The sequence below is a fragment of the Rhinolophus sinicus genome, linkage group LG07 (genome assembly GCF_036562045.2).
Source record: "Rhinolophus sinicus isolate RSC01 linkage group LG07, ASM3656204v1, whole genome shotgun sequence".
NCBI lineage: Eukaryota > Metazoa > Chordata > Mammalia > Chiroptera > Rhinolophidae > Rhinolophus > Rhinolophus sinicus.
In genome coordinates this window covers 10,451,884-10,523,972 of record NC_133757.1, presented here as the reverse complement: position 1 = coordinate 10,523,972, position 72,089 = coordinate 10,451,884, and the positions used below count along the sequence as shown (strand labels likewise).

General features: G+C 40.5%; 1 protein-coding gene across 2 annotated transcripts; it reads right to left on the bottom strand.

Annotated features, from left to right (window-relative positions):
• Positions 1–25,804: 25,804 nt before the first annotated feature.
• FAM204A (family with sequence similarity 204 member A) lies at positions 25,805–55,544 on the bottom strand. Of its 2 annotated transcripts, none has more exons than XM_019725258.2 (8): positions 55,399–55,544; positions 49,152–49,393; positions 48,511–48,595; positions 48,346–48,376; positions 47,962–48,061; positions 37,931–38,020; positions 26,917–27,023; positions 25,805–26,653 (listed from the first exon to the last, which is right to left on the bottom strand). In XM_019725258.2, exons 1-8 carry the CDS (start codon positions 55,469–55,471, stop codon positions 26,602–26,604), a joined length of 780 nt encoding a protein of 259 aa, XP_019580817.2. In that variant the 5' UTR covers positions 55,472–55,544; the 3' UTR covers positions 25,805–26,601. The 2 variants fall into 2 exon arrangements, with proteins under 2 accessions (XP_019580817.2, XP_019580818.2); XM_019725259.2 differs by having other exon boundaries at positions 54,843–55,404.
• Positions 55,545–72,089: the final 16,545 nt, after the last annotated feature.

Genomic DNA, 72,089 nt, shown 5'->3' with positions numbered 1-72,089 from the left:
CCTCCCCTGTGCATCAGCCAGGAATAAACACTAATCCGATAACATTTATAAGTGAATAACATAAAATAAAGTAACATGTGTAACATACAATCTATTGTCAAGAAATACGTGTAATGGAAAATGGAAAAGGTTTAAAAAAATGAAAAACACTGATGCAGGAGCCAGCAGACGAGGATTTGATTCCAGCCTCTGACACCCATTAGCTCTGTGAAATCAGGAAATAACGTCAACACTGTAAGACAGCACGTGTAACAAACCAGTCGATCCTGCCTCACGGATTCTCTTCTGTAAAGTGGGGCAACGTTCCTTGCTGCCTTCCTCACAGTACGGTAAGAAATGTGGTTTAATGTGAATAAATAAAGAAGCAGTATTTAAAATGGAAAGGCTTTTGACTTTGATAAATTGACCTCTAGGGTAGGTGACTACAGAGATGGATCCTGCCTCTATATCTATCCGGGTGACTATGACTTCAAAGGAGAAGACAGAATTTGATAAAAATAAGTGCGAAGTAGGTCTACTTTACACTAATTTTTTAAAAATTGCAGCAAAACAGACATAATGTAAAATTTACCATTTAACCATTTTAAAGAATACAGTTGCGTGCCATTATGTGCATTCACAATGTAGTGCAACCGTCACCACTATCTAGTTGTACAACATTTTCATCGCCCCAAAAGGAAAAACCCTGTACCCATTAAGCAGTCACTTCCCATTCACCTCTCCCCAGCCCCTGGAAAGTTTTAATCTACTTTCTGCCTCTACGGATTTGCCTATTCCGAACATTTCATATTAAAGGAATCATACACTATGTGGTCTTTTGTGCCTGGCTTCTTTCACTCAGCATGTTTTCAAGGTTCTTCCATGTTGTAGTATGCAGCAGTGCTCTACACAATTTCAAGCCTAGTATTCTTTAAGCTGTATATTCCAAATACACTGCTAATAAAAATGCTAATCTACCCTTTATTGAGCACGTACTATGTGCTAGTCACTGAGTACTTTGTATACATGATCTCACATCATCCTTATTAGATAAGCATTGTTATTATGTCCATTTTACAGATGAGGAAGCTAAGATTCCAAAAGGTTGTGTCTTGTCCTAAGTTACAAAGCAATTAAATAGCTAGGAATCAAATCCTCATTGGTCAAATTGCAGAGCTCTTGCTTTTAATCATCATCTTTGGTATTTACACAGCCCAAGAGGACCAGCCCACAAAAAGCTGGAGCATGGCCAGGCAGCCAAGTACGGGGACCCCAGTGAGTCCTGAGAAGGCCCACAAAGGGAGGCATCGAACAGAAACGTGGATCACCTCCTGGTCTCGCCAGGTCTAACCTGGCTGGCACCAACAGCCAGCTAGGAGCCCGACTGTGGCACAAATGCCCCCAGGCATGGTCTCTGGGACTGCCAGGCCCTCATTTCATATTTCTGCATTTGGCTGTCCTCTCCTTGAACTAGTCATAGCAGAGAGCAGACACTGGACTATTTAAGAGCCCTTGTCCCATTTCCAGTGGTCCTCTGAGGTCCAGGCTTTGCTCAACTTATAATATCTTAGTCCTGGTCAAGTGTTCTGTCCTTGGCTAAATATCCCGCTAGCTTCCTCTTTTGTGTTCTCCAAACACAAACACTAAAAACCTGAAGGTTAGAGAATTAGGCCTAACTATGTGAAAAAATACATAAAACCCTAACAGTTGTGGGGCTCTTAGGGGCTGCAGGTGGGGACTCAGTCAATGTCCAGGGCTCTTGGGGTAAGAAGAAAGAACTGATGCTTTGCTCCGTAAGGAATTAACACCAATTAACACTATCTGTTTCGCATCACATAAAGATGTATGACTATCTTCTTTGTCGTGTGCTGGTGCTGGGTTCAGAGGAAAGGCAGCCTCATCTTCAGCCATCACCTTCTTCTTTAACTGACCCAACTTCAGTGCATTAAAATGGTATTGACAGAAATAGGGTGTCAAGTATAAAAAGCCTGGAATTCGGACTAAAAGGATCCCGATTTAAACCCAGGTTCTACCAGTAAGAAAATGTAACAAGACCTTGGCTAAATCTTTTACCTTCTCGCAGATGTCCGAGCTTCCAAATGGGCTAGAGGAAGGGCTTCATGAGTGTACACAGTACCTACCTTCCAAGATTGTAACAGCCACGTTTTTAGTACGGATGTTCTGCTGCCCAAGAGCTTCATCGTGTGAATTTCTTGATTTGCTGTTACGGAAGGCGGGACAACGGCTGGAAGGGCACAGCACTACCCGACTCACTTGCTCGGCACCCTGGCACACTAGCTTCTCAACCTCCTGGAGACCCACTTTGTGCATCCATGAAACGGAACCCACGATGCCTTCCCCCTCCCCCCAGAGCTGCGGGGAAGACCGAGCGCCTAACTTAGCGCGCAGCGCGGGGCGGGGCGGAGCTCAGGGGCCCCGCGTCAGTTCCCCTCCTTTCCCCTTAAAGGTTCGAAAAGAAAAAGCACATCTTGATGTTACTTTATGCTGTCTGGCCAAGCGACTTAAAGAATGCCCCTCCGCCCCCAAGGAAAAGCAAATTATGTGCCATGGGCACCAATTTCTGAACTAGTAGCAGAGGGAGGGGACACTGGGGCAAAGTGTAGTGGGAAGAAAGGGGCAATTATGCTCCAGTTTCAGTGACATGTCAATAAGAAAGTCACCTTCTTTAAGTGGGGGGTCGGGGGAAGACTTCAGTGGCTAAACATAGTCTGTCTGATTATGGCTCACCCCCAGGGATTATTTATATCTAAGAGCATAATTGGTTGAAGGGCATTGATTTAGGAGAAACTGGTGTCCAAATTCTATGAGCATTAAGCAAAAGCTAAATATTTAACTTTAAATCACGACCTGTGATTAGCTTCCATTTCATATATCTATCTTTAAATGGCAAGAGAGACACAGACTTCATTTCATTGGGGTTACAATTAAGCTTGAAGTTCTATCACATGTCCAATTTTCATCCTCATTTTCTATGAAATCTGCAGAAAGTGAGGAGAACCTGGAGGAAAGAGGTTGGGATTTACAGTAAAACCACCTGGGTTTGAAGCTTGGCTCCAACCGGACTTTGTGTAACCCGAGTCAATCATTGAACTGCTGAGTCTTAGTTTCTTCATCTGTAAAATGGAGCAATAATAATGCCGTCCAGGGTTATTTTAGGGCTGAAATAAGGGAAGGGATGTCCAAGTTCTGTGCTTAAAGCAGCGTCCACCCTGAGGCGTTTCTGAGCCTGCCCCGCATCTGGAGCGCAGGGCACTGCCAGGTGCTGCTGGGGACACAAGGAGTAGTCGGGGAGGGCGGCAAAAAGCAGAACTTGGCACAAGAGATTTTCAGTTGTGCAAAAATATATCCTCTTCAGAATTGTTCTCTGGAAATGCTGTGTGTGTGTTAGTTTTCTGAAGTGGTTGAAATCTGTCAAAAAACCTTTACTAAAAATGGAACTTTTGCACATCTGCAAAGTTGCAGAATTTTGCAAAACAAAACAAATCTTGCCTGCCTCCAGGCACATCCGAGGGGATTAATTTGTCACTCTTCAAAAAACAACTCTGTGGAGGGATACCCTCTTCGATTCTCTATTCTCACATTAATTAGTAGTAGAAAGAGCACAGCACACACTTGGTATAGGAGAAATTAGGAAAAATAAATCTGCAGCCTCTCAAGAGGGAGAAATCGGAGGGGAGCGAAGAGGAGAGGAGAGCACACAGCCCAACCGACCCCAGGGAGCTCAGTGCAAGCCTTTAGCTACCGCCCTCCCTCCCAACCTCTGCAAGGACAACCAGGCATCATCGTTTGTTGGAGAAGCTCTGTATTCCGTTTAATGAAAGTATTTGTTTTAAGCCCATACCCCAGTGACAAATGCTTTTGAGAGTAAAACGGAGACTTAGCTGACTTTTTTTCTTTTTTAGTGATTATAGAGGAAGTTGACTATATTGGAAACAGATCCCAAATCAGGTACCAGAATTTGAGATTATTGTGGAAGTCAAGTATTGCATACTATTTGTTCTTTGATCATTGCTGGGTCGATTTGTCCTGATCAAAAACTTTATCTGAAGGTATCGTTGTTTCAGAGCCATTCAGTGTTCATCGTGTGATGATGTTTTAAGGGAATTTTTTTGAGTAAAGTTTAGATTTGCTCCTGTCATCTTGTATTGCTCAAATACAAGATTTTCCTTTAAAACATTTAACTATGTTTATCAATTTTAATTTTTCCAAAAAAAAAGTAATACCCAATTAGTGGTATTTTACTGACTGCAGAGAGCATTAATGCCAAAAAGTTGGGTACAGGCCACCTTTGCAAGGTGGGTGGGTCCCTCCCTTAGTCCCCAAGTGAGCTGAGTAGAGAGGGGACATCCCGGGGTCCCTCACTTTTCCAGGGCCAGAAGCTCCAGAAGCAGTCTCCCTTGCCTGCTCATTTAAGGTAATTACAACATGTGTTTCTTCCCCGCGGGTTCTGCTGAGGCAGAAAATACTTCATCCTTTACTTTGGTCAAGAGAATAAAGAAAAAAAAATCTGGAATATAAACACCAGTTTTTCTTTGCATTCAAAGGCCGGGCTCAGGGTGAGTTTGTGAATAATAAACCGAAGTTGGCAATCACCCTAATAAGTATGAAGTTGCCAGGGAGAGAAGTCCTGCAGCGGCCTGGAGCCCAGGGGGTGCAGGGGGGCGGGTGTTGTCCCCTTGTTGGTAAATAACAGCCCTTTATTTACATACAGTTGTTCGGGTTTCAAAAGACATTGAAAGCTCGGGTAGTTTGTGCAGTCGCTTTACATGCAAAGGGATATATATGTGAATTTTAAAACAGATTTCACCCTAATTAAATCGATGCTATCCGGAGAGAGCTGTAGATTGCATGGGGGGAGAGGAGGCACACGTGACTAGCAGGCAGGTCAGGGCTGTAAACAAGCTCGCTTTCTGAAATCAGAATTACCCCAGTGAGTAGGCAGCCGCAGCCAGGCTCCCAGAAATCCCAGGCCAGACGCATTTTGGTTTAAGAGAACTTGGAACTCTCCACTTCGAAAACGGAGTATCTCCTCCTCACGCTGAGGCACAGCAGCTGATGTGCAGGGTCTCCATTCAAACTCTCCAGACTTGAACCATTTTGCATTTTGAGCTTGTAGCAATGAAAACTTCTGGTAATGAGTTCCCTGCCCCCGACAGAAGTCCTGCATCCAATTTGTCTGCCGCCCTGGTGAAATGGTTTACAAGTCTGAGAGGGGGGAACAATTTTTAAAGGACTGCTCTGGAGAAGCAATGAAGTGCTATCATTGAAATCTTTATTTATGGGAGGAGAAAGAGCTAAAACATTACCTCAGAATGCTAGATTACAACATCAGTCGGATATAAAGTAAATGTATTCTAGTGCTGAAACTTCAGAAACCCGTAATCCCTTCTCAAAGCCCTTTTGTTATTTTAATGCCCGACAAATTATGCTGCTGCTTCTTCTTCTACTTCATTTTTTTTTTTTTTTAAGAAGAAACACACTTAGATTTGAGAGGATTCTTTTGCTCCAGGAAAAGTAATTTATTTCACTGGTTAAAAAGTTTTCCTTTTCTGTAACCCAGTCTTAACTGTGCGGCCCAAGCTCATGCACAAGGCTAAGGTAATGTTTCGCTTCCATAGAACTGGGCGGTGACCACCAAGATCTGCTTCCAGTTGCTATAGCAATAGTGGTCCTAAAAATACTTATGTGCACCAGGGCGTTTTGGGTTGCTAATTTGAAACTTTTGCCTTTAAAGTTTGTTCTCTCTCTTTTTTTTTTTTTTAAGTGAATGAGCATGGATAAGTAAATTGCAAGACTTAACTGTATTTTCTCTTTATCATATCATACAGCTCTTGATGACTTATCTTCTAAATAACTTTTTAAAGAATACTAAGAAAAATGGAAATTGTGAAGAAATTTGGGCAAAGAGGACAAAAAAAGATAAACCTATTTCTCTGTAGAAGAGCTTCACGGGAAGTCCTCATGGAAAGTCCATGGGAGGAGGCCCGGCTGGAGAAGGGCTGTGGTTTCCACGTGGGGACCCTGGCTTGGTGCTGGAAGGAAAGGTGAGTGGGATTGGGTCCACCCTCCAGAGACGGAAGTGACATACACATTGACATACTGTCATGTGGCAGATGATGAGGGAGAAAGCACCTATCAAGAGCTCTATTTTCAAAATATGTCAAGTACAATTTGACCTTTCCTGAAGGACTCAGAGTTGGAGGTCAACAGATATGTATTGAGTGCTACTACTACATGCCAGGCCACTGGCTCTATCAGAGGGAAAACAAACAAACACCCTTGTACTGAAGGAATTTATATTCCAGAGACAAAAGTCAAATGAAAGCCATAATAAATGAAGATAGATAGATAGATAGATAGATATAGATAGATAGATACATAGATACATAGATACATAGATACATAGATGGATAAATGACAAACAGTATATTCGAAGGTGATAAGTACTATGGGAAAAAAAACAGAGGAAGAGTTCTAAGAGCCGGGATTGGCTATAATTGAGAAGGGGGTGTGGGGTCAGGGTGTGCCTGAGGTTGGGGACATTTGAGCAGAGACCTGGAACAGGTGAGGAGTCAGGCCAGCGGAGGTCTGGGCAAGAGCGTACCAGGCAGAGAGAACAGAAAATACGAAGCCGTTGACTCAGGAAGACGCTATGAATATTGGTTATTCATTACTATGTTCTACAACCCAACAAACCTCCGAGTCCGTGAAGTTTGTAAGGTTGTGTGCTCCTCCAGTCACCTCAGACTTCAGGACACAAATTCCTGACTCTTCTTTTTCGTAATTCTGCCTTCTAAGCAGCCCCTCTTCATCTTCTTATCCCTGGCCCCTGAAATGGCCCCTGCCTCCTTCTCATCTGTTAGTTCTGAAGTCATGTGATTTAGGGGACCAGACAGCCGCCCAGAACTGTTAGACTTGGGTCTAAAGAACACTGATTGATGTGCAGGGTGCGGCTCTGTACCTTGAAGAAGCCCATCCCTTTAATATGCTGTGTGTTTACTTGTCCTTGACAACTGTAGATCTCTTTTCTCACCCCTGTGTCCTTCAGTCCCCAGCCAGCACCTGGCACACTGTGCAGCGGGTAAGTAGATGGCCCGCCCATGCATGAGCCAACTTGGAGCTTTCTGTTTGGTCCAGTCAAATGCCTCTTCCCTTCTTTCATGGTTCTCATCACTTGTGGACGCCAGATAAGTGAGTGCTGGAGTGAACACGAGCGTGCATGTTTTGAGCAGTGTTTCTCACCATAGCATGTTCAAATTTTTACCTTCCCTGGATTCTAACAAGAGCCCTCTGAAGTCCATAGAGAAAGTGTGACTGGCCTCCACATAGAGATGGGCTGGCAGACGGACAGTAGTTAAGTGACTCCCACCACAGTGACAGGCAGGTCCCATCAGGTCTATGGGTTTGGACTCCAAGTTCGCATGTGGCCAGAAGAGACAGTGGCAGCTGGGACAGCAGAGGTTTGGAATTACTCCAGAAACATGTGAACTGGAGGACAACTGTAGGTGACAGAGCCATAGTCAACATGTAAATTACAAGAATCAACACAGAAATTAACCTGCTAGGTGCGGCATGTGTGAAACTGCCTAGAAATGGGTGTGGAGGCCCACGGCACTGAGGAGTAGGGTGCTGAGTGCTGGTCCAGGTGTGGCTTTGGGGCACAGCAGCTCCCTCTCTGAGCCTCAGTGTCCTCGGTGGTGAGAAGAAAGGACTGTCCTAAACTTTCTCAGTGTGTGGCGGGGACACGCACGCTGATTTCAGCATCCCTGAAAGAACACAGCACATCACCGAGGCGAGTTCTGTGAGGGTGACTCTTCCCTCTCATCTCTCAGCTCAGGCTCCGGGGGCTCCAGGACTTGGCCGGGTAGCAGGACCTAGTTAGAATCTAGTAACATTGTTTTCACTGAATTTATTTCTAGAGTTCCCGTCTATTTATAACAAGTGATGCTGATTTTTTATCTTTAGCAGGAATATCAAGATTCCTCTTCAAATGAATGTACTTAATTAAACACAGTGAATTATTACGAGAAGAATGTTAAGTAAATAACATTAGAGGTGGGCATAGATGTTGCGAAGACTATGAAGGTGGTTTAGGAGTGAGTGATAGTTCAGAAGTGCTAGGTCGATGGCCTCAAGGATCCTCTGGCTCTGAGGAGCTTATGGTGGTTGTGACATGGTCTCTGGAGCCAGACTGCCTGGCTCTGCTTTCCTGGCTCTGCCAGTTACACCTGGAAAAACCTGGGCCGGTTACTTAATCTCCGGATCTCTTTCCTCATCTGTATAATGGGAATCATAGTAAACCTGTCTCAAAAGATTGCTACAAATTGCACTTGGAAGAGGGCCTGGCTCAGTGGTAAGTGCTATAGGAGTGTTTCCTGTGACCATGACCTTCAAGGAGTCCTTGATTGGACCACAAGCCAAGGGTTTTTGGAAGAGAGAGGTGCACCCCAGTAACCAGCCTTTCCTCAATGGCTGACCAGAGCCCACTTGCTCATACGTACTGTTTCTTGTCCCTGAGCACGTAATCCCAGGGTCCCTCCCTCCCTCTCTCTTCCTGTTAGAAAGTGAGTGAAGCTTTCGTTACGTAAAAGGAAAGTCCGTCTGGCTCCATCCTCTCTCCACACAGAGTGGTATGAAGGTGCCCAAGTGTTCTTTGTCTTCCTATCATTTTCTGAAATCACTGCAAGAGTCAGCTGGGAGCCACATGTTAAATGATCTCCTGAGCCAAAAAGAAGGAAAGAAGGATTATGACGTTATAGCAGCAAAAGTGGCAGCGTGCCCATTCACTGTCCTCTCCAGGCTGTTTCCTCCATGCCTGCCACCCTGCTCCAAGTCACACTTTATATTTCTTTGTCACAAAACCTGTTGTTTTCCCCCCAAGGTTGGCAATGCAACATCTTCTGAGACACCGAAACCTGACTGAGGCCCCAGGATGGCCTCGTATAGAACCTCAACTGTGTCTCCATCTACACCTGGTCTACCCCAGCCCAGCTCTGTTTGGGGAGCCACAGAGGCAGCCACCAGTTGTTCCTGGGAAATTCAATTGCTTTCTTCTGGGGTCAAGTGTATAGGCAGGGATATTCTGAGCAGGTTAGATTTTCAGCTATAGGCCCATCTTTTCTTCCTTCAATCATTGCCCCATATTTCCCTCCCTCCCTCCCCCCATCCTTCCCTCCCTCCCCTCATCTTTCCCTCCCTCCCTCCTTTCTCTTCCTTTCCTCCTCCTCCTTCTCCGCTTCTTTTCTTATCCAGGAATAAAGAAGGGTTTTATCCATGTTTGCTGTTTGCTTCTAAACACAGTAGGTAGACTTTCCCTGGCCCCTTCATTTAACCATTCTTTTATTTTCTAATAGACACTTTCTTCCAGAGCTTGTGGAAGGTTGGTATCAGTTAGCTCCACTGTGTAGCAAACCACCCAAATCTCAGTGGCTTAAAATACCAATGATTCCTTTTTGCTCGCATCTGTGGTTCTGCTGGGATTTCGCTGACAGTCTGGGCGCAGCTGAGGGCTCCACTCAGACACCTTGGCAGCTATCACTGCAGGTCTGTTGCTTGGTTGGGGCAACTCTGCTCCACATGTCTCTCACCCTCCTGGGACTATTCCCTTTGACCTCTCTACCTAATGTGGGCATATTTTTCTTGCACTGGTGGTAAATGTACCAAACGACAAGTGGAAACACGAGCTCAGGATCAGAGCTGGCACACTGCCACTCCACCTATATACCATGAAACAAAACAAGTCATGTAGCCAAGCCCAAATTCAGGGAGCATTCTGCTCATGGAGATAGTGGGAGAGCAACAAAGTCACTAGGAAAGAATGAGTACAGAGACAGGTCAAGAATTGGGGTCAATAATGCAATCACCCACAACAGTTCAAAGACCAACAAGAGATCTGACTTGGAGTCTACCTTTAAACATTCAAGAGAAGACCAAAAAGGGAGGGTCTACGAGGAAGGGTGTCCGTCAAGGAGAAAGGTGGAAGACCTGAGTGAAAAGCGGCAGGGCCGAGTCCCACCAACCTCTCTACTTCCTAAGGCTTCATCCAGGCCTCTCAGAAACCGCTCAAGCCTGCCATTATCAGAGCCTCTCACGGAACTAGCCCAATTCCAAGCCACTGATTCTGGCTTTCTCCTGGAATCTTGCAAGGAAAACCCATGCAGGGCTGATGATGTCCAACCCTCCCAGTCAGACCCCTCCATCTGCACATGGGTCAGCTGAGTGCTGAGATACAACTGACTGCATGTGTCCACTGTGATTGCTGGAAATGTCACTGTTTCCCGTTGCCAAGGACTCCCTCACTGACTGGTACACACGAGCAGCTCCCTAACGGGCTTCATTATGGCAATGAGCAGAACTTTCTGTACAGACTAAAAATCGTTTCCCCAAAGGACAGAGCCCAGCCTACATTCTGTATTTCAAGGACTTGGTGGGTCCCCTCTCCTCATGGTCCCCAAGAACGGCACTCCCTGTCTGTTTGGGACACACAGACTTTCTGCCAAGTACTTAAAGAAAACACATTTAATGCAAATTGTTATGCAAATGCTAACTGCTCAGGAAGTTATGGGGGTTTTGTGATAGAAAGAAAATTAAGGTTATCTACTAAACTTCTGTAAACGGCCAGATAGCACGTTTTAGGTTTTGTGGGCCATCCAGTCTCAGTTGCAACTGCTCAACTCTGCCTTTGTAGCAGGAAAGCAGATCTAGACAATATGTCAACCAATGAGCGTGGCTGTGCTTCCACAAAACTGCTTACAAAACAGCTGGCAGGTCAAATTTGGTCCACAGGCTGGACTGTAACTGGATGACCTATGCTCAGTGTAACCCCTCATTTTACACATGTGGAAACTGAGATCTTGGGCTTGTTTTCCTTCCATCACGGAGTCTTGCATGCATCCACGCTGTGGCAATGGTCTCTGGTACCTGGCTTCTTCGAGGGGCTACACTGAGCTGGGATGCCTCAGTATGAGCGCGCCCAGTGGCTGGTTTAGAGAGTTTAAATGTCACCCCTGCTCATTTTGTTTGATTGGTTTTTGTTTTTTAAATATTCAAGACTTCCTTTAACTTGGGTCATCCATCCTGTAACCCCGGTGACTTCCCAGCTCAGCCCCTGGTGCATCAGAATGCAGTTGAAATGAATGAATGAATGAGGCCCAGAGAATGAAAGTGACTTGGCCAATATCATATGGTCTAATTAGCAGCAGTGCAGGGACCAGAACCCAGGTCATGACATCACAACCTCTCTGTTAAGACAGTGTAATCTGCCATTGGTTAAATATCAGGCTGGCTAAGGCGGTTGGAGAACCACAGCAATGCAGGCTAATCCATCAACAAGCACCTCCCAAAGCCCCTGCAAGTTGGGAAGCCCTACAGGAAACGCTGCAGGAGGTGGGCTCCCTTCAGAGAGGCTGTGGTCCACAGGGAGGTGCCCATGCAAACAGCTCCAAGCCCAGGGCTGATCCATCCGTAGCGACCCGATGGTTTCAGGAAGAACACGGTTAACTTTTATTCTCTGCTTCTCCCTGGCTTGGCTCCCCCAGCATGTATAATCACACACACACACACACACACACACACACACCCCTAGATTGTCTTTGAAGAGTCTAGTGTCTACTCCAGGGTTCTTGACCTGAAGTTCTCAGAACTCCTCCCCAAACCCTGAGACTCTCTGGATTGTCCTTAAATGTTATATACATGTATGTACATCTTTCTAAAAAGGGACCCATAACATTTTTTTTTCAGATTACTAAAGGAATCCGTGATTGCCAAAGCTTAACCATAAGGTAACTTATGATACAGTCCTTGATAAATGGTACTATTTCATGGGATCTGTTTTAACCCCACTGTTATAGGCAACAACAACGTGTGTAAATCCTACAAGGGGGGAAGGGGGAAGCCCCTTCTCTTACAGAGCTTGCCATTCATCGCCAGTTGAGCGTGTTTATTTTACACCAACTCATGGGTGTTCCGACTCTGACTTGCCGACCTCTATCTAGCCAGCTTCAGTCATGAGGATTGAACATGTCAGCCACGTGGTGGAGAAAGCATGAACTTAGCATCCAAACAGGCAACTGGCTGATCCCAGCTCCCCACTCCCAAGGATTCTGTAACTTACTGTACCTCTCTTGATCCTCTTCTCTTTAACATCTCAGTTGACCTACCTGTAAAATGGGGATAAAAATACCTACCTCAGAGACGTACTGTGAACATTAAATAAACTATGCATTTGAAGTGCCTAGAACAGCACGTGATAGGTGCTCAGTCAGCCTGGCACACAGTAGGTATCTAGCAAGTATTTCTTCTCTTTTCTCTATACCTGCCCTCCCAGATTTCTCTTATCCACCCCCAACCCTCTCTCCAGCCTCCAAGTGTGCAAAGTGGGGGCTCTTCCCTCTGTGCAGGGAGCTCTTCCACCCTCTCTTGTCCTAATTCCCTCTGCGTTTTAAAATTTTAAATGTATTGGGGTGACATTGATTAGTAAAATTACATAGGTTTCCAGTGTAAATTCTATAAAACATCACCTACTGCATTGTGTTCACCTCCCCCCCTTTCCTTCTTAAAGCTGAGCTCCATTCTCCTGTCCTCAGGGAACTGCCCCTGGTCGCCCTCAACCCGCTCCCATCCCCGTATTGTATGGTCACTCCTATACTGGGAACTCCTTTAGATGACTTACCCCAGACCTTCTCTGTCTATTGGGTGGCTCTTTGATGAAATCTTTCTCCTGCAATTGGCTGTAAGTTACAAGAGCGAAGCAACTGCCAGAGGGAAGGCTGCATGGTTTTTTTTCTTTCTTTCTTTCCTTTCTTTTCTTTTCCCTCCCTTCCTGTTGCTCCACATTCTTGCGAGCACTTCGTGTTGTCAGTGTTCTAGACTGTGGCCGTTCGGTTAGGTGTGCAGTGGTATCTCATTATTGTTTTAATTTGCATCTCCCTGACCACATATGATGTGCAGCATCTTTTCATGTGCTTATTGGCCATCTGTATATCCTCCTTGAGGGGGTATCTGTTAAGGTCTTTGGAACATTTTTTAATTGGGTTGTTTTCCTTATTGCTGAGTTTTAAGAGTTGTCTATTTTTTATAATAGTTCTTTATCAGATGTGTCTTTTGCAAATATTTCCTCCCAGCCTGTGGCTTGTCTTCTGATTCTTTTGATATTTTCTTTCTCAGAGCCGAAGTTTTTCATTTTAGTGATGTCCAGCTTATCAATTCTTTCTTTCATGGATCACGCCTGGTGCTGTATCTGAAAAGGCATCACCATACCCAAGGTCACCTAGGTTCTCTTTTATGTTACCTTTTAGGAGTTTTATAGTTCTGCATTTTATGTTACATCATAGTTACATCTATGATCCACTTTTAGTTAATTTTGTGAAGGGTGTAAGGTCTGTATCTAGATTAGTTTTTTTTTTTTTTTTTTGCATATGATGTCATTGTTCCAGCACCATTTGCTGAAGCGACTACTTTTATTCCACTGTATTGCCTTTGCTCCTTTGTCAAAGATTAGTTGACTATATTCATGCGGGTTTATTTCTGGGTTCTCTATTCAATTGCATTGATCTATTTGTCTCTTCTTTCATCAACAGCACACTGTCTTAATTACTGTAGCTATATAGCAAATCTTGAGGTGGGGTAGCATCAGTCTTGCAACTTTGCTCTTCTCCTTCAACACCGTGTTGGCTATTCTGGGTTTTTGCCTCTCCATATAAACCCTGGAATCAGTTTGCCAACAGCCATAAAATAACTTGCTGGGGCGTACAGTGCCTGGCAGGTACTGGAAGAGTATTAGTCGTGGAGGTGGTAGTGATAGGAACAATAAAGTAATGGTAATAATGGTAACTGCCGTTTACGATCCATTATATAGCGTAATTCTCATAAGAGCCCCGACAAAGTACAGGGGTACCTCGGTTTTCAAACATAATCTGTTCCGGAAGACCTTTCGAGTTCTGAAACGTTCAAAAACCAAGGCACCGTTTTCCCATAGAAAGTAATGCAAAACGGATTAATCCATTCCAGACCTTTAAAATCAACCCCTAAAACTGCAAATTTAGCATGAAGTTTACTATCTAATGATACCATAGATCCATAAAATTTACAGCGTTCGTAAACTGAAATGTTCGTCAGTGGAGACGTTAACAAACCAAGGTACCACTGTAGTGGTCATTACGCGCACTTACGGATAATGAACACAGGAACGTTGCCCAAGGTTATACAACTAGCAAGCATGAGAAGCAGGCTTGAAACCTAGTTATTGCACAGTCCATTCGCCCAGGTCACATGCCCACTCCCATGCCTTTATCTTGGGGGAGTGAGAGCTAACTTTCTATGTGTGGCTTTAAGTGTTTGAGCCCCAGTCCACGGAATCAACCCCTTTCTTCCCTGAATCTCTTCCTAAACAAGTTCCCTGAGCCAGACAGTAAGCCCACTGGGATTTAAAAAGATGCACTATGTGCATGGTGCATGACAGGCTAGCAGGAACTCCTTCCTAATCCTGATTTTACACTTTTGCTGGGTACCTCCTCATCCTCTTGTTGTGAAAGTCATAAATGTATCTCTACAACGTGAATGCAAGTGGGCTTCTGGATACTCCTATATTCTCCTTCCAGATACTTTTCATTTTTATGTCCCAGCAAGTGTTCCTTACCTAAATAGGTGGTATTTCCATGTGCTACGCTCAGGTACCATAAACAGTGTGCTGTCTGCAAAGATGATCAGAGCCAGAACTCCCTGTCACCACCTCTGACACCCGTTCTTTACTGATAGAGAAACTTGCTTTAGGACAAGATCTAGCTTGGGGTAGGTCATAGCAGAGCACTGAGAAGATTATTCGAACTGGATCAACGTAGAAACCTTGGCCTTAAGTTTCATAATATTCAGAGATTATCATTATGTCTCCACTAGTATGATTTTTGGCATCAGGAAACATGAGGTCAAAGTGATGAAGTATTTTGGGGAAGGGGTTTTGTCAACTGGCACTATCTTTAACATCTTACCCAAGAGTGATCTAACCTTTCTTTGCAAAAGCCTTCACCTAAATGCATTCTTATTGTTAGGTCACACTGATAATTCTTTGTTACGTTACCTTTCCTGTTTAAAAAATAAATTAAAACAATCTAAGAAGGCAGATAATGTTTAATGGAAAAGGGCAGCGATGGACTAAATGGTTGCCTAGCAACCACTAGACATTGTTTTGCTGCTTCACTGTAGAGAAGCCAAAATGGTGGCTATAATCCTTCTATGGCTCCCTGGACGGCGTATGTGTGAATGACAGTTCCCTCTGGGTCCAAATCATTTTCTTCTTTGTCTTAGGCAGCAGATCATTCTTTTTTAAGCTACCAAATGGGGAAAACTCAGTGCCTAATTCTTGAATACGCTAATGCCTACACTTTCATCTTCTCATAAAATCTATGGCTGAACTTTTCAGGGTCTTCCTTTGGGCAGTTCTACTTAAATGTTTTCATAAATTCCCTACGTCTCCCTTTGAGTTCCCCTGTCAATCAACTACCAACCCTGGTAAAGTATTTTTTGAGGTCAGGCAAAGCACTTGACACGATTTAGTTTTATAAAGTCTTCTCTTGTCTTATCCTCTTTCTGCTTTCAGAGGGGTCTTGACTGCGCAGTTCCCTGAGGCCCAGCAAAGCCTGGTAACACTGTGACCACTGGGTTTTCCCACGACTAGAGAATGGAGGTGGAGGGGAAGTATGCTTATAAAAATTGTGTTAAGAATTTTCAGGATTATAAACATGGTCAGTAATACTGAACCTATTTATACAAATACTATTTCCATTAGCTTATCTTAAGAACCACAAGTCTATTGTAAGGAACCCAAAACCTAAATTGCTGTAACCTTTGCTATCCCAAATCACAAGGAGATTAGAAGGAGGTCTTTGTGACTTTGACTAGAGGTACGAAATAGCCACGATGTTGTAGGTTGTCCGTGATAGCTTGCTGATTTGGAACAGACAGATGGGCTGGCCTTTATATCTTAGTGGGCTGGGTACTCTAGAATGGGAGTGTTTAAGCAGGTCCGTTAGATGGGAAGGGTTTAAAGGGTCCGTAAACCACTGTGATTATGTCAAAATGCAGTGTGTATGTTCACGTGTATGTATCTTTTCCGAGAGAGGGTCTGTTTGTAGCCTCCAGAAGGTTAAATGCCAGTGGCAGAGAGGAAGATGAGGAAATGAGGAGCTTTGTCGAGAATCTTTTGGTTTCAGAAAAATACAGAGGATACCTTAGAGCAGAAATGTCTCTAAAGAAAAGGTGAAGGAAATAAGAATTTGTTAGTAGGTACTTTTGTTCATTCAGTCAAAACTTTTTATTGAACACCTGCTATGTACCAGTCATTATGAAACGTCCTAGGGATACAGTCATGACAAAGGAATGGTTCATTAAGTCATGGTGCTGCAGCCTAGGGGACTCAGTAACCCTGGGGGAACACATTACGTGCTAGGATTTTTATGCACAATAGAATCTTCACAAACCACCACATAAACTTCAAATTATTATATTATCATATTAAGCCTCAAATTACAGAGGAATTGAGAGCTTTCACTGCCACTGTGAATTGTGGGACCTCAGGCAGATTCCTTAATCTCTCTGTATCCTGGTCCTTCTTCTGAAAAATGGAGATAATAGTGCCTCTCTGATAGGGCGTTTCGTTCAGTGCCATATCCTCAGTGCTTCCAGCAGCGCTTGCCACACAAGCCCTCAACACACATTTACTGTGGAAATGGGGAGAAGTCTATGGATTCTGTTACCTGCCCTTAACCTTGGAGTACACTCCAGTGCCATCCTTGGGCAGTCCTTAGCGTCACAAAGCTGGAGATAAAGGAACCAGGACACTGGACCTGAAGAAAGCAGCTTGCTCCCGATGGAGCTATGCTATTTACAAAGCTTTTGACCTCAAGAATTGTTGGAGCTGGAGCCACTTCTGGTACTGTATGAATTTCATAAAAATGCCTTCCAAGGTGCAGGGAAACATCTGAAGACTTTAATTAAGCCGTCTTGCCATGGGGAATATAACTTTTATGCACATGGACTGGATTTTTCTCTTTTTTCTTTTTGAGCACGGCTGGCAAGGAAGCAAGTACCAACCGAGGATTCCAATTGAGTTGACACGGAACCTTTCTTTTCTTTCTTTTTTAAAATGAAAGTGGTTGACTGAGTAGAGCCAGCCTATTTGGGGATATGAGCATTTCTATTGATGGAATGGGACTCAGTATGTATACTCCATGGTACAAGCTCCCTCCCTATGGCTTGTGGGAAGGTGTACAAGTTTGGCAGGCTTGGCTTTCTCTTTCCCATTTCTGCATCCTCATGTAGGAAGGAGATGTTACTCCAAGACAGTGATTCTTAACATTAGTAGGCATCGATCCGAGGGGCTTCCTGAACTGGAGTCCCAGGCCTTGCTCCAGAGGACCCTGGAGTTTACATTTTCAGCAAGTGATTCTTCTGCTTGCAGGTCGTGCATGGATCACAATTTGAGAACCGCAGGAATAGGGAGAAGAGCAGAGGCTTGTCCTGGGTTCTAATCCTGGACCTTTTATAGCCATGGAGCTCTTTCTTAAACCTCCCCGGATCTCAGTTTCCTCCTCTGTGAAACAAGTATACTGTGTATTGGTTTCCTTAGAGGGATGCTTCCAAGAGCACTGTACATAAGTGCCATGAAAACATTTTTTAATGTTTTCCACCTGTAAACTTTTCTATGATGTATGTAGAATTAAGGTATCTCTTTAAGGCAGGAGCATGGACAACACTGAATTATCAAAATATTTAAAATTTTGTCAGTAGAATATAGTAGTTCCAAGGCTTATGTTCTCAATCAGTCATGATACTGAATAAAGACATCAAGACAAGACATCCATCCATCCATCCATCCATCCATCCATCCATCCTCCATCCACAGAAAACGTTGGCCTGCAATCCTGTGCCAGGCTAGCTCATGAGAATCAGCTGAGAGCTTTAAAACAAAACAGTTCTAGACCACAGGTTCCGAGATTCAGTAGATCTGGGTTGGACTCAAAAATGTACATAATTTAAGGGTTAAGAGGATGTGACTTCCATGTCCTGGGGGCAGATGTCAAGGACAAATAGGGAGTATGAGCATTTAAGATGAGCTTCAAATAAAGGACAGAATTCAGCTAGACAGGCAGAGGGGAGGGTCGGCTTGCACTCAGAAGGTGGAATGCACAGAACCCCCCCCCCCCGGCCAAGGTTCTGGGAGCAGAAGTGGTAGATAGTCTAACGTGACTATTCCACAATCATTGAACAGTTAGAGTTGTGTTTGCCAAAATGCTGTGACGAGCTATGTGAATTGCTAATAAATGGTAAGTTAAAATAATTAAAACGATCTTGTTAAAGAAATTTGAGAAGCCTTGTATTAAACATCCAGCAGGGGTTCACTGACTTCTCAGAGCCCTCGACGTGCTGACAGTGTGCACTGTCAGTGTCACAGCGGTGACAACGTGCAGCGTTTCCCACATGTACCTGACCACAGAAGCCTGTGTTTCTTAATGGGCTGAGGGTCTATGGAACTTATTTTGGGAGCGACTCCGCTCTGTGTTTATATTTAAGAATCTATGTGTAAATTATGATTTATTTATCTACATATTGAAGCATATACCCTACAGTGGGAGGTGGTTTTAATTTTTACTCTTTTCCAGTGTCCAAACCCTGCTGTATAGACAGTTGTAGGCAGTCCTGAGTTTTTAAAATCTGTAAACAGCTCATTAGTTTTCGTATTATCTCAGGGAGGGTTATTAAAGGGTTGCATTTATTCTTGGAATCCATAATCACAGCACTTAGGATTTCAAATCCAGCAGGCCTCCATCTAGCACTACCAGTCAGATCTGTTTTTCATTTAATCATGACACCAGGCGAGGTGTGGATTATTTAAACCCTTCTGACTTCTAGTCCAGCACCCACACTGCTTGCCCACATCATCTCCCCCAGACAGATGGAGGGCCACCACCCAATAGCCAAGGTCGGGACTGTCTGTGCACGCGCCAGCACACATTCACACCACCCCCCCATCTCCCCTTTACTGGGTCGGTGTACCCACTCCCAGCTGCCCCCTTTCTGGAGAATGGCCCTCCACAGAGGGAGGCCACCTTGCCCCAGGGGCAGCTCACAGCCACTGCCTGCCCGAGAGGAGGCCGTAGAGGCTGCTCCTGGACCACATGCGGGGTCCAGAGCCACGGCTTTTCCTTGTTTGGTGCTTTCCCTTCTTCGTCGGCTTCACTCCCAACCTTACAGGTTTTTCCTTTATAAATTCCACAAGACATCCGAGACACGGCTTCTAGGAAACCTGACCTACGACCCCTCTGCTGTGACTCGAATCTTTGCCTTGGCCAAGCTCACCAGGCCCCTTGACGCTGTCAGCCATCTCCCCCGTTACCTTGCTTGACAGCTCAGCGGCATTTGTTGCTGTTGACATTCCACCTTCAAAACCCCTTTCCTCAGTCTGTCTTCTACACCAACCCTCTCTTCTGGCCTCTAGGTCTCTATGTACACTGTTCACAAGTTAATTCCTCAGGTACTTTGACACAGAAGGTCTAAACGTGACCCACGCTGCTAAGCACAGCATCACTGAACGTCCGATTTGACATGACTAAGCGTGACTTAGTAACCATGACTCACGTCACCTGCCCTCTGCTACCTTCGTCATCCCACATCACCATCCATAGGCACCCAACGCCCCTCGTGCAAACAGTCACCAGGCCTTGTCAAACCCCCACCTAACACCTCCAGGGCTCAGGCCCTCCCCTCAATTCCCGTAGCCGTGGTTCAGGTTCTCATCAGTTCATCCTCCGGCTACTGCAATGACCTAAGCCCAACTGGTTTTGCCTTTTGACCCACCTTTCTTCGTGTGCCAATCTGTACATTTCTCGCTTGCTTATGCCACTGTCCCCTCACTCCTTAAACACAATGTCCCAACTGCTGGCACGTCTCATAACGCTGCGTGCAAGTGGGTTCCAGCCACCCTCTCCCGTGTCATCGTTCTGCTGCTCCACCTCCACTGTAGACCCCCACGGCTGAACCCCCTCTGTGCTCCAGTGTGGCTCGTGGCTGCTCTGCCAGGACGCTCTCGCTTCCACTGCTCTCCCAGGTGAAGTCCCGATTACCCTTCATCTTACACTAAGCATCACCTGTCAGGAAGCCTTGACTTTCTGCAGGTGACAACTACATTCTCATTTGAGCCTCACTGAGCATAGAATTCCACTGCAGCACGTACCGTACACCAGAGATCCTTGGGACTGCTACCAGGCACATTACGTGGTAATATGAGTGGCTATTTTGATCAGCTCTGTCAACACATCCAAGGAAAAAGACCTCCATCACATCACAAATAGTGACTTGTGCTATTCAATACCAGGCCTCAGTAATACTTAGTTACCACTTCAAGTCAAGGTCAGATGTGACCGAGGCAATGTGGCAGACACTGATAGCTATTTATTAAAATTGATTCCCTTCTTCCTAGGAAATGGCCAGTCTATATCTCCCAGCCTCCCTTGCAGTTAGGTATGAAGTAAGAAGTTCTAGTCGTGCGAAGTGAGAAGTAATGTGTCCCACTTCCAGGCCAGGCTCTAACTTCCCATGAGTGCTCATCCACGCGCTTTTCCCTTCCAGGTGACTGAGATGGTGACACCCAGCGTTACTAGGGAAAAGTGAGAGTGGCTGTCAGCCTGGGTCTCCGAATGACTGAATGGAGCAGAGCCCGTTGACAGGAACATCCTCCTTCATCCCCTGGCAAGAAATAAACTTCTACTGTGTTTGGGTCATTATAGCTGGGGGGGACACACTTCCTGCAGTAGTTACCATTACCCTACCAAGGGCAGGCATTGTGACATAGCCATCCTAACATAAAGGACATGTTCATACAGTCTGAGATAAACTAAACGCTTAACATTACCGATATTGTGTAGAACAGCTGCATTCATTCCTGAGTCTTACTCCTTAATGACCCTTGTCTCTGCAGCGAGTCTAAGAAAGAAGGTGAAAGTCCAGTGTCAATCCCCACTGTGAGTGAGGTGAGCACATGTGGATGAGTCACTAAGCTGGTCAGTGAGTGCAGCTAGCCGCCCAGCAAGGAAACTCCACACCTTGGAGAGAACATACACCCGTGTAACCAAATTGTTTAAGTCTAGGTTACTTGCTTTATTACATGTAGATTATTTCTTTGTATTTAGCAAAGAAAAGGTCACTGGGTTTCTAACAGCCCACCTAAGAACCAAGTTGTCCCAACATGGTTTACATCTATTTCCCATCAGACTGTGCTTATTTATTTTTGCATCAGCAAGAATTTGCTTAGTGTCTGATGCATAGGTGTTTTATAAATGTTTCTCAGATACTATGTAGAAAGAAATTTTTTAAAATGCAAGGCTTCACTGCTCCACTATTCCTTGTGAGATTCAAGCTAGTATCACCCGCATTACAAATGAAAGTTTTTATTCTGAGTAATCTTAACTGTATGTTACCCATCAAACAATAAAACGTTATTAGCTGAGGCACATTCAGCTTGAAGATGAAGTGATATATTAACTTCTTGATCAAATGCCAGGACTTACAGATGAATACGAAACAGACATCAATAATTACAGCCTGTACTGTAGCTGCTGGTTTCTAAACCTCTAAGTTCAATGAACAAGTAATAACTGGACAGACACACCCTTCAGAAATTAGAGGTGGGAAGAGATGACCTCATTCCATACCTGTCACATAGCAGGCCCCCTGCAGCAATTCAGCAAGAGGCAGCCCATGGGCCCCCGAGGCGTGGGTGGAGGCTTCCAGAATGATGCCAGTGAGTAGACTCAGGAGGAAACCTGGCACGGAGCCCCCAGGAGCCGAGGTTTCTCTCAGGTACTACATTCCCTTCCCCTTTTACTTCTTCCACTCTGTGCTTCCTTAAGAAACCAGGTCTGGATATAAAAGGCATGTGACCTCACTTTTAAAATGTTATACCTTTTCTACTTAAATCTAAAAAGGGGTCCCTAATACTAATAATAAGAACTAGTCCTCCACAAATTCCAGATTTTACAAACACATCTAAAAACACAGCACACTGCGTGGCATTTAGCGGACAATCCCACCAGACACCTACAGTCACGTCCCAGAGATGAAGATGACAAAAGCCAGTGTGGCAAGAAGCTACTGACAGCACCACTGCACCTGAAGAAATTCTAGCCAAGTGAACACATACCTCCAGAACACTCACCAGCGAACAGGAGCAGATACTGCTGAAGGAGCCGCATGCTTCATTTTCCCACGAGTACAATGGTTTGGCTCCTTCCTGCGTTTCTGCATGGCGTTCTCCACCTGTTCCCTGCTGTCTGCCATGTTCTTGCTGGGGTCGCGAATCCCCTTCCAGGAAGTCTCTGTGACTACAGCTACAACACTGAGAATGTGTGGGGTTTATTTTTCTTCTAAGGTGAGAGTGTGGAGGGAGGATAAAATAATAAAAACTCCAGAATGCAGCCGTGCTCATTTTATCAAAATCTACAGAGCACCCCAACGTCAAACATGGAAAAGGGGTCTGATTGTCTTAGTAAGCTATAGAGGTCAAGAATTGATAGGTGAACAAAATAATCTTTTGCTAGTTCATTGACATTGACTCTAACATAGTCTCCTTTCTAGCAGAAAGTCTCTCACGAATTTAAATGTGAAAACCTACAAAGACGCTCTGAGTAGTTCATAATCAAAATTAAATCCTTGAAATACACTGCCCTGGGTTTATAATGCCCTAGACTTTTCAAAGTCCTTTCACATCCGTTACCATGTTAGAAGGCACTGATGCCACAAATACCAATCTACATTTGGTTTTGGAAAAAGATTTTCATGTACATATTTTGTCCAAATATTACTATTTGTTTCATGAAAGTCGGAGTTAAGACTTTAGCTGAGTGTAAATTTTAAGCCAGTGAATAAACAGTTGGCTTGAAAAAGTATTAAACTGACATGAAAAGCATGTATTGCTCTGCCAGATACTAAAAATAAAAGCGACTTCTGCCAACATGGAAAAACCTGAAATGTTTCAGTTGGTTCTGAATTTTGACTAGGCTTCACTAAGTTTTCTAAAATGGAGTCTGACATAACAGCACCTTATTTACCTAAACTTGATTTCTTAAAAATAAAGAATACACAATTGAAATCTTATTTAAATATCAACCTAATGCAGTAATTTTTATGGTTTAGCAGGACATCCATTTTTGCAGTGATCTCTTTACCTAACAAATGAAAATTTTGATATTTTGAAAATTACCCTTCATATTTTAAGAATTCAATCTTGTCTTATCAGAGTGAATAAGCTAAGTTATTAAAGATAACATTCTAGACTAAAGGTATCAGGGAAATCAGTAGATTTTAAATGTGAGGTGCTAATAAGCTGGTACTCGAAGTTCAGATAACATTTTACTCCTGTCCTTGGCCTGCCCCTCCCTTCGCTGTCTCTCTAAAAAAAAAAAAAAATAAGTGTGTTTAAAATATGGAGCTGGAGATTTATGACCAGTTGCAGAAACCTGTTTAACTACTGATTTATAGTTTTGGCCAAGGTATTTAACTGTCATCAGAACTAATTATAGCAAACCTGAGATTATATATTCAAACGGTCCTTTTGGTGAAAGAAATAGAATGTTCTGCCGAAAATCAGAAACATCCTGAGGGCTCCCAAACAAGAATGCACTACCAACTGTGCTTCTCAGAACCAGTGCTGTAAAGCTCCAAATTACTGTTCTTCAGTAAGTTGTTTTAGCCTGAAGTACTTAATAAATCATAGTTACATTAATGCCATACTGATGGCCTGAAACGGATTAATCTCAGTTAACAGTAACTGACATTTACATTACTAATCTAATTCAGGCATTCTGGTGGTAGTAAATGCACATGTTAAAGCTTCAGGAACCTAAGTTATTACTGATCCAAAACGAATCCTTACTTTGCTGTGACCAGATGGAGAGGACAAATGACTACACTTTTCAGGCAACATGGATACTCTAAGAATAATGTTCCCATTTTATTGCTTTAATGAGTAAAATGTCTAATTCGGATTAAAGCTGGTAAAATAAAACTGGTGCCAAATGATGTGCCAGCAGGGAGAAACCAAGACGACTGGGCTCTTCCTCTCCCTGAAAACCCCTGCACCCCCCACCTTCTGCTGTACCATGTTTTGGAACTTGTCACAACTCAGGCCCCCAAAGAGTGGGGGCTTCATGAGATGTAGCCCCCTTATCATATGAGCCCCTGCGACATTTCCTTGTGCCACAATGCCTTCCACTCAGTTAAAACGCTCCCATCTACATGGAACAGTAGGGCAGAGTGGGCAGTGGCTGGCACGCGGGCAGGCTGAAGGGCTTCTGTGGCTGGACTTCGGGTCCGAGGCTCCCACATCTGAGACTCTCTGGAGGCCACTCAGCATGAGCAGAGTGGGGAAGCGTGCCTGCAGGGGTCATGAAATGCTCTAAGAAAGTGGATTTGGGAAAAGAAAAATGAGCAGAAGTTGAGGGACATGCCGTCTTGGGGCCTATTGTGAGAATTCTATACTACCCACCAGCTCAAGATAACACTTCTAATGTTTCAGACAAAACCATGGGATCGTGTGGTGGATTTTTCAGAGGAAGCGTTCCTATACTGTAAGTCTGTACTTACCTGTTAGGATTTTTAAATGAGATATAGGTAAGCAGTATATAATTGTCATTTACAAAATGCAACAGGGAATATTAAAACATAAATTAGGGTTGGTGCAAAAGTAATTGCAATTTCTGCAATTAATTTTAACCTTTTAAACCGCAATTATTATTATCTTTTTATTGGGGAATATTGGGAAACAGTGTGTTTCTCCAGGGCCCATCAGCTCCAAGTCACTATCCTTCAATCTAGTTGTGGAGGGCGCAGCTCAGCTCCAAGTCCAGTCGCCGTTTTCAATCTTAGTTGCAGGGGGCACAGCCCACCATCCCATGTGGGAATTGAACCAGCAACCTTGATGTTGAGAACTTGCGCTCTAACCAACTGAGCCATCCAGCCGCTCCTCTGGCAGCTCTGCAGCAGCTCGTTGTCTTCAGTCTAGTAGTGGAGGGAGGGCACAGCTCACTGGCCCATGTGGGAATCGAACCAGCAACCCTGTTATCCAGCGCTCGTGCTCTAACCAGCTGAGACACTGGCTGCCCTAAACCGAAATTACTTTTGCACCAACCTAATAGAAGCTTTTTCGATATTTGGTGTGGACACCTTTTCATGATGAATTCCATAGTAGATTAACAATCTCCTAAAATCTTGCTTTCTCTAGACTGGCTTTTCTCAGTGAAGTGAAAATAAGATATGATTTTTGTTCTCTTAAATAGCAACTTATTCACTTACTTCAGAACATAGATAAAACATGAAATATGCCACTACAGATTAGTAAAATTTTGTTACTACTGTAAATCTAAAAATAACAAAATAATAATAGAATTATAATGACATGTTTTCTATTTTCCTGAATTTGTATTATCAACCCAACAGAAGTCCCCACCAGGCAGCTAGAAGACCTGTCAGGAAGGTTGACGAAGGAAGGCGAACTGATGAAAACCACGGAAGTAGTTCTTTACCTCTACTGAGCACCAGGTAGGGAGGCGCCAAATTACCAAAGGCTGAAAAATGAAAGCCTCCAGCCGTGGTCCTCTGACCAGCTGGTTATACGATTTCCCAAAGCCCCTTCTAGTTCGGACACATACACTTAATGAAAACTACTCCCCACGGCACCAGTCCTCTTTTTATCCTCCTTAATTCACTCCATCTTTAAGGAGTAATGGGGAAGTGGAGTAAAAACAATCAAACCACACTCTTAGAAGGTTCAAAGTTATATTGTCTTGAGTTATAACATTCTAATATAATTACACCACTTGCTCTTCTAAGAATCATCTCATAATTTAAAGAATTACATGGCTGAGAGAAACATTTAGAAGGCATTTCCAGGCAGAGCTGAATTTAAATCACCCTCCAAATACTACATTCTGTGCTTTCTAAAAATTACAATATTTTATCGGAAGGTACACAAAAATTAATCAACTGCTTTTATTATGTGACTGAGGTATCAACTCTACTGCATCCAATAAAGAACCAACAATTACTTTTATAACAGTAAGATAAACTCATTTGTAAAGATACTATCAATTGAAATTTTCTTGCACTTATGACTAATCCATTATAAACAAATGCCAATCTTAAAAACACAATTCCAGGATAAGTGCAGTTACACTGAGTACAGATAAGAAAGTACAAGGCGCTCATTGGCTATGCTACACCGAATGGATGAAAAGTAAAATTGATTTTATACTGTAGGTCTACATAAATAAATAAATAAACGTCTATCTTTTTTCCCCTGTACGTATGCTTAGATTCCTTGTACAAACAACAGAACACTCAATTTCATTCACTTCAATAGGATGAACTCGTTAGAAAAAGCTTGAAAAGATTTATTTGATAATCAAGTCCCAAATTTTATGCTTCTTTTTTCTACTTCTATCAATTTCCTGAAATATTATTTAACATAAGCAGGAAAACCTTTTCAGTAAATTGAGCAATTGAAGACTCAAGGAAAAGCTCAAGTAAAGATACAATGTCTTGAAGAACTCTGGCAAGTTACATATATCCCATGTTGCTTTTGGTTTCCCATCTCTTCTTTGCTTCAAATCTAAAATGAAGAACATAAAAATCTCAACTTATTTCTATAATACTTTACTAAGTGCCACAGTAAAAACGACTTAAAATTTTTTCACATACTCCATTGATTAAAAGATCAAACAGGATGAAAACAAGTCTCATTTATCATCTGATAAGCATTCAGCACAGATACAAATGAATAACAATTCACACAAGCGGGATTCACAAACTGTCACAGGATTTCTGCAATTTCTATGAAGTTAGTAGAATCACTACAAAAAGTTTTAAACATACCCCCATGCAAGTTTCTTCTTTTTTCGAGCAACCTGTGAATTTTCAGCTTCCTTTTTGGCTTTTACAAAGTTGTGGCAGGCAATCGCTTTGGCAATTTTTACACCAAGCTAAGAATTCGAAAGTAGAAAAAACAAAGTGAAAATAAAATTCCAGCTAACATAAGAACACAAACACTTGAGAACTTGTGGGTAAGAAAGCTATGTCTAGAAATGAGAAATCCTTACGCTCAGGCCCCTCGAACAACCCAAGTATAGCGAACACGGAGATTGGTCCGAATTTCCCTTACCTCCCACAGGGCCTTTGCCCTCGTTGTACCAGTCTCCTGGAGGAAAAGAAATCCTTCCCAAACTGCGCCCCTCCAGGGTCCACAAAGGTTTGATAGAGATCTGCAGGCCATTTCAGCATTTCAGTGGGCCTAACAGGAATTTCCCGATAAGACTGCACAGACTGACAGAGACATCAAGTTTCTTTGCTCTGGGCTAGAATTACAGCAACTCAGTATGGTCACACCAGTTATCTCATGCTGATCAAAAGCTCTGATTGGCAGTAAGAGATGTGATTAATAAAACATGGAAAAGCTAATTACTACTTCATAAATGCACTTTGTATGATGGGCAAGAGCTTTTAATTCACTGATAAAAAAACAAAACAAAACAAAACAATACCGGGGGTGCTAAGAGGTGAAGAGGCTGGCCCCAGGACCAACGTACCTGGGTCTTCCCTCAGCTGGCCCCTCTGTCCATGCTCCTTACACCCATCTGCCAGTCCTATCAGGTCCAATCAAAACAAAGCCTCCTCGTCTCCCACTCCCAAAGTCTTGTCTAACTCCACCTACAAGTCTTTGTCTCTATCCCTGCAGCCCATGAACCTCCACGCTGTAACCTGCAGTTACCACACTCTGCAGGGCTGTTCCTCGGCAAGTGTCTTCTAGAAGACAGGGAGGTGATCTGCTTTCAGTGGGCTCTGATTTTAGAAAGGTGCATCTATACGGGTGGTTCAAAAGTATTTACTAAGAAGCCAGGTGACAGTCCAACAGGGTGCTTGCTGAACTGGTCACACCGACAGGACAGCTGGTGAAGGAAGCTCAGCGGTGACTTGAGAAAGCAGACCAGCTTCAGGGTCCTCTCCAAACCCAAACCAGTATCAGCAGCACTACCGCTGTGACCATCACATCTTTTTTCACGAGGATAACAGTCATTCAACAAATCCTGTAAGGGCACAAATGCATCCTTTGCCAGGCGCTGTTCTAGGCACTGGAGATAGAGCACCGGACAAAAGGGCTCATTTTCAAATCGTGGGGCTGGCGGGAAGAGGCGGCCAGTGACATCTTACCCAGGCCGGCCTTGGTCTCTCGATGCTCTTCATTTCCAGCTCTTTATCTCATGAAAGTTCCTCTAAGTCAACTTGAAAAAGGCTAGGGCTCAAAGGGCAATAGTATCATCATCCAAAGAGAAAATTAACTCTAGAAGGACGCTGTGGTGTAATTTATCACTGCGATGGACTTCCTAGTCACGGAAAAACTATCAGGTCAGCACCTGTCAGGTGAGTCTCGTCAAAACGGCAGCATCAAACACATCCCCAATCTCGTTGGCTGAACTTTTATTTCCCGTTTCACTTCAAGTCAGCTGTGGATTGGCAGGGCTCTCCTCCACCTTACGGCACCAGCATCTCAACATGTGGTTTCCAAGTCCGCTGTGGCAGGAGAGACAGCGGGAGGGTCTCACCCTGGCTCCTAATGCTTCAGTCCAACAGTGACACACAGCATTTCCGCTGACAGCCCTCTAATCACAAGTTCTCACACGGTTCCACCTAACCGCAAGGAGGCTGGGGACATGGGGTGCTGTGGGGTACTTACCAGGAGACAATGACAGCACCTAACAAACTGTCTGCTGTACAAAACGCGGCTTGCTGCCTGGGTTTAATTAAGATGTACTCTGCGTCTCTCCATATTTGTGTAGAAGATTCACTTCCCTGTCCCCACTTCCAAAAGGTAAAACACAGAATTCTGTCTTTTTCTACTTAACGATATTCCTGTATATCATATATCAAATGCACATTTTGCCAAGTCAACTCTCCAACACAAGATCCACTCCAGCTAATTTGGGTCTAAAACAAAAATGACCCGAAACATAGCTGCCAGGTACCATTAACCATGTGACAAAGTTATTTTCTCAAACTGTTGTAAATTCAGATGTATCTTACATTTTTATCTTGTTGAAATTTCCCAAGATGGGTTTTCTGGATTCGGGATGGACAAGCCCAAGAGCATCTCACTGTATCTGGGCACATGGTCGCTTAATTTAAATGGGCTCTTTATCCCAACAAGGTCATGTGCTCTAAGAATGCAGAAGCTTTTAGTTTTCTAGCAATGTTAAGGCCAAATCCAGCACAATTAGCATCCCAGTAAAGAGTTAGAGCGTATGTTCCATAAGACATAAAATAAACTTGTTAAAAATAATTTATTATAGTGTAGAAACACGCATTGACATGAGAGGGCTCCATCATTTTGTGGACTAAATACGTATAATAACTGGGTACATAGACAACACTTTCAAACAGACCCATTCATGTAAAAAGTGTATTTTCTATGCGTATTTTGCCTTGGGTTAGGTGAAATTGAATGGTCATCAACTGATAAACGTTAAACAAGTCTCACCTATGTATTTTACAGAAAGAATCTTTTAAGCTTGTAATGATGATGAAAAGTCCTATCAATTTTGTGTCCTTCATATACTTAAAATAAATGTTTCACTTATTCCTGTGGAGAATTAAAAAGTAGAAATATTAGGAAATGTGAAAGGATAATAAGATCTTCTATGGAAGAGATAGTTGAAACACATTTTCCCAGGCAAGATGACTAACCTGAGTTCCAGAAGATAAAAGAATATCCTGCTATGTTTCAGTATTACAAACAAATAATATAAGCCAAAAGGAACCCCTTCACTTCTGTAAAAAGAAAAATGCATCTTCATGCCCAAGTAAACATCACAAAAGCTTGGTCAATGGCTTTTATATTAAAAAACTGTTTCGGGTCATCAGATAACTACAGCAACACAATGTGGGAAGAAATTTTTTTAAATGACTAAAAATATATACAGAATTTCCTGTATGTGTAGCCAAAGTATCAGCATTTTCCATATAGAACATCCAATATTTTGCTGCATTTTAATTAAGGTGTCTAAACATTATCACAGAGAACTGCAAATTGGTCAGAGCAAGCGGTAAGGAAAATTAAGCTCTAAAGGCTTTTTATCACCATATTTCAGGAACCAAGGGTGTAAAATGTTCTAATTTGGGATATATTAAAAGCCATAAAAGGTCTTTCAGAAAGATTAATGGTACTTTGCTTGGATTTAAGATAAGGGCTTTAGCTGGTTGGAAAAGCAGGGCCCTGGCTGGACCCTGGAGGCGTTCATCTTTACAGCCACTTGGAAGGTTTGTAAAAGCGTCTGCATAACCTCAAGCAAACGGTTGGCGACATTTTTTTAATTCCTTTCAATTTTACAGGTTTAGCATGTGTAAATCATACTGGGTTGTAAAATAGATATAATGGCACATCTTGTAATATAGTAGAGATTTTTAAAAGACAAACTTGCAAAATCAAGTTAGTTTTTCTTGCTAAGCCTTGCCATTCTAAAGTTTGCTGATAATGATTTTGAAGCATCTGATTCAAAGAGCTTAATCTAGCCCAACTGTAAACTTCTTATCCATTTCATAAAATATTTTACTCACCTCAAAATTACTAGCTTGTAACAGATTTATGAAGTTTTCCTCCCTTTTGAATACTTTCAAGGCACTTATTTAAAAATACCAATTATCATACTTTAACTTTTTATGGAATAATAGGTCTCTATGAAAAATATTTATGCCATTCTCTTTTGTTCTTTAATTAAATGAAAACAGATGTTTTCTGAAGTAAAGCGGAACCATTACTGGAGTGCTTAAAGTGTTAAGGTCTTTAATTTTTATATCAGTTTGGTCGACAATTCCTGATTGTCTTTACTCAAGCTCAACATTAATGTCAAGCAAGTTACCTAGGAGACGAAAGAGATCAAAGAGACAAAAACCCCTCCAATGTCTGATTAATCAAGCCTGCAAACAGCTTATTTCTTTTAGCCTGCATGCAAGTATGAAAATGAGATTCTGGGAGCCGAACATGGTGCAGATTTGTTCATTCTTATCAGAACAAAGCCAGCGGCAGCTTATTTCATGGATCATTGGCACTGTCATCAGTGCTACACAGAACGGGTGACAGCTCCTCATTTTGAGGCTTGAACAAAATTAGCAAAAAGTCGGCACAAATTAGCCTCTCATCTTTTTGGTAATATGACATTATTCATTTACTTTTTATCCAATTTTTAATTTTTTCCTTGTCAGCTATCCCTTTCTAGTGTCTCTTCCATGGCATCATAAAATGCCTTCTGAAAAACAAGCAAAGAAATAGCCAAAGTTGAAATAACATGCAAAGTTCAAAAAGCAAATAAGAAAAAAAAAAGCACTTCCAATGACTGATAATGCTTTATTTTTTATAACTTTCAAAACTTTACACTAACATTGATAAACAGCTCAGAACACCACGCAGTTGAAGAGTTTTATAAAATTGGTAGTTTATTTCAATAAAGCCTATGGCATGGCTAATGTGTTTCACTCAAACCACAATTTAATATGGTATGTGCTTTGGTAAATTTGGGATATCTACATTTGGACTGGTTCCTTTCTCTCCATGGTCATACCTGAGATGCTGAGCTCTGATAACAGCAAATAAGCTATGTCACAGCCAGTCCCTTGAACTCTGACTTTAAATCATTTTCTCTCTATTACAGGAAAATAGCATACAATGTGCATGCACAGGTTTCCATGTATGTGTACTACCTATATCTATGTGTATGTACAACTAAACAAACACCTGTTATTTATTTTTATACTTACAACTTCATATCAGTTAAACCGAAATGGTTTTTATTTCAAACTATAACCAAATAAATCCTGTTTTTAAAACACATAAAGATCTACTTATACACAAATATCATACATGTATATAGCATATGTATGTATGATTCACCTTGCAATTTATTTAAAAAATGTATTTGGTCTATGAGGTGTGAGAAGATGTACTTTGATTCAATATAATCAACTTTGATTTCATAGTGCAATAGTTTATATAACACCTATTTTAATGATGACTATCAAGGCTTCAAATTATATGTAGATTACAGTATTCCAAAGGAAGGAGAATAGATGTTATACTGTTGAAATTATCCCTGGATCCAGACATTTATATTCAAGCAACTTTTTCCATTCATAACGGAAAAAAAGCATTAAAACACTAACCATAAGCTGTTAGATGCTTTACACAGTCCCCATAAGAAAGACAGTGTTTTTTTTAAAGAACTGTAGTACTGTTTTCAGCAATTTCTTTATCTCTGTTCTTCTAAGTAAGAAAGCTTATTAACAAGCTTTGAACTTAAAATCACATTTACAATAATGTGCCATCAACAGTTTTATAAGCTAATTAGAAAAAGATTAATTAATGACTGGCTGCTAATAAAATGGCAATCATGAAGAAAGAAACCAAGGGTGCTAAGCTTCAACTACCACCAATTAAGAGCTAATTACAAACAAATTATATATGTGTTTTGCTGTGGGCTTTAATTTACTAAAATGGTTTTAATTAAAAGAGAAAACATGCTGATTAATTGAACTGCAGAAAAAATCTACAGTATAAACTGTGCTTTGTCTGTCTCTTTAATTAGACTTGTAACATCTGAAATCTTTTTTTAAGGTTTGTTAAAAGCACAGATAAACATAATTAAAAGAGAGCATAAGGAACACCGTTCTAGGTGATCATCCACTCATAGCCCAAAGGTTAAAAGAAAACACCCTCAATGAAATGAGATCTAGTAAGCACACCTAAAAATCTGAGAGAAAAATCCATCACTCAGTATCATTTTTATTTTTCTCATGTTTAAATGCTCCCACTTCAAGCCTGCACACAATTTTTTATGGGAATGTACGTATCTGGAACCTCGCTGCAAAGGAATTTGATGAGGCCTTCCCTTACCCGACAGGCAGAGCTTATCTTCCATACATTGTGCTAACTGTTCATCTATATGAAATAACGGAATGACTTCTAAGAACTAAGGAGAACAAGGCTTCAAAGAATTAAAATCACCATTTAAAAAAGCACCCCCCACCTCCGACTATGCACAGATTACAAAATAATACACAGAGGAACATTTAAATTAAAAAGTCACTGAGAAATGACCAGTTAATGAAAGTGAGTCAGTTCTAGATGACCCTTAACAGACCCACGCACCCCTCGCGTGGCAGTGTGTACCCAACTTCCCCAGGTAGCCGACCACGCTGCTGACTAGCAAAAGCCTACTGAGCCAGGGCTTCTCTCCCCCCCAGGGTCCTATATTCTTTCCCACTGCTACTCAGTGAAATACACCACAAAGAAAATGGTCCTGAACTCAACTGTCAAACTGGAAAGGAAAAAAGAAAGAAAGAAAAAGTAAAGGACTGAAGGCGGAGTAGTAAAATTTCGAAGGACATAAAATATATTTTGCTAGAGTTTACAGGTATTAGATGACCTTGTATGAAATGATGTATTCTATACACCCCTGTACTAGATTACCAAAATACTCTCCTTTCTATAACAATACAATGCTGAAATGGAGATATTTAATTTTAAATTCTTAATATAAACAAACAATATTTAATGCATTTTTACTTAGTTTACCCAATCTTCAGCATCTAGAAATCACAATAATTAAGAAAATGAAAAGTAGTTGCCATCCTTCATAGGGTCACAGGTTCCAGTGCGACATTCTTCTAATAATTAATTGGAATATGTGTTCAGGTTCATATCTGAATGAATTGTTCTATGTTGAAAACATGGTTGTTAAGATATTTCTATCCAAGGAAAGTATTCACAAAAATCGGAAGAAAATAATTTTGCTCTCTGGATTACAGAATGAAGGAATGAGAACCACATGACTTCCTTCACTGTAATATGCCTTTCAATTCAGCTTTTTTTGTATGTGGTGAAACACTTGCCCTAAAATATTCGAGCTTTGAAAACAGCATGGATGAGAAGTAATTTTAAATTTACTAATTTTGGCAGCATCTCTATTTCAAAAATTTAAATGTTTCAATTACGAACTCTAGATGTGATAATGCTCCAGGTACACTGATACGTAAACCTGTCAAACCTGCACTATTTGGAAAGGGTTCTGGAGGAGGAGGTGATTCAAGCTCTTATTCCATCAAGACAACAGAGCATTATACATCAACATAAAACTAATAACCTAAATAAAAAGGGTAAGTTGTAGCCAGAATCCTCTGAGAGAAACTAAAGTGCAACAATGAACTCTACTGGAAAAATTCTAAATGCAAGAGGAAGTGCTGTAGCATCCAAAGCATTTCTGGGAAAGGACCACTTCTTAGATGTGAACATAAAATGCAGAAACTATGTCCTCAAATGTATACATATCCCTCTTCAATGAGAACACCTTCAGACTTTCTACGAAATAGCTCTAAAAACAAAGTTTATGCTACAAATTAATAATCTGACCGAATTTAGACAGCACTTATTCAGCGAGGACAGCCTATAACTCAATCAATTCCAACATTCGTTTTTTAAAAAGGACATTCCTACCTTTATTTAAATATTAACAGACTATTATTATTTCAACATTATTAACAGCACGAATGGCAGAAATCACTGCCTTTGGCCTGCACTCATCAACTCAAGCAAAGAGCTTTAAAATAGAAAACACTTTATATCATTACTCCAAATTGAAGGTGGTTGGCCTCAGCAAAGATGGCAACAGTTTGTAAATAAAATATCTCAGATGAGAAAATTGATAACTTGCAAATTATAAAAAATGTCTATTCTTTCTAGGTTATACAAAATGAGTATAATGTTACAACATTGTGTTTTCAAGGAATTCAGTTTAGCTGCTGTGCCAAGACCATCCTATTTGAGTCACTTGCAGAAAAAGTAATCTTTAAGGGCATGAGCCACACAAAGCTCCAACAAAATTCAGAGGCAACCTCTTTTCCCATTCATTTCAGCTCTGACACTGCCCAACCATCACTAAAATTCTCCTGAACAGTATATCTAGTAGTTAATGTAGGTGTGACTCATTTGTTGGTAGAAATTGCTGACAAACCAAGTTGGTTTTTATCTACAGCAGGCTAACACGAAGATGTCTGGGAAAAAAATTCTCTTTCCAAAATGTGAGATTCAACCTAAGTGCTGACTACTTAATTAAATCTAGGCTTTAGCACTTCATTTTAAAATAGTGGCTTCTACTGATTTCTAGAAATTGGTATGATCTGGATAACAAAGATAATGTGATGATAACACTTTGAAATGACCACTGTCAATGAATGGAACGTACTTCCAGTTCAGGCCTCAGGTTAACAAGCCACAGATATGCTCGAGTACTTGGGGTGGGGGGTGGGGGGATGGTGTGTGTGTGTGTGTGTGTGTGTGTGTGTGTGATATTTTTTTAAAAACAACTTTTTTTTCCCCAACAGTATCATTAGTATGACACACACTTAAGTATATTTTTTCACTTCCTCTCTCCTCCACAATGAGCAACAAAAAAGTATTAAAACAACAGGCGGGACAGTCCAAAAGCAAGCACATGACTGACTACACGGCAAAACCAAAGACGACGGCACAACGTAGGCTTCAAACACGTGAACTTGAGCCCCGCCCCGCAAACCAGATGATACGCATCCTGTCATCGTTGATTTAAGGGAATATGACTCTGGAAAACGATGCACTTGCTGTGTCACGACAACCGTGCACTGACAGCCTTATTCTGTCGTACCTTTTCTTGGTGTTTTTTTTGAGGAACTGTGTTCAAGGCCCCTGCTCAAAGCATGGTTCTACTTTTGGCTTCGTTTTTCTCAATACTGATGCTGCCCGATTGGTTTCATGGGCTTACAAATGCTAAACATCAAAAATTAGTTTCACTTATTATGGTTAGAAAAGGCTTTAAGAACTCTGGGATCTGTGCCTCTGAGCAAAGGCTTTATCAGCTGGTCCCAGTCACTGCTTCTTGAGAAAAAGGAAACAGTACTGATGAAAAACCAATATACCTGATTTCCAAAAGGACACCTACCACGCACATATACATTTAATTCATAAAGGGTTTCTGCCCCAAACTCACAATTACTTCTCAAAATCCCATCTCTCATCTCCGCGGTGACTGACACCAAAGGGATAAATATGAAAAAATTAAATCTCAAACTAAACTATTTATTCAAGAATTCCATCTTGATTACTTTAGTTATTCTTCACGGGTGCTTAATTAACGTGGCATCAGTATCTTTCCAATGTCTGTGTCTGAACAGCAAACACTTTCCAGATGTGTTTCCACTTATACAAAGACAAGAATAGGGCCCAAATTATTGTTTTTCTTTTAATCAGAATTCTTTAACCCCACACTAAATAAATTTAATCTATTGTACTAGAACAAAGCATTACATTTGTATGGAAGTAAAAAGAACACTTGAGAAAAATGTTTACTAGCCTTACAAGTGCTGAAAATATGTATTTCTAAAGCAATCTCATTTGTCATAAACTGTGACAGAAAATAAGGACCCTTAAAATGGAAAATACCTAGTCAGTATTATACAATTCCCATTTCTAAAATAGCAGTATGACAAAACAAAACACAAAAACAGAAACCTAATATCCTCAAAGGAAACACACATTTCTGAGGCCTCCGAGGCGTAACTACGTCTGCACGTTCTCACGAGCAGCTTCAAAGGGCAGAGAGAGGAACGCTGAGAAGGGAACGCCGGTGAGGCAGCCATGGTGGGAGTTAACACGCAACTGCTGGTGGATGAGGCCACTGGTGACCCCATCTCCCCCCAGTGCATAGCTTAAGCTGAAGGAAAAAAAGTAATTTCTGAGTCCCTCCCTAAGCCTCGTTTCTGGACTTGTTTTTTTCCCTACATAAAAATATAAACCTCGCAAGACACTTATGGCCGTCAGCCAAAACCAGAAAACAAACAGCCATCAACGGTAGATTTTTTGACATCTGACATGAAAGCGTGAAACAGTATTTCCACAGAAGAATTTACTGAAATAGTAATTTCATCACTGGTCTCAGTCAAAAAACATGCTCACCTGAAGGTGAGGAAGAAAGAATAGTACACGTGGCCAACAGTTTACACACATGACCAATGATGTTTTCTAGGTAATCAAACACCACAGAGTAGTTAGCTTAAGAATGAAACGAAGGTAGAGATATGCTAAAAATGAAAGCTAGAGTAGAGCTTTTTTTTCCTAGAAAAAAGAATCACAAAACAACAATAACAAAACATATGCCAATGTGAGCTCTTTACTCTGTGTGACTCTGCCCTCTGCCTACTGACACCTAGCAGCGATTCCCAACTGGAGGAACATTCCCCCCAGAAGGGGCAAGTCGGAATCTTCTAGAAGCCTTGTGCACTTGGAAAAAGAATATGCAATATAGCTCTTAGTTTTATACTATAGACTACAGGTTAAAAAAAAAAAAGGACTGAGAATTCTTTAGGACTGAGGGAAATGTGCAGAATATGAAGTAAGAAAGCATCTGGGGGAGTAAGGGTTAGAAAAATGTTGAGATGTGACATTAGAACACACTGTGCCCTCAGGGAGAGTTAAACTGAGTTAAAGATGCAAACAGAAAAAGAAAGCTACCCTTTTAATCATAACTGGCAAAAAGCTCTCTGAATTAGGTGAAATCTAGGGTGGAATATTAATCATGGGTTATTTCCACCATAAGTTTTAGACTTAATTTAAAAACAGCATCATTTTAAAACATTAAAGACAAAAATAAAACATAGCACTTCAAAATAAATGGAAGAATAAGAGGGAAGAAATGGATGGAAAGGAAAATCTTAGATCAAATATCTGAATATTCAACTCACTTGTGATTATAAAAACAATCTACATTCATTTTAGAAAATCTGGAAATACAGAAAATGTGCCATCAGTCGGACTTACCTCCCGGGTAGCGAGCTGGTTGCTGAGTTCCTCAGCTTTCTCAATATTCCACTCTTCCACAGCCTGGTCTATGCTCTTTTCAAGGCCTGACTGGAAAGAAACAAAACCTAAAACTTAAAGGCAGGAAACAAAGGCAAACAAACATTTGCTAGCAAAGACTGTCTCGGGCCTACACCAAATACTTTCTATACTCAGACCACCTGCTTCTCATGACGACCCTGTACGGTAGTTGGTACCACTCCCATTTACTGACAAGGAGAAGGTACCTCGGAGACATTACGTGGCTTATCCAAGGTCATGCAACTTCCTGAACTAAGAAAAAGAGCTGCTAGTCCAGATTTCTGTGACTCCAAGGCCTATGCTTTCTCTTAATAACAATAATAATGTTGATAATAATGGAAATTATGGCACGCTTATTATGACAGACCCTAGGCTTAGTTAGTACTATAAAAAGCTCATTTATCCTCTATGAAATAGTATTGTTATCCTGTTTGGAGGGAAGGAAACAGAGACTTAGACTCACTAACTTGGATAAGGTCATAGAGTCGGTAAGTGGTAAGGTCCATGAATCAAGGTTTGCTCAGAGCCTGTATTCTCAATGATTTCCCTCTGTCTCTTTTCTCTACTGCCCATTCCTATATATTGAGACCTCCATTCAACACCCTCTTCTAGTCTTTGATTACTGGTACTAAATTGAATATTAAACATGGGATGAAAGTTATTGCCAGTTATAAAAAGTCATGGGATGTAAAGTACAGCATAGAGACTATAGTCAGTAACACTTACTGTAATGAATATGTATGGTGTCAGCTGGGTACTACACTTGCCGGGGTGGTCACTTCACCTGGTATATCAATGTCTACTCACTATGTTGTACACCTGAAACTAATACAATATTGTATATCAACTGTCACTGAAAAATAAGTTTTTTAACAAAGTACTATTACTTCCTCCTAAGGACCTGAGAAGACGATAAACTTCTTTTCCTTGTCCCAACGGTAGCTTGAGAACCTTCATTCAAGGGACTCTCGGAGTCTCTGACCCTGGGACCCGTAGCTCTACTGCCCTTTTCTTATTCTGGTCCTGTGACCATCTATCAGTCTCCAGAAATTTCCCTTTCTTGTATATCTGCAGAACCCTTCTCCAGATGGTCCCAAACAACACCCTGGACTGACTTTTCCAACATCCTTCCTCTTCAGTGACCTCTAACTGCACCTTCCTCGGTAGCCTATAGGCTAAGACACTGCCACTCCAAGTGTGGTCTGTGTACCTGCTTTGGTTTGCAAATAGTGCCAGTGCATGAATAGAGCTTGTGCCAGACTGCAAACCAACTACACGCCTACCCACAGTTTTGCTCAGCTGACTTTTTTTAGAGGTAAGGGATGAGAACAAGACCTTTCCAAAGAAGGAAGTAGTACACGGAGTTGCATTTGGACACGAGCGCTTTCTCTCTTGGAAGAGGCTTGGTCTAGGCCGTGTAATAGAAATCACCTGAAAACTCCACTGCCAAAGCTTTACAATCTGGAATTCTCTCTAGGCACAAGTTTCAGTCCTCCCACGTACCCCAAGTCTTTGCAGCCAGGGACCTGCCTTGTCTTCATTTGGAACCCCATCCATACCCTGGCACCACCATACTTATTACCACAATCCTTTAGTCCCTTCCTGGATTCTCTCGTCTTCCCTCTCTGGCCTGCAACCCATGATGAACCTTCTCTAACTTGACTCTAAGCCAGGAGTTCGCAAAGCGTGAGCCTGGACCAGCAGCATCAGCATTGCCTGGGAACTTGTTAGAAACGCAAATTCTCTGAATCAGAAACTCTGGGGGTGGAGCCCAGTAATCCACTGATTCTATGCTGCTGAAGTTTGAGAACCACTGCCCTGCGCAATACCTTCCATTTCCTCCACATTGTATCTTGTTTTGGCTATTCCCAAGCATTTCTTTCTACTACATTAATGTCCAGTTACCTCAGCAATGTCAGACAAAAATCAAGCAATTCAATGGCTTTACTAAAAGCTGTTTTTCAAACTCATCTGGGTGGGCTCTCAATTCTGCCCTTGAAAGTTCCCACATTCCTGTAAAAAACGGTTACATGTCTTTTCTAGTTTTCCAAATACCCTCAACCCTACGTCCTTCCCTTTCAGCAGATTATAACTACCCCCTACGTGGTGGAAGGCCGAGGAGGGGGAAGGGAAGGAAGAGAAGAAGTAAGGCTATGCATCTCTTTTCTATAATCTTCCTCTCATCCACATCAAAAGGAGTTACCTTCATTTATTCTGTTCCTCCATCACTATTGCCTCCACAAAAGGATCATCTCCCTCAGCAAGACAAATCGCACCACCTGCACTTACCCACCTGCTTACATGCTATTAGAACCCTGCTCTTTAAACTGTCTCCTCTTTTCATCTTCCTCTCACCCTAACAAGCTTGTCGTCCCCATTCTGGACCAGGGGCTAGATGGAATGACTCAGCCTTCTTTCCTCAAACTGATTTATTCTTATGTTATTAGGTCGGTGCAAAAGTAATTGCAGTTTAAAAACTGCAATTACTTTTGCCCGAACCTAATAGTACTTCATCTCTCTTCTAAATCACTGTATCAGATGCCCCGATGTCGTCTCTCTTTCAATCTTCTATTCCTTTTGTCATCATTCTTCTGAAACTGCTCCGTCCACAGTCACTGGTGACACCATTTGTCCTCCTTCCACTTGACTTTTTATGTTAACTACATCCTCGTTCTTAAAACTATCTCCCCAAATATCTATCTTCAGTCTCTTCTGAAGCCCCTCCGCCCTTGTTGCCCTTTACTACCGCAGTCCTCCAGCTTCTGTGTGTGACTCGCCCAGTAACTCAATCCTAGGGCTTCAATTCTTATAAGCTGCTTTGTATCTCTAAACAAGTCCAAACACCTGACCTCTCACCTGTGTCAAGCTCTACATCCCGAGCTGCTTGCTAGTTACCTCCAGACCAAAGGCCTTCACAGGGAAGGTAGGGTCTCCCGTTTTCATTATGTCTAAAAACAAGCTCATCACGTCCCGCCGGCTTCTCCTTCAGCGCTGACCACCCACTTAGTCCCTCACCCCTGACAGAATCCTGTTATCTTCAAAGCCTGCAAGCCCCTGCTCTGACTTTAACTCTGTCTGTAGTGTCTCATTTCTCCCTTCTGTGCTTCTTCAGGGCCTTATCATCTCTTGTTTGAAAGATTATAACCATCTCCAACTTGGTCTCCTGTCTTTCTAAAGCGATACTGTGTCATCACCCATCTTAACAGCATCACTTCTTTACTCCCTTTGGGTGGCATCCCAATCCCTTCACAAGAGGGCCCCCAAATGCTTTCTCAGCCCCATCTTGGGTAATGCTGTTCCTCCTGCGTCTCTGGCCACATCTACCATTCTCTTAACGTCCCTGTGCCTGTGCTGTTTCCACCTGAAAAACCTTGATCATCCTTGTAAGTGTCATGTCACGTCAAAGCTCCTTACCTCTGCAGGTGCCCTCCTCCCTATATACCTGCTGACCCTGCCTCCCCCCTCCCCAGGCCCAGCGCCTAACTGCTCCTGTGTGCTGTCGCTGTGCTCCCCGCCTCTCTTCAGGACTTGCCGACCTGACACACTGCAGTGAGTTGTGTGTCTGTCTGCCTTTTTGGGTCCTATGCTCACGAAGGGCACCCCGTGTCTTACCAGCTTGGGGTGTCCCGGCATCTAGGCCAGTTTCTCTCCCACAGGAGGCGCTCACTCAGCCTGAGTAACTGAGTTAATATTCAGTGCAATAAACCACGGGCCATTGTACTTGAAGGAACCCCACCCAAAGGGGGAACATTTAAACATATCCACTGCTTTCACAAGTTCTCTAGAGAATTCCATACAGTAATATTAGGGTACTAATAGCCCTGTGGTTTAACGCACTTATCTATAAATCTTCCCACTACTAGATCATGCCTTCCTTGAGGGCATGGGGAATACCTTCCCCATCTTGCGCACCTAGATCTCAGCACAGCACCGTACCTGCACCTGGAACTTTTTACTTAGTATTTATTTTTATAGTAGAAATAAAGCATTTCACTTAAGAAATGTTAAAACAATGGCCTCTCCTTCCTGCATAGAATATTAGGTATCTCCTCAAATGCCACTGAGATACGTGAAAACAAAATACTAATATCAAACGTCAATTTTCCCTGGACCTCAAATCCCGGGGCCGCAAGCCACCTGGGCGCTGACTAATCTGCTCCAACCTTCACCTCAGCAGCCTGATCACTAACATAACAGTGCCCGTTCTTGAGCCTGTTTTCCTTATTCTACATCGCAGCTCGGGTTGTCTCCCTCCGATTATCTAGGCTTCCTGAGCTTCCATCACATCTGGGTGCTGCATTCCCTCCAGAACCTCGAATCATCACAGGGCAGGAGCAAAATGGAATCCACCCTATTTTTACCGCCAATGCCCCTGAACACACCAGCAGTCCGCTCATCGGTCATTCTGCTGCATCAACTTGCTAACTTCCTTCCCTTCGGCTACCTTGGAGCCTCGGTTTACAAGTTAATGTCACAACAGGGAAAACAAGAACATTCCTTTTTTTTTTTTTTTTTTTAGAAATTTGTATGAACTGCTGAGCTTAGAAGTATAATTTTCACTTAAAAATAAGTCAACTAAAATTATAAACGTATCTCTTCATTGTCAACTAACTTCCCATTCCCCAGCCATTCGGAGCCGCCTCTAAGGGAGATACATAATATAGGAGAGAGCAAGGGACTAGAAGTCAGGAAATGTGGTCACAGCTCCGGGTAAATGAGGTACTTAATTCCTAAGTGTCAGTTTCTTAAAGAAAATCAGAGTATTGGCTTGGCTGACCAAAATTCTCTCCTAAAAATAAAATCCTCGAATTCCACTTGTATGTCCAACTTTGTTTTCAGCTTTTAAAAGTTTTTTTTATTTTTATTTCATGAAGTTTCACTAGATATAACTGTTTCTTCCTTCCCTTTTCTTTTTTAGAAATTAAGTAAAATCTAGTTCTTTTCGGCTCTGAAAAATTTCCAGTTCCATTTGCATATCCAATCTTTCTGCTTCTGTAAGAAGGTATTAACACTCCAAATGCTTACATTGGTACAGAACCTCTCAGGTAAAACATTTCCATCACCTTACCACCAAAGGTTAACAGCAGTTTACAAAGAGCATGGCTGCTAAGGTCAGACCTGGGTTCATATTTCAGCTCCTCTACTTACCAGCCAAGCAACCCTGGGTGAGTCCTAAACCTCTCTAGGTTATAGTGATCTCACCTGTAAAAGGAGATCTGCACTCTCTGCAAGGCTATGATAAGGGTCAAACAAAATATGTTTAAAACACCAGGCAAAGTTTTTACAATACAGTACAGCAGTCACTCAATAAGTAACCTGCGCATACTATTATATCTAAACATCAGGACATTATTAAAACAAAGAGAAGGCTTAGCTCTCTATGGCTACAGACCTCATCAGAGTTCGTCAGGGGCTCAGCCCAAAGCACAAGACCCAAGAATTCAACTTTGAGTCAGCAAGAAGCCTCAGAAAATAAGAATAGAAAAGGTTTAAGTTTGACCTAGAGTGACCTTTTAGGAATGACCTAGGACGCCTCTCAGCCACGGGAGTGCAGGAGGCACAGAAGCACTGCTCATACTCGTCAGGGTCTTCGTGCGCTTTTCAGATGCATTTGGCAGGAATCAGAATTTAGCTTAAGATATATCTTACTACAAACAAAATTAGGGATGACAATTTAGCCACAGGTGGAGAATCATCTAAGGCCAGCATCTAACAGGTTCCCATGAGGCAATAAGTAACCCCTAATTAACAGTTTTGCTGCAGTTGCCAAGAAGGCGGTACTACAAATATCTAAGAAATGTATGGCTTTAACATTAGGTTTAAAACGAAGGATCAACCTTCCATATGTGCATACGTAGAATATCTTTCAATATGTGATTAACGCTCTTTACGTCAAACTACCATAATATAGTTCTACAGAAATTTTGCTACTAAGTATTTGTTTATTTGGGTATGTAATGTACTCAATTTTTAAAGCTTAATACAAGTGAATTATCCACTAAAGTTTGCTGTACTCTGATTAGACCTAAATATCTAGAAAAAAAATTAGGCAATCTCTCCATAAAGAAAGGGGAGGCGGGGAGCTAAGAATTAGTGTTGTTACCTTTATATACAGATCCTACCCACTTAAAATTATGTGAGTCAGGTAAGTAAAAACTAAGTTGGGTTTTACTTTAGAAAACTCTAGATTTGGTACCAAATGACTTGAGTTAAAGTCTCATTTCATTTCTTACCTTGTTTGTCTGTTTTCTTAGACAAATCATGCTGGCCTTCAGTTTCTTCATCTATATTCTTAGAATAATACTGGCCCTACCTACCCCGCGCACAGGAGTCACAGGGATCAGGAGAAACCACTTTATAATTGATACCAGAGTAACATCATGGTACCACTGCAACCCCACCCCCACTCCACCCCCTCCACAATCCTCCCCACCTCCCTGCCCACTCAAGGCAGCCAGCCTTTTATCTGATCTGTGTACTGGAGTTCCATGTAAAATTCTGGTTGGAAAAAGCATTCTGCTAAAAAAAATTAGTTTGAAAAAAGCTACACTATACAATAGCAATTTCCTCTCACAAACCAAAAAAAAATTATCAAAGACACTGTGCAATTACTCCAAAAATTAAAAGTACCCCTGGTTTTTCATGCCAAAAAGTATCCATTAAGTATACATAAAACTACTTCAATAATGACTGCTGAGTAATCAAATTGGTTCAACTAAATAATACTACTTGAAACATTTATAATGAATTAATGAGTGAAATTTTATTCTAAAGAAATTCCCAGATTCAAAATAATTATGTCATGATTACAGAATTATTATTAAGTCCCAGAACCACTGCCAGAAACACAATTACAGTTGTATTTAATACAAAGAACACTTTAAAACAGCTTTGGATCTTAGGAAGATTACACTTAAAAACACAAGCCTCTCTGCCTTGTCGTGGAAACAGGTGACAGCAGTGTGGTAAATAAATGCACATCCTTGGTTGAGCAAGTTTTAGCTTGGCGGTGTTCCCCACCACAAAAGTTAAAAAACAAAAAACAAAAACTGCATGATAAGATACAAGATTAAGAAGTTTGTTTTGTTTTACCATTCTTGAGGATCAGGTGACTACAGAATAAAAAGGCCCTCTGAGATACGGTAACATACCAGTCTCTGCTCTAGAGAAATAAAACAATGAACTAGAAATCTATGTTAGTCTGTCCAGTATCCTGTCTGGGTTTCTTGAGTAGTAGCTATCATCTGATGGACTTATATTTACTCTTAGCTTCCATCTTGATGCCTGCACTGTGGACCTTCTTTAATGTCTGTATACTCTGTTGGATTTACAGTAGAGGCTTTAGCATGACAGTAAAAGGGCTGCGTGTAAAACAGCGATCCCAAACCGAAGAATGAGTGTGAACCCCCTGGCATGCAATTATGCTGAACTACTAAAAGAAAATGAAATATTCTGGTTTCACTAAATACTCCCTTTCATGTTTACATTTATTTATAGAATATTAAATCCTGGTAAAATCCTGGGCAGATATATGCCTGCCCAACATCCTTGTTTAAAAGACTGCCATAACTTTCTTAACCAGATGTCATTCATATAGAGGAATGTCTACCCGTAACAAAATCCAAACATAAAACAGATCAATGGGCGATAACAGAAAAATTTACAGTGGTCTTCCCTTAAGCCTTAAACAGAAATCTCATTTTTAAAATGGTGTTTGACTTATAATTTTCTTCTAGGATACATCAAATATATAATGTGAAACAGAACACTAGTTCCTAAAACTGAGTTGTCTAAAAGATTTTGCATGAGAAATTCTTTATTCAAGTTACTCCATACAAATTACAAATTTTAGACAATAAAGAGTTAGCCATATCCGGCCAATATCAAGAAGACACAATTTCATATATAGGGCAATAATAAAGTTATAATACAGATAGATTGTAAAAATACTCTCAAAATTTCTACTTTTTAGAATAGCTAAAAATTTAATTTCATGGCTTTAACTTCACTAAGAAATAATTTAGACATTCTAAAGTTAGTATAGCTATGAGAAAATATAACAAATACTGTAAAGAATTGAAGATCAAAGACCAACCTAATTCACAAGTAAAACTTTAAAAAATATTTCCTATGAGAACCAAGAGTTAACCATTTCTTCCCTCAAAAGAACAACCAAGTCAGAGGTTGGGACTCTGAAGCAGCCAGGACAGAGATGGCCCACGGCCCACTGCTGTCAGCACATGGCCCTCCTCCCTGACGCTTCAGAGCACTTTAGGTTTGGGCCCGTAAGAGCATGAGCACTCCTCCCAGCCCACCAGAATCACAGGAGTCAAGTGCACGATAAACACACTTTAAAATGCTTACTAGCCCCTTCTGCAGGGAAGCCAGAGAACTGAGAATGGTGCAATGCAGACTGAGTTTTAGATTCAACTCTACAGTCATCTTTCTTTGTAAGAAAGTTAGCATTTCTGCACCTGCTTGAACATTTATTAAAAAGAGACTGCTCAGCAGCAGTAATTAGTTGTGGCGGAAAGCGATCTTGATTCCAATTCCCTAGTGTTCTAGGGAATTAAACGACAACAACACTTGGCAAAGTTGGAATCAAAAGGTTCACAAGCAAAATTCTGTTGTGTCAGTTCCTTAATGCACAGGCCCTCGATGACACAATACTACCCAATGTTGGATTTAAAATGAGGGGCTTTCAGGAGAAATACTGATGAATCAGAAAATGGTAATGTTATCTATGTACACACAGTACTCCACAGCAATGACCCAGGAAGGAGGAACCTGTCTATACACGCAAGGCACAACATACTCGAGCTTCACCCAGGCGGCCCTGTACCTCTAGCCGTATCACTCAGTGGTCAGTTGTCATGCTTCTGGAGTCTGTCAACATGTGCCTATGTGAGGACATAAGCTGCTCCTTCATTCAAGCCTCTGCTCGGTATTAATATCATCTATACACTGATGACTCCCAAATGTGTTTCTGAAGCTCAGACACTCCTCCAAGCTCCTGCCTCACTTTACCACTTTCTCGCGTGCTGAATCACCCATGCTCCAAACTGAATTTTGGAGAGGCCCCACGCTAAATCATCTTCCCTCCCAAGCTTTCCCATCTTCATAACTAGCATCACCATTCACACCACCGCTTAAGGTAAAACCTTGAATGGCTCTTTCCCTGCTTATGCCCAAATCCTCCCACCACCTCACAAGCACTCCAGAGGCAAAGAGCATCAATTCTACTTCTCTGGTAGACCTCAAATCCTGCCACTTTTCTCCATCTTCAGCAGCACCATTCAAGCCGCCTCATCTTAGGCCTAGAAGAGTCTCTTAACTGTTCTGTTCTCACCTATGTTTGCTGTCTCACAGTCCATTCTCCACATAACAGCAATCTGCTAAAACATAATTTAGATCACGTCACTCCCTTAACTTAAAACCCTTGAATGACTCTCAACTGCACTGTGACTAAAACCCTATTTCTTACTAGGCCCCTTAAGGTCCTACACAGTTTGGTCCCTGCCTCTCCAATCGTCTCTTTGGCCACCCTCCTCCTCACTGACTCCGTTCCAGCCAGACTGACCTTCTTAGTTACACAAATGTCCCATGGTAACGTTCTTCCCTGGGATCTTTCCCCAGTTTGTCACTTCTACACTAGCATTCTCTATATAGGTGGCTCCTTCTCATCCTTCACGTCTCAATGAAATGGCATCTTCTAAGACCTTCCCTGACCACACAACTGGGCTGGCCTCCGTTTCAACTTCTTGCCAATACCCTGTTCATTTCCTTAAGTTTTCTTTTTTTTCCCCATGATTTGTAACTATATATTTACTTGTTTATATAGCACCTCGTTTGGCACATAGCAGGCATTTCAACTTTTTCACTGAATGACTTAGTGAGGAGAAATACGTTGGGCAAGGTAATTACAAACATTTCCTACTGGGTAACGTAAGATGCAATAAAAAAGATCTTACCTTATCAACTTTTTTCTTTTTAACAGGGGGTTCAAATCTGTCGTTGACTTCAAAATACTGAGTAAGTTCCTTCCACTGGGTTTGACTTGAGGACTGTTCACTACAAGATAAACAATAACTTACATTTTATACAAAATGTACTCACTTTTATTTTTACTGTTTTTAATTGGTTGCTACAATTATATTACAACAATTACAATTATATTACAACAACCAGTTCTTACGTTTCAGAGGTAATTCAACAAATTACAATTATATTACAACTACAATTATATTACAACAACCAGTTCTTATGTTTCAGAGGTAATTCAACAAATTATTATAGAATTTCTACAAATTCTATAATACTGTCTAGAATAGACAAATATTTTTAATTCTACCTACCTCTGAGATTCTTCTTCATTCTTCAATTTACCTGAAAAAAATTTCACAAAATGTTAATACCTAAGTATTTGGTTCTCTCAAAATTATGTTTATTAAAAATTATTGAGCTCAGTTATAGTTTAGCATTAGCACTACTGACAATTAACCTGAATTAAAACAAAACACCTTTTTTGGAGCGTTTCCTTTTTCTCCTGAATCTTGAAGATGAGGTTTTCTGTTCAGAGTGTTTTTTATGCAATTCTTGAAATTTCTATACAAAAGTCAAAAAAAATAAAATAAGGAGCAAATATATTTTGGGGAAAAGCATATATTCAAAAACTAACAAACACATTAAACAATAATTATATTCTAGTATTTATAAACATATATTTAATGAAAGTAGTTCAGCTCCTGAGCAACTCCATTCTTCCAGATTTTCTCAATCTGAGTTTTTATCTTCATTTATTTCTAAATAAGTCAACCTGATAATCTGAGAGTAAAAGTCAATGACTCATATAGATAATGAAAAGATAAAATTAAGATAAAAACTCCTCCTATATCCCCTTAGGCAAAGTAGCTAATCTTACTAAATGTTTTCTTCCTCTATTTCTGAAAAACAAAACAAACATGAAAGCAAGTATCTGAGTGGCTAATGCCACCGTACCTGATGTGGGCAGCCCACAGACCTACAGTGGAATAAAAGAATTCTAGTCAAGTTTTTCTGCCCGTTGCCTGCCAAGAACATGCACATTCTGATGACGGCAGAGACACACACACGAGTATGCACAAACAATGGCTTTCGTAAGAACACATCAGAGAAAACCTACATTCCACATGTGTGAGGGAATTCCTGAAGGACACTCTTCGTATGCGTTTACATTTGCCTCTGCTTCAGCTTCCGGTCCATCTGGAGGGGGATCGGAGGGCTCTGCTTTTGTAACGGTCCCATCTTCTTTATCCTCCTTTAAGCGAAGCCCGGCGTTCTCCAGTGTGTCTTCATCTTCAGAATTCAACTCAACATCACTTTCATTTAGGCCAGGAGGTAGCAGTCCACTCCACATCCTTTCTTCTGAAGTGGAAAAGAGGAATTTAGACTTCAACTAGACAGGCAAAGAATTTTAAAACCATTAAATGACGCCCCAGGAATCTAATAATTACACCAATGGTTAATTACATCTATGGTTAGTTGGAACAGTCCGACTAAACTTTCTAAAAATCTATAATGGGATGTGCCCTCCGTAATAAAATAATTAAAATCTCTGCCTGTATAAATTTTAAAAGTATAAAGTAGTTTAAGCAAGTTTGTTACAAGACAAACATATAGATGAATGACCTAAAGAAAATAGGACCTTGATTCTCTATTATATGCATAATTTCACCTAAAAAAAAAAAAAAAAAGAAAACCCATTAAAAGCATTCATTGCTCAAGAATGTTAAGAGCCTAACATCATACAACGCAGGCAATTTAAGAATTATAATACTGTATTTCAAGCTATAACAATTAGAGAAGAAAACAAAATTGGATGTTTCAACTGTATTTAAATATATAAAACTTTCATGGGACTTACTGCCTACAGAGCAGAAAAACAATTATTCAAAGGAAAATTTTAAATCCATACAAGCAGTTTGAGGCAAGCATGGTGGTAAAAGAGATGTCCTACTTTAAAATTTTATGCTGTTCGCTAAAATACTAAATGGACTATGATCTTAACACTTTAACAAAAACAAAGCTTTTGTTAGTAACAATACTATATTTGGGAAACTAATGGTAAAGTTCAGAATAATATTTAGCATTAGCTATACTGCCCATTTGTAGAGAGAACCATTAACTATTAAGTATAATAAAAATGGTTTTTGAAAATTGAAATTGTAATCATTTGCTAAAATTATCATAAGTGAGTACATTTTCACTATTAATCGCCATGGCACAGTGTATTTTAGCGTATACATTGAGCCAAAAACAGTTTGTTTAAAAAAAGCCTAAAATAGAGAAGTTGCTTGTACTGCTCATGATTTACTATCAACCTGAAGGAATAAAAATGGAAGGCTAGAAATCATTTTTGCTGAGTTTTCTGTCCCCTACTGTGACCAATGACGTAAGAAAACCACCATCATTGTCTCTGAGACAAAGGGATCATGGGCTTTTCCGTAATTTTGATAACAGATTCCTGATAATTTGAAGGACTTCCTCCCAGGTCCAAAGAATCAGATTTTACTTTCTGCTGCTTTCGTGCAGACGCATCACTTGTTAGCTCTCTGAAACCAAAATATTCTCCTGGCTTTTTAAGAGGAAGGACTCTGACACAAACTGTTCCAGTTGGAATCCTGACTCTACCATATACCAGGGGTATGTGAAAATCATTTGTAACATCTCTGACCCTCAGTTCTGCATTGTAATATGGGGATAATCATACTGCACATGGGGTTATTCTGAGGACTAATTGAGATAAGCCATGAAAACATTCAACACAGTGTATAGGACGTTTTAGGGGCTCAGTCATTGCTAAGTTGTTTGCTATTATTATTTCTGTGGCTGTGTACTACATTCTTCTCATTTCTATGGGAGGCATTCATAAGGTCGTTTTGAAGTTTCTAATGTCTGAAGTGCATTCACCTAACTAACAACTGATGCAAATCATTTACTTCCCTGATTTCCACAGTCTGACATGAAGTTTCTATAAAAAATACTGCTATCTGGTTTTCTGAAGAGCAATAAAACCAGAAACAAAATACCAGGAAGATAATGGAACTTAAACTTCAAGGCTCCTCATTTGCACAGACCCAAAATACTATACCTATACCTAATTATCTATTTAGAATCTGGATTCCTTTTTTTTTTTTTTTAAAGAGGAGACCCAAAATTATATATGCTCCAGGTCTCAGAATACCTGGATCCATCCCTAAACCAGGCCTGAGGATTTTAAAAGTTGGAATGGAGGTCAACTTCAGATACTCTGTTGGCACAAAGGACATCATGTAAAATATGCCAATACTGAAAAACAAATGTTATGCTATTAACAAAAATATGTCTACTGTTCTGAGGAGCGGGGAAGGGGAACAATAATCAGTTCCAACATGACTTTAACACTGGCATATAATATACCTTTAGGCTCAGTATCCATTTCAGGACTTAAGGATAGTAACAAATTTCAGATTTAGTTTTCTTAGCATAATTGGGGCTCTATGTTCGAAACCACTGTCTTTTCCCTGTCCACAGCGCGTTTTGCATTCTTACTGTGTGCCTTCCAGACACGGGGACAGCAGTGTACAAAACAGGCAAAAATGCCTCAGTTCATGGAGCTGACATTCTATCTACACGGCAAGCTTCTGTACATCAGCAGCCAGTACGACGCAGCCCAGACTCCAGCTGTGGCTGCTCAGGAAAGGCACGTGCTCTCAGACAGGCACAGCTCTGCCACCGGCCCGCTACTTCAGCACCTCCAAGGACAGTCTATGCTTTGGGCACCCAAATGTGCTTCTCAGTTATCCTGGAGAGGGCATGCCTTTCTTTCCTCAGCAGCCCTCAAGCAGTTATGTATTTTTGATCGCTTTTTGGACTTTCTCAAAATCATGTTTTTCATCTCTCAGTGGCATTAAGAATTGCCTTCAGGGTGGCCGGTTAGCTCAGTTGGTTAGAGCGTGGTGCTGATAACACCAAGGTTCAATCCCTGCATGGGCCACTGTGAGCTGCGCCCTCCCTAACAAAAACAAAAACAAACAAACAAACAAAAAATTCCCTTTGGTGTGGCATTGGCTGGTACGATTTCATTTGTATGCCCATGGGAAAAAAGAAAAATTAAAATAACTAAAAAATTGGACCGTGTCCAAATCCATAAGGCAAAATTCAAATAAAGTATGCTTCATAACCCAATTCCTGAACATCTTTAATGTGCCATTCGCCTGTAACTGTAAAAAAAACCAAAAACCCTAAATACAAGCACAACTCAGTGGCTACTGATAAACACAGAGAAGTAACAGAGGAGCCTGCAAAGTGGAACCGCCCACTTGAGAAGCAGCTTAACTGCAAATCAGCCAATATGGAGCGGCTGTTTTGTGACATGATTTGGGCTCATGCTGGAAAACACCATTTTTCCATTCATTGCATATACATGTCTTTCTCACATTTCCCATTGTACTATGGTACCACCTGGTGCTATGCTAGGCCTCACGTTATTTCTGTCTTGGCTACTCAGAAGGAGGATTCTCTATTTCTGGAAGTGTCTCTCACTCCACACTTTTATTTTAAAGCAAATCACTCCAAATTACTCCTTATATATATATGAAAATCACTCAGCTATTCTCAAGAGATGTGGTATACTAAAGAATCAGAAATTTCTTAAATTTTTTTAGTGTCGATTCTAGCCAGGTCTACACAACAGTCCATGTATTAGTATATAACCTTTCATTTTTTAGCCTATAACTCAAATAATTTTTAATTTAATCATCTTTAGCCCCAAAGATGTAAATGATTCAGAACTCCTTCTTTTCTCTATGGTTATGAATATCACCTTTATTTCATATACTCTCTACTTTTAAAGTTAAGATTTTTTCCATTCCATTCCACAATTATTGTTTTTTAAAAATTCTGTGTACACAGAACACTTTAGTCCTGGGCTGACACAATTTACTATGAGCTGCAAAATATGTATCATTCTAGTCTGAATGGCTGGGTTTTCTTTTGCCCTTGAAAACCAACCATAGTCACTATTCATCTAGCACACTTGGGCGGATCGCAATGCATCAAGAAGAACATGACAGATTCCTAATCTAAGGTTTTCACAAAGTTTTAAGAAGACAGTAATGAAGGTCTTTAAACAAATTTCAATATTCAAAAAGCCCAACACAGTTCTCCCTCTCAAACAATATTGTCCACCTTTAGGTGAGGAGATTTAAATTCAATGAAGCTTTATTCTTCACGACGTATTTGCTGATCAGAGGCTCTGATTGGTAGTTACAGATCTGATTTTTATTTTTTTTTAAACTAATGAATATACTTTAGTAGACACAATATTTCAAAATATGGGACCCGTGGATATACCAAATTATAATAAAAGGGTTTTAGGTTGTGAAAGGATTGGGAACGGTTGGTATAGCAGGAAAAAACATGGTTTTGAAAGTCAGAAGACAGGTTTCTAGTCCTGAGCAACATAACTGTGGGCAAGCCACTGCATTTTGTCTGGGCCTCCATTCTTAAGCAATAAAATGAAGGTCTGATCAGATGACCTCTGAGATGTCTTGCAGCTCTAAAATGTTTCTTTATGGATCTTAATGTCGTTATGTGCCCAAAGACCCTAAGTCAACTCACTCTTTGCTTTAACATTCCACTCTCCCAACCAGATGCAATAGTGATTAAACCCCAATACCCCAGTAAATAAGTTCTCTCCTCAACCTAGCTGCCATAGCCTGGATTGCTAGTTTTCAGTTAGACTAGGCATTTCACCCAGGACACCTAAAAGGTGCTCTGGAGAAAGGGAAGGAAACCCCAGCTATGACAGAAGAAACAACCAGAAAAAGGAAACAAAGCAGGTCATTGCTATACGTGGTATACAAACAATGTGACAGGCACTGATTTACCACTAATCTCACAACTATCCTTCCATTAGGAATTACTACCTTTTATAAATAAGGTAACTGACTTGCCTAATGCACAGTGATCCACTTATTTTACAGAAATGGAACTCTGTGGCTTCAAATGACAAACTTTTAGAGGACAGAGTTTTAAGTAGCAATATATTCTCGGAGACAAAGATGTGAAAGTGAGTCTGAAGAATGACTCTAGCCTATAATTCTAACCTTGTTAAAATCTGATTAAGAAAAAATTTTTCTCACCTTTTAAGCGCACAAAGTTATGTAAGATGCTATCCTAAATTGCATATATCAAAGTCACATTCAGGTAATATTGTCACATTTTCTGGGTGACCAGGAAGCTTCTTATAACCAAAACCCAAAAGATATAATCTGGGCCATTTAATGAGTAAATGTCTCCTATCTCTAATATTCCAGAATTTAAATTCCGTTTTCACCAAATGAAGTTGTCTTATTTTCTGTATTTTGTATTCAATTAGAAATAATCACAGAAATCTGAACCTTGTCTGATATGAATTTAATCTTACTTGTATGATAATTATAAACCACCACCCATCAATCTGAAGATTATGTTAAATAATTTACACGATAATGTTTCTGTGACATGGAATTAGTTACTGAACTAAAATGCTTTTAAACAAGTATCATCAACATTAATGTAAATATCCTATTTACTTTCACGAAATAAACGTGTTTCCTCTTAAAAAAAATACAGAAAGTGCAACTTAAAAATCACCGGATTTAAGTTACCAATCCAATTACCCAGATAAACTATTTATGTATTAACCAGGATTTTGCATGTTTGCGTGTTTTCATTAAAGAGTGTCTGTTTAGTCAAGGCCTGGAAAATACTTCCTCACACTCAAGATTTACAGTTAAGCAGTAACATTTCGAGGCTCATCTGAAGTCGGATGTCACTGTAAAATACTTACAAGGTTTAAGACTGCAAGAGGGTAGCTCTAGAAAGATACACCTTTTCCTGCGTCGCTGCACAGCCCGGAACTCTGCAGGCTCTTGGGCGGCAGCGTCACACTCCGATCCCCAAACCGAAGGACTCCCGTCCCGGGCACAGCACTAACACCGAAGGTTCTGGTTCAGGATGTCTAGCCCGCTGACACTCCCATTACCTGCAGCTCTTTCCCGGGAACAGCAATTGTAAACTGGAGCCTGTTTCCCTGATAGCAAAGCCTCCTCAACGCTCTCACTTTGGCCAGGGTGTGACTCCTCGAGGGGAGAACCCCTCGCCCACCAACAGGCTGGGGAAGGCGCTGCGACACCCCTTCCAAGCAAATGGGAGGCCAGACCCGCCGGCGTTCCCGTGGGCCGGGCCGGGCCGGGGGGTTTGCTTGCTCGCGCCGGGGCAGCTCGGTCGAAAGGCTGTGAGGCCGCCCACACTAGCTCCCTCGGTTCCCGCACCGGGCCCTCCCTGTCCCCTCACGACTGAGCCCGAGCCAGACGGGAGCCAACCCCGCAATCAGCCCCACTCACCGGTTAGAAGACAGACTCCCAGCAGCCATCTTAAGACCCCGCCAACATCGCGCCTACTCATTGGCTCTCGCATCTCAGCCAATGGGGTAGGGCCGTTCTGGCCTCTGAATTGCCATGGCAACCGGCCGCGCTCAGCTCCGCTTTTAAATCTGCTGGAGAGAGTGATTCGTTCTTTTCTACTTTTTTTTTTCCCTCTCACCGTTTTCGCCTTTCTTCTGGTCTTTTCTTACAGCTTTGTTGTTTGTCCATTCCCTGCCGTACGCTGGTGCTGGCTTAGACCTTGATCTGAGTTCGTTCCGCAAGGAGGGAGCATAGCTGCAGAAGCGCTCAGTGCCCTTCTGGGAACGTTTCCATTCGTTCATCCTTTCCTCCCTCCCTCCCTTTTTTTTCTTGCTGAACATGTTTGTTGAGCAGGCATCATGCCAGGCTCTGTTTAGCAGAAAACGGTCCGATGCCTGCTCTCGTGGAGCTTACCATCTGGTTATCGTCCAAGCTGCTTCGCTGGCCAGCTGTGTGGCCTCGGCCAAAAGCTTGCTGAACTTTTTCGTGGCAGCCAGTGTTTTGGGCCCTGAGGAGGGGCTTGGGGTAGCATAGAAAATAAGCAAGGAGAAAACAACGAAGAAAAAAACGTGCTAAGAAGAAAATAAAGAAGAATAATGTGACCATGATAGAAGTTGAGCTATTTTAGAAAGGCTTCCCATATTCTGAAATAGTGTGCTGTAATAATGAAAAGAAGACTATTTCCTATTTCCAAGTGTTGTAGCAATTATATGAGAAAAAACACATAAAGCCTTTAATCTATTACCTGGCCCACAGTAATTTTCAGTCTTGGCTATTTGTTAATATTATGAATAATGTCTTTCTTTGAAACATTTTAAAAATGTATAAAAATTTTGCATGGCACTCAATAATATATCACGATTTAGTATAAACAGATCTTTAACCTTATTACTTGACTATCCACTGCCTCACCCCCAGTGTCTTCAAGAAATGTGCCAGGTTTATGGAATAGTTTTTTATTAACACCAGAATCACAGTAAGACCTGAATTGACAAGCTTGGATGGCTAAGGTCCTTTTAACATGCTCTCATTCTCTGAATAGAACAGAGCTGAGCGATTTAAGGATCTGTATGAATCTCTCCCGGCAAAATGTGTCCAGCTTCTCAATGGAGTTTTCTGTGAATCCAAATCCTTAACAAGTGAAGCAGTTAAAGGATGTGTGTGAAAGTGCTATTGTAGCTGCAGCATTGGGTCTCTTTAGTGCTGTATTAGTCAGCTCAGGCTGTCATAACAGAATACCACAGACTGGTTGGCTTAAGCAACAGAAATTTATTTCTCACAGTTCCTGAGGTTGGGAAGTCCAAGATCAAGATGCCAGCAAAGTAGGTTTCCTTCTGAGGCCTCGTCTCTTGGGTTGGGAGGCAGCAGCCATCTTGCTGTGTGCTCACATGATCTCCCCTTTGTACAAGTGTGTTTGGAAAGGGAGGGAGGGAGGGAGGGAGGGAGGGAGGGAGGGAGGGAGGGAGGGAGGGAGGGAGGGAGGGAGGGAGGGAGGAGACAGAGATCTCCAGTTTCTTATGAAGAGACTAATCCTCTCAGGGCCACATCCCTATGACCTCATGTAACCTTAATTAATTCCTTAGTGTCCCCATCTCCAAATACAGCCACACTGGGGGTTAGGGTTTCAACATATGAATTTTAGGGGTACACAAACATTCAGTCCATGAGAATGCTTATGATGAAAGTGTAACCAGAATGGGGAAAGAGTTCAGTGGGGGAAGAACTGAAACATAGAGTAGGAAGGAAGTAATGTTGACACATGTAAGAATTATCTAGATTGTTTCTACATATATTCCATCAAGGAATACTCACTTTTTTAGTACATACAAATGTGCAAAAGACAGAGGGGCAATGTAATTTTAAGCACTCCAAAAGCTTACAAACACCAGATTTCACATCAAAGGTTTTTGGTAAGTCCTACTCCAAAATATGTATTCTAAAATTTTCTCAGTGTTAATTTGAGAATTCTCAAATATCTGATTGTTTACTCTATGACATTACTGGATTTTTATAACAAATGTTTTTTTAAGTAGCTCAGACTTTTCTACTGGCTCTGGTTTTGAGACTTTCACTCTGAATATTATTGTTTTGCCAGTTTTCTGGGGGAAATGTCAGTCATTTGATTTATTTTAATCAATAAATTTACCTTCCCTCCAGAAAATTCCTGCCCTGGAAATCTGCCAAACCATGCATTTTGTGAATGAAATACTTGTATTTATGAGATTTCTATGAAAAATAGAATTACTAAATACGTTTTACTAAATCCTAGTGAATGTGATGTAGCTAGTGAATTGAGCTCGAATTGTGTTGCATCTGGCACTCATTTTAAACATGTAAGTTTCATTTACATTATCAAACATATCTTTAAAATCATAAAGCAGTTTTTCTTTGCCAAGAAATATTATAGTTTCTGAATAGTTTTCCCTTATATTTAGTAATTTTTTTCTTAGTGTAGAGATTACAAGTCACACTCATGTTATAAAAGATTAATTGTGGAGGTCTTTTTTAGTGGCTGCTAAAATCTCTGATTGATGAAAATTTCCCCAACTATAATGAAATCCCTTAAATATTGTTCAGTTGGAAAAAGTGAATATGACCTTGTTGGATGTATAATAAATGTGTTTCTTGCTGAAACTGAGAAAGAGAATAATTAATTTCCATCTATATAAAACGCCTCATTTTCTGCATTGAAGAAAAAGTTGTCCGGTGACTCATGCAGAAGAACAGAAACAATGGAGTTCTGCATTTTAGGAATTCTGTGATTTGTTTTTAAACTTGCAAACCAAAACATCTACAAACAGTCCTGGTCTTCCAGGAATACGTTGAACAACTAGTACTGTGACACCGGAAGGAGTTACCATTTGAGGAAACAACGTTGCTGTCATGTAGGATGTTGCCAAAGAAAAGCACATTTTTTAATTGGTCCTGTCTAGTGCTTTCAGAATCTTCTGGTTCAATGGGCTGTACATCAGAAGAGAAAGAGGACAGGAGAGGAAAGTGTAGTGAACATTTCTGTATGCTAGGTATATTGCATCTAATATCATATGCTCTTATGAAGTAGTTATTATTGTATCCATTTTACAGATAAGGAAATTAAGGCTTCAAGAGTTTAAGAAACTTGCCTAATGTCACACAGCCAGTAACAAGCAGCAGTGGCATGGGGAATTCCCCTGGACTCTCCAGTTCATGGTCTCTCCACTGGCACTCACTGCCCCCTTTAAGATAAACTTCCCAGCACAATACAGTCAATAAAGTATAGACATTATTACTACCCAGTGAGATGTGTACCCAGTGGGAGCTCATGCAAAGAGAGGCTTTGGGAGCAAAATGTGTCTTTCCTCTCCAACCCCCTCAGTACCTAGTGAGTGATCAGATCCCATCAGAGGAACCCTCTTCAATCATTTCTGCTTTGATACATTGGAGTTTAGGTTAGTTTCCCTTTACCTAATACCTTCATCTTCCCAAACAGTCCAAAGCTGTTAAAAGAACACTGTGTAAAGCTTTAAACACAGACCCTGGCGTTTACTGAATAATGGTCACTAAATATTAGTTTCCTTCTCTTACACACAAAAACTAAAGTAGGTGGAGGGGGAGAGGGAGAGAGGGAGAGAGGGAGCGAGGGAGAGAGAGAGAGACAGAGAGAGAGAGAGAGAGACAGAGAGAGAGACAGAGAGAGAGAGAGAGAGAGAGAGAGAGAGAGTTGTGAGGAGGAATTAAATTCGTAGAGCACAGAGGATTTTGGGGGCAGCGAAAATTCTCTGCATTGTAACCATAATGATAGACTCGTGTCGTTATATGCATACATTTATCCAAACTCACAGAATATACATCGAGAGTGAACCCTAAGGTAAACTACGGGCTTTGGATAATTATGATGTGTCAATGTGGGTTCATCAATTGTAACAAATGTACCAGATCACTCTGGTAAGAGATACGGATAATGGGGGAGGGTATGCATGTGTGGGGGCAGTAAGTGCATGGAAAAATCTCTGCCCCTTCCCCTCAATTTTGCTGTGAATCTGAAACTGCTCTAAAAAAAATAACATCTTTTAAAAAATCAAAAGAATAATAATTCATTACATGTGAAAATTATATGAAATCCAAACTTTAGTTTCCATAAATAAAGTTCTATTGGAGCACATAGACAAAAAATATTTTTTTAAAAACTAAGGAGTACCTAAGTATTGATAGAATATCAAATTCATATGTCACATCTTCGTGGTCCTTACCATGCGCCTGACACTCAGCACTTTGCTAAGGTTTAAGGAGAAGACACATGAAGTGTATCAACTGGCCTGTTGATACACTGAAGAAGTTTGTAGCCTGAGACACGTAATTTGGTTATAAATACTACATTTTATACCATAAGTATTAAAATTGTGAAGTCCATGATATAAGTATAAACGATAGATCCTAAGGATGGAAAAGTAAGCTAGATGGAATGTAGCACATGCTATTTCCCTTGCCTGGAACACTGTTCTCTTTTATACCTTTGAATTTCTTTTCATCCTTCAAAATCAAGTATTACCTCCTGAGTTAAACCTTTCCTTATTCATGCAGTTTGTGCCTTTCTTCTCTATGCCTTCATAATAGTTGATACATAGCATATAGAAGTACAATCAATTATCATAGCTCAGTCTACCCTGACCAATAAATACATTGTGAGCGCCTTCAAAGGCATAGATTGTAGATCTATGATCAATTTTGAGTAAATTATGTATACGGTACAAAGTATAAGTCAAGGTTTATTTGGGGGCAATTTGTTGAAACTCCTTCATCTGTTGAATGGCCTTTGCACCTTTGTTGAAAATCAGATTGACCATATATGTGTAGATCTATGTTCTAGACCCTCAATTCTGTTCCACTGGACTATGTATATCCTTTCTCTAATAACATACTGTCTTAATTATAGTGGCTTTATAGTGAATTTTGAAATCAGGTAGTATGAGTCTTCCAACCACATTTCTCCCTCCCACAAATTGTTTTGACTATTCTAGTTTGCTTGCTTTTTCATACAAATTTTAGAATTATTTTGTCAATGTCTCAAAAAAAATACTGCTGAGATTTTGATTGGGAATGCATTGAATCTATAGATCAATCTGGAGAGAACCGACTTCTTAACATTATTGAGTCTTTAATCCATGAACAGTTTATCGCCCAATTTATTTAGGTTTTCTTTCATTTCTCTCATGAATGTTTTAGGGTTTTCAGCATATAGGCCATGCACATGTTTTAGAATTTTTCCTAAGTATTTCATGGGTTTTGTACCATATTGCACATGGTACTGTTTTTAATTTCAATTTCCAACTGTTGAATGCTATTAAATAGAAATGCAATTTTTAAATTTGATCATGCACTTGAAAAGAATGTGGATTTTGCTGCTGTTGTGTGGATTGCTCTATAAACATCAATTAGATCAAGTTGGTGAATAGTGTTGTTCAGATTTTCTATTTCCTTACTGATTTTCTCTCTACTTGTTCAATTGATTACTGAAGAAGAATGTTGAAATCTTCAACTATTATTGTGGATATGTCTATTTCTCTTTGCATTTATATCAGTTTGCTTCTGGTATTTGAAGCTAGTTTTAGGTTCATATATATTTGAGTTTTATGAGTTTTTGTGAATAGACCTCTTTATCATTATCTCCTAGTCAACATCATCTTCAATAATATTCTTTGTTATAAAGTCTACTTTGATTGATATGAATATAACCACTCTAGTTTTTCTTTTTAATTAGTATTTGCATGACATGTTTTCCCATTTTTTATTCTTAACATATCAATACCTACTTGGGTCTCTCTTTTTTAACCCATCAATCTCCGTCTTTTAATTGTTGTATCTGGAGTATTTACATTTAATGTAATAATTCATGTGGTCAGATTTAAATCTACTATCTTTCTAGTTATTTTTCATTTTTCCACATACTCTTTCTTTCTGTGCTTTTCTCAGATGAGCCAGTGCTCCCATCTTATCTCTCCTTGATGGGGTCTGTCATTCTTTGGATTTTTAGCTACTTGTTATCCCTATAAACTTAGTGTTCTTATAGTTCAAGGAAAGTTGTAGTTGTGTCCTTTGTACAGCACTGTCTTATTTTTAGAGTATGAATAATGAGCTTTCCACATCCTAGGTAAAAGTGGAACTCATTTTCATTTTTTAGGATATTTTTGCTTGATATAGAATCCTGGGTTGAGGGTTTTTTTCTTTTGTTATTTTAAAGTTGTTCACTGTCTTTTAGCCTCTGTTTATTTCTAATGAGATGTCATTAGAGGCCCATCAAATTATTGTTCCCCTGTTTGAAATGACTCATTTTTCTCTGGCTGCTAGCAAGATTGTCTCTTTATCTTTGTTTTTCTTCAGTTTGACTATAATGTTTCCAGAGATGCAGTTTATATTTTATATATTTTGCTTGGAGATTGCTGAACTTCGTAAACTAGAAAATTTCTGTCTTTAACCAAATTTGGAGAATTTTCAAATCATATTTTTTTCTAATTTTTTTCTAGGCCATTCTCTCATTCCATTCCTCAAATATTAGACATTTTGATGTTGGTCTACAGGACCCTAGGGCTCTGATCATTTATTATAATTTTTATCCTCTGTTCTTCAGATTATATCATTTATAATGGTGTATCTTTAAGTTCTCTGATTCTTTTTTTTGTCATACCCATGCCATTGGGTCATGCAGTAAATTTTTATTTTATTTTTCAGTTCTATAATTTCTATTGAGTTCTTTTTTATAGTCTATATCTCTTGTCTGAGGCTTCCTATGTTTTCATTCATTATAATATACTTTCTTTTCAGTCCTTAAGCATAACTATTTTAAGATCCTTATCTTTCGATTCCAACATTGGGGTCTTTTCAGGATCTCCATTGATTTTTGTTTTTCTCTTGAAAGCGGTTCATATTTTCCTGTTTCTTTTTATGACATGAAATTTTGGATTTCATCCTAAAAATTGTGAATGATATGTTGTAGACACTCTAGATTCTGTTCTGTTCCTCCAAAGAACATTCACTTTTTTTTTTTAAAGCATGCAGTTGATTGGCTGAGCCCAAAGTACTGGGCTCATCATGGCAGTTCAAATCTATAATAAGTTCAGTTATTTTAGCATTAGCTAGGCTGCTTGAAGAATAGTCTTCACTTGCATAATTCAAGGGTCATTCAGAGATTAGGGCATAATTTCTATGTAGAACTTTTTTTTATCCTCATTTTGCATATGAGCAAACTATCCAAAAAACCTAAAATTAGTTGTATCATGGACCAGGAAAGGAACGCAGATCTTCTATATGGCTTTCAATGATTCTACAACTAAAATATGTTGCCTAACCACCAAGAACTTGGATCTAAGTCACATCGTTCAATGGTCACTGAGAATGTTTACCTGGTGTCTAAATATTTTTTTCACCAGGATTTTTGTCCCAGTCAAAATGAAGATAATCCTGGGAGTGAAAACACAGGAAGCGAGCCACACTGCATTGTGACTAAATGATCAGCTGATTTCAGGACAGGGGTTTTAACAAAGGGAAGGAGGACTAGGAGGCCATAGAGGACCCAGGAAGAAGCGACAGGGCCAGGTTGGGAGAAGGAAGGGTGGATGGTTGAGGCAGAGAAAACCAGCTTGGCCTACTTCATCCTTTTCTAGGTTTGGGCTTGAAATTCATAAATGGAGATGAGACAATTAGGTGAACACACTGTTTTTTCAGATTAGATGCTGAATTAAAGTACATTTGGTTTTTATTCACTAAAGAACATGTCACACTTTATGTGAGATTAGATGTTAAGAGCTGTACATCTTGCTCTGCCAAATATTAGCTCAGGTTAATTGAGGTGATGGTTTCAAAACTTAAAATGATTTAAATTGTTCTTCTAGGTTTACGTTCCTCCCATACTATGTCACATGTGATAAGTCATCCTAAGTGCTCGAGTGTGTGATGCCATCAGTGACCCTGTGTCAAAAAGAGGAACAAACAGAGTGGGGAAGGGCTCAGGTTGGGTCCTAGTTATACTACACCCAAATGTAATGTTGAATTAAGTTAATTTATGGGTATTTTCTTAACTGTAAACTGAAAAATCTCATTCCCAAGAAGTTGTTTTGACTTTTAAGCAGAGGATACTATAAAAAGTAGACTATTATAAACTCTCCTGAAGCAAACTATTTTGCTTTATGTAAATAGCGTTCTCAAGTAATAAATACTTAAGGGACCCCAAAATAAAATAATGTATGAAGCTCTGAATTTCCAACCAAAAACGTTCCAAAGATTTACCTTTGAAAAGGATCTGTCTTTAAGGAGAAAGAATACTGAAAACACACCAAGTGCCCTAAGTTCCAAAGTCATAAGTGACAATTAAGGGCAAGAATTAAAAAGGAGAGCGCTTTGTTCTAAGAGCGCCGAAGACCTAGGTACAAATTCCTTGCTCCCACGCAGGTTGCTGGATCTCGGACCTTAGATGTTCTCATCTGTGAAACAGGAATAACAACACCTGCTCTGCCTGCTTTCATGGTGGTTGTGAAGGTCAAGTGCAGAGGCAGCAATGGATGTGAAACAGCACCCCTACCAATGGGACACTTGTATATAGAGGGTATATAGAGGACCAGGCTGTGCCTTACACCCCGGGGCCTTGCTGTGCTGTTTAAAACATGTTATTTTGGAAAGTGGTATCTGCAGATAGTACATTAGAGCTGAAGCAGGATGGGTACTTTCTTGAACGTTCTGTTAAGGAAAGAGGGTGGCAGGAGCAAAGGGCTCAGCACCTGAAACTGTGGGGATCACTTAACTTTAGAGGAAGACAGCAAATAACATTCTTCAGATGGGTTTAGTTAGAGACTTAAGGGCAAATGGATCAGGCTCCCTGCCCTAGACCTCTGGGTGGAAGGCGTTAAAGAGGGACCTGAGAAGACTAGTGATTTTGTTGCCATCTTAAGAGGGTATGTAAGTAGAAAACTAGTTTGTCAACATAGATACTGGCAGCGGCTATCACTGGATGGGGGGACTACTGTGGTTCCCCGAAAATAAGACCTAACTGGAAAATAAGCCCTAGTATGATTTTTCAGGATGACATCCCCTGAACATAAGCCCTAATGTGTCTTTTAGAGCAAACCTTAATATAAGACCGGGTCTCATTTTTGGGGAAACACGGTATTAGTGAGAAAATGTGTGATTTTTATTCTTTGTATTATTTACATTTTCTAATTCATCCATAATGAGACTGTCTATTTCCACAATAAAAAATGTTATTTATATAAAAAGTCAACGTAGATTTAAAATTTCACATTACATGTGGAAAAAAGAACCTATATTTTTGTTTTTCCAGTTAGTAGGCATATTATTTTACAGGTAACTTCTTTGAAGATGAAAAATGTGCTTCTTGATCGTCAGCAATCCTTTGTGATGACCAGTCCTTCCACTCTCTCTCGGTAGTGAGGGCAGTATACTACCCTGCTACTATAGGCAGGGCCTGCTCAGACGGGATTGGTTGTGTTGAAGGGGCGTGGCACAAATAACCGGGAGGAATCAGGCCACAGAGCTAATGAAGTGCCCCAAGGAAAGAAAGTCCTACCTATCAGCCATGAATTCTCTCCCCCAGTGCAAGACACCTGAGGGCACATGACCCAGGAATGTGCATCCCAAGATAATACTACTTTCAGAGAACTCTACTTATAGGTAAGTAACTCTCCTTTATAGGAGGTATCTTTGTGTGGCAGACTGTTTATGGGAGCAATTTGAATTGAACTTTAAATGAAAAAGGCATATCTCTGTAAGTGGTAATAATTTTAGTCATCTCGCTGTGGCTAGGGGTTGTGGAATTCATTAGCACAGATTAACATATAAAGTGGGTGAGATATCTAATAGCAAACGGAGAGGTTTAGGGGCCTTAATTCATCACTGAATGAACAGCGTGTACAGTATTAGGGACTATGAAATTTTTAATTTACACAAAGTGTCCAAGAATATAGGGAATAAATTTAAACTCAAAACAGATAATGGAGCTATGCCCTGCCTGGCTGGCAAGTTGAATTGTTTTTACACTGAGTGAAGAAAGCTAATTATCCCAAGCACAAGGAGACTGCTAAAAATAATAAGATTATAAGGAATAATTTGCTGATATAATTACAACAAAATTGGGTACACACAATCGTCAGATACATGTATTGCTTGACCTGGGTGAGAAAGTGAAATAAATCCTTCTTCTATAGCCTTCGTAAATTTGTTTTTATCATCTCCAAGTGGTGTTTGCACAGGCAGCACAATTTGCATGTGTAATGTGGCTGTACAAATTGACAACAAGTAAATTATTCAAGGAAATAGGCTGGTCGCGGGTCTGAACTATCTCACAAAGCCTATTCATTTTGAAGAATCACTGAGACGTGAAGCTCATACATCAACCGTTTTCTGACAATCCTCAGACTTATTGTCTCCTAAAATGTCATTATGGCTATTATTTATGAAGCTAATTCATTTATTAATATATATTTAACTGTGACTTGTCATGCACCTTAGCAGACATTCTGTGCACTGCATATTTTTGAATAGATGAAAGACTTTTGCATGCTTTAATGATTACTGTAAGCTGCTATAGATTTATAGAATGCAGCTTTATTATCTACTTGCATTAATACCTTTTTATAACTTTTTTTGCTTAAGGCCATCAAATATAAATGGCAAATGACATATTCAAAAGATTGTATGGAATAAGATTTTCCGAGTTTGTTGAATTTTAGAACAAAATGGGTTATCTGTCAGTTAAGGCCTAATTCACCTAAAAAGACAGGTATATACCAATTATGTTGAATTTTCCTGCAAAATATAGGCTGCAGTTTTTCAAGAGAAAGGAAAAGATGCATGATTCATTGAGCTCTTTTCCTTCTGAGAAGACAGCCCACCTTTTACGAGCTGAGGTTGGACAACAGTTCCCAAGGAAGCTGAATTTTAGGTGTCTGTCGTTACTTGGGGCCTTGCACTGTGCCGTTTACGTGGTCTTTGATCAATAAATAGGTGTTGCATGAATGAGTGAACAGATGAATAACCTCCAGTTTTTCTGATAATCCATGAATAACATCAGTGTAAATAAGCATTGACCTAGAATACTATTTTATACATTTCTGCTTTAGCACTTCCAACCTCTAGAGAATGTTCTGCGACTCTCCCTATGATTTACACTAAAGCATATGTATATGCAATCAAAATACACAACACATGTTATTTTTATAGTGTGCATAAGAATATATCAGTACTGGACATGGCCTGCTACTTCTGGTTGCCACTGTTTAAAGTATGCTCACTAGCATCTTCCACCATATGTGACTTGGCTAGTGTGTGTGTGTGTGTGTGTGTGTGTGTGTGTGTGTGTGTGTCTTTATGTGTAAAGTAGAAGTAACGAGATAACGAGCATGAAAAGGAGAAACAATACGGTTGCTTAAGATATTCTGCTCTGACAGGGCTTCATGCTAACCACTTAAATATTCACCATCTTTCTAACCTAATGTTTCTGCATTTGTGTAGGATAGACATAGAAGTCGTACAGTACCAACCAAGTAGTAGGGCAGCAAGGCAAACACAATACCACTGCAACCGACCAATAGAGCTGAAGCTATTGCAAACCAGATGCTTCGTTGTTAAAGGTAAAGATAATAACATAAAGAAAAAGGCCATTATCTGGGCATTGTGTTGCACGTATTAGCTTCCATAATGTCATAAATCACCAACATTTTTAGATAATTAAAATTTGTTTTAAAAACACTACGTAACCTACGGAGACAAAAGTACATTAATGGCTGTGTAGGGCTGAAGAGAGGTGGACAGAATAGGCAGTGACTGCTAATGGGGTGACGAAAATGTTTTAAAATTAGATCATGGTGATGGTTGCACAATCCTGTGAATAGATGAAAAACCATTGAATTGTGCACTTCAAATGGGTAAACTGGGGTATGCAAAATATATCTGAATAAAGATGTTTAAAAAATCCTGCTTGATAGATGCCAAAATTAAATTATTCACTACTTAGAACCAACATCATGAACTATGACTAGTAGCATAAGGAAATAACTACTTAGGAAACTAGCTCATGAATGAAACTAAGTTGAAATATAAAATAAGTAACCCACCCACAAAACTAGGGGAAGGAGGCCTGCCTTTCAGGAGGGAAGTCAACCTTCAACAAGAATGTGTTATGTAATCTGACAAAAGGAAACAAATCCCTGTAGCTCAAATACTGATAAAAGTCACCAAATGTAGTTGAGAAAAATCTTTAGTAAACGCGTAGGGAGATACCATTTTTCATTTAGAATCATTGTGTAAGACCAACAAAACATCAAGAATCTATTTTTTAAAAGTAATTTCCTTCCATAAGCATCTCTCAAAATGTCCTATTAGATATGGAAAGCAAACCACACACACACATACAAAATGTCTTTCCAACTGCATAACCCTGGCAGGGAAGCTGATGACATTTTTATTAGTAATATTAATCACATGCTTACAGGGGAAAATGTCTCACTTTTCCAGGAACCATAATATTTACCTATTTACACCTTTTAAAATTTCAGTAACTCCAACTTAGAACCCTTAACCTCCATAACCTTCAAAAAAGAAGTAAAATGAAAATTAATAAATGTTCCCTAGTGTGCTATGAACCATTAATTGTACAGCCTGAAAAGCTTTAGCCTAATAAGAAACATGCCTTCAGCAGAAATGTGAAAGTCATCTGTGATGCTCATGATTTAATGATAAAAATGTGCAGTCAATTTTCAATGAAGTTAAGACCTATAACCCAGGAATATTTTAACTCACAAATTCTTGCAGATACCTGAGGAACTTTGAAAGGTGAACAACTTGCAGTACTGAAATGTTCTCAGCATGAATTAAATAATTCATCTCTAAAATGGTCTGAAGATAGAGGCAATAGAATTTCTAGCAATAACAGCGGATCAGAGATGGGTTTGGCCCACACACCAGGAAAGCATGGGCGTTTCATTCATCTAGCAACAAAATAATTTTATTAGTAAAATTTGAAAGAAATGTTGTATTAGGAATGAAGACATGTTAATAGTATCAATGACCATAAATCTCACATAAGTTTTGAAAATCAGCTCTAGGTTTACCTATGAAAGTCCTAAGTATAATTCATTCATTCAAATAAATGGTTAGTTTTCCCTATGAACCAAGTCTGGGGTAGACATGCTGGAACTAGCAGATTCTGGGAGGATATAAAGGTGAATAAAACACAGTGCTCGTCCCTGAGGAACTTAAATCATGAGAGGAGTGTGATGTGTTTGCAAAAATGTTGCCATTTTTGTTTGAGTTATTTACATGAGCAATGTTTTATTTTTGTAATCAGAACGAAGAGCATTAAGGTGAATATTTTAAAGCACTTAAGTGCTATTGAATGAGGTGCAAAGTTTTATAAGCATTCATAGGAGAGATCCCCACGAAGAAAAATTTTCAAGGAAGTATTCGCATGTGAGCTGGGCCAGGAAGGATGGCTAGTATTATGATAGACTGAGTTGGAGAAGGCATTCTAGGTAGAAGAGATTGTGTAAGCTAAAGCTGGAAGTAAAAGTAATATAAAATGTAATGTGTGAGGTGTGACAATTAAGGTCACCAACTCATCCTAGAAAAATTGCTCCATACCTCATTGCTGAATATCACTACAGTCACCTTCAAAGTACTCCCCTTGGGAAGCTATGTACCGACGCCAGCACCTAGTCCACCCTTCAAAGCAAGTTTGGAACTCATTTTATGGATTGGCCATCACAGCTGTCGTCATATTACCCTTGATGTCCTGAATGTCATCAAAATGTCTTCCTTTCAATATTTCCTTTATCTTCGAGAAAAGAAAGAAGTCATTGGCGGCCAGATCAAGTGAGTAGGGAGGGTGTTCCAATACAATTATTTGTTTCCTGGCTACAAACTCCCTCACAGACAGTGCCATGGGAGATGATGCATTGCCGTGATGCAAGAGCTGTGAATTGTTGGTGAAAAGTTCAGGTCGTCTAACTTTTTCACGCAGACTTTACAGCACTTCCAAAGAGTAAACTTGGTTCACTGTTTGTCCAGTTGGTACAAAGTCATAATGAATAATCCCTCGGATACCAAAAAAGGTTAACAACATTGTTGCAACAAGTTCGTGAACTTAATTGTCATACAGTCTTACTATGCAATATAGCTGCAAATAAGGGTGTATGTAGGAGAGAAAAAACTAGAACCTTATGTTGAAGCTGAATCTCCCGAGGCCTACACTGTCACACTCATGAATTCAGATTCAGATTGTGAGGTCACATGTGTAAAGTACTTAGCATACAGTACCAGGTGCATGGTAAGTGCTCAATACAGATGAGCTGCTATTATTGTTGTGCAAGGTCTCAGAAAGAGCTGGGGCAGAGCAAGTCTGTCTTGAATTTAGTGTCCTTTCTATTCCATAGGTAGACTCTAGATGAGTGCTCCCCAATAGATAGGTTGTATTGGGGTACAATCCACTTTTATCTGGCTCCTGGCCCATCTCCACACAGCACTCCTCGTATCCCTGTGGCAGGCAGTAACCCATCTGCAGGTTCCTTCAGACAAAGGCCGTGTCCTCTTCCCTAGCTTGGCTCCCAGGCTTTAGCACACGCTGGGTGTCCAAGAAATGCTGCTTGAACCAACTTTCCTCCCCCCTTAGGTGTTTATACTCCCAGATAAATGAAGAAATTGATACTCCGGTCTATGCAACAGCACATATGGCCTATTAATTTAGTAGGTGAGTGTGTCGTCATAGCACATGCTAATGATACTTTGTTTCTGGACCTGCCAGTTTCCTTAACGAGTACTGTCCTGAGAGGCCCTGGCCTGCAACCCTCTGGGTATTGAACCCTATCAGTTCTCCTCCTCCACCCCCAAAATACCTCACTTACCCACATAGGGGTACAGCAAGTAAAATGGGCTTGTCAAGTGCCTAGCACTGTACCTTATGCACACTACCATTCAGTAAGCATGCACCGTCCCTAACACCAGAGCTTCCGACTCAGCCACCATTGGCTCTGATATGGCACACCACTTAGAGGAGTGTTTTGGAAGTAAAAGAAATTGGAGAAGGCTCATCACAATTTTCATCTGACTGTCTCCTTTAGAGAGATTCAGCCACTCAGACAGACATTGACACACGCTTTTCTTTTCTATGACTGTCTGCACCTGCTTGTGGCTGAGCTCAGTTCTTGCAAACCCAGAATTGTAGATTTCAGAGCTGCAATGTAAGTCAAGTTTTTCTGTTCCCACAAGGAACTAAGGGACTAAGGCCCAGAGTACTCAAGGTCTAAAGGGGTGCCTTTGGTAAACATTCTTATGAAGGGGGAAAGAGGAAGAGTTTTCAGTTTTAATCTGAACCTCTGTCATCACATAGGCAGTGGAGCCTAGGGTTAAGAGTAGGGATAAGTCAGCTATGGCCCCTGGGCCAAATCCTGCCCACCACCTATTTTTATAAAGTTCTATTGGAAGAGAGCCATGCCCATTCACTTATACGTTGTCCATGGCTGCTTTCACACTACAACAGCAGAGTTGAGTAGATGCAACAGAGACCACAGAGCCTGCAAAGCCTGAAATATTTACTACTCGGCCCTTTACAGAAAAAGTTTGCTGGTCCTGGTGCAAAATAATGGCCTTGTCAGTCAAAACTGAGTTTAAATCCCAGCTCCAACTTGGGCGAGATAATCTCTTTACGTCTCAGTTTCCTTACCTATAAAATGGGAGTAATGATTGCATCTATTTCGTAGGGTTATTGTGAGCATTAACTACCTCAAAGTACCTGGCATAGTACCCGTAACATGGTAAACTTATTAAATGTGAACAATGATGATGATGATGGTAAACATGTAGGTAAAATTACCGTACAGGGAACGCCATACCTCAAAAAGGTTTTAAAGTGGCTTGTTGAAGGCCTACAATATAATGCCGTGTGTGTGTGTACACACATACATATATATACATGTATATACACATACATATATACATATATGTATATACACACATACTTATACATACATATAATAAATATGAAAAGATATATAGGTATTAATGCAAGTAGAATACACAAAGCATATACATATATTACATATTACATATATGAAAAAATAGGTATTAATGAAAATACTAATAGAATACATATACATACATATACACACACACAAATCCTTTGCAAAACAAAATCCTTTCTCAGTTTCTGGGCACAACACAACCAGTATGCGATGAAATTACCTGGTTGCATGATCTTCGCACTAAAAGTGGAAGAGAGGTCACATGGAGAGCTGAAACGAGGGTGAATTTAGCAGTAACTGAACAAGTTTCCCCTTTGCCATTGATCCCTTTGCAATGACTCTTGAGCTCCTTTCATTTATTTTCCACCCAGTGGTGAAACTCAGTCACTGCAGCCGCTGAAGCCAAGTGCTTTTTTTTTTTTAATTCCCCCGTAGGACTCACTGCCTGTTTCTAAATACTGGGAAAACAACTCAAACAAGTTAGTAAAGTTGAGGGAAATGAAGATGTTGGAAGGATTGTGATTCCGAAGAGCCAGCACTGCTTTGGGAATGAGAATGCAGGTGGCCAATTACCACCTTCTAACAAACTCTAATGCCTATTTATTGTGTCTGTTGCCTTTGACCCTCTTCATG

Excerpts from the sequence above, each read along its gene's own strand:
- FAM204A (XM_019725258.2), bottom strand. The coding sequence starts at position 55,471 with ATGCGAGAGCCAATGAGTAGGCGCGATGTTGGCGGGGTCTTAAGATGG. Across the intron at positions 48,596-49,151 it reads TTCCCTCACACATGTGGAAT|AAATTTCAAGAATTGCATAA; the intron begins GTAGGTTTTCTC and ends ACTTTTGTATAG. Across the intron at positions 26,654-26,916 it reads AAGAAGAAACTTGCATGGGG|ATTTGAAGCAAAGAAGAGAT; the intron begins GTATGTTTAAAA and ends TCTTCATTTTAG.